This window comes from Panicum virgatum, chromosome 5K, assembly GCF_016808335.1.
Source record: "Panicum virgatum strain AP13 chromosome 5K, P.virgatum_v5, whole genome shotgun sequence".
Classification (NCBI taxonomy): Eukaryota; Viridiplantae; Streptophyta; class Magnoliopsida; order Poales; family Poaceae; genus Panicum; species Panicum virgatum.
This window is the reverse complement of record NC_053140.1, coordinates 50,132,134-50,203,117: the sequence shown is the minus strand read 5'-3', so window position 1 is coordinate 50,203,117 and position 70,984 is coordinate 50,132,134. Positions and strand designations below refer to the sequence as shown.

General features: G+C 45.8%; 4 protein-coding genes and 2 long non-coding RNA genes across 14 annotated transcripts in view; 3 read left to right on the top strand and 3 right to left on the bottom strand.

Moving 5' to 3' along the window:
• Positions 1–739, bottom strand: part of LOC120708211 (casein kinase 1-like protein HD16) — a 13,499-nt gene extending 12,760 nt beyond the window's left edge. Inside the window, exon 1 of the mRNA XM_039993337.1 lies at positions 552–739. The gene's annotated coding sequence lies outside the window, so the exon portion shown is untranslated. The remainder of the gene's footprint in view (positions 1–551) is intronic.
• Positions 740–25,579: 24,840 nt separating this feature from the next.
• LOC120708210 lies at positions 25,580–28,359 on the bottom strand. Its single transcript, XR_005689272.1, has 2 exons — positions 26,680–28,359; positions 25,580–25,850 (listed from the first exon to the last, which is right to left on the bottom strand). It is a non-coding gene; the product is annotated as an uncharacterized LOC120708210 (long non-coding RNA).
• A 350-nt stretch (positions 28,360–28,709) lies between these two features.
• Positions 28,710–30,835, top strand: LOC120708209 (beta-glucuronosyltransferase GlcAT14A-like). Its single transcript, XM_039993336.1, has 3 exons — positions 28,710–29,741; positions 29,842–30,018; positions 30,110–30,835. The coding sequence occupies exons 1-3, from the start codon at positions 29,183–29,185 to the stop codon at positions 30,610–30,612; spliced, it is 1,239 nt and encodes a 412-aa protein (XP_039849270.1). The 5' UTR covers positions 28,710–29,182; the 3' UTR covers positions 30,613–30,835.
• A 261-nt stretch (positions 30,836–31,096) lies between these two features.
• Positions 31,097–35,912, bottom strand: LOC120708208 (coenzyme Q-binding protein COQ10 homolog B, mitochondrial-like). Its single transcript, XM_039993335.1, has 4 exons — positions 35,425–35,912; positions 35,123–35,318; positions 31,689–31,820; positions 31,097–31,602 (listed from the first exon to the last, which is right to left on the bottom strand). Exons 1-4 carry the CDS (start codon positions 35,733–35,735, stop codon positions 31,480–31,482), a joined length of 762 nt encoding a protein of 253 aa, XP_039849269.1. The 5' UTR covers positions 35,736–35,912; the 3' UTR covers positions 31,097–31,479.
• Positions 35,913–38,577: 2,665 nt separating this feature from the next.
• Positions 38,578–42,418, top strand: LOC120708206 (general transcription factor IIF subunit 2-like). 2 transcript variants are annotated; one of them, XM_039993333.1, is made up of 6 exons: positions 38,578–38,947; positions 39,552–39,660; positions 41,024–41,154; positions 41,227–41,298; positions 41,650–41,796; positions 41,921–42,418. In XM_039993333.1, the coding sequence occupies exons 1-6, from the start codon at positions 38,732–38,734 to the stop codon at positions 42,035–42,037; spliced, it is 792 nt and encodes a 263-aa protein (XP_039849267.1). In that variant the 5' UTR covers positions 38,578–38,731; the 3' UTR covers positions 42,038–42,418. The 2 variants fall into 2 exon arrangements, with proteins under 2 accessions (XP_039849267.1, XP_039849266.1); XM_039993332.1 differs by having other exon boundaries at positions 38,580–38,947; positions 41,918–42,418.
• Positions 42,419–43,282: 864 nt separating this feature from the next.
• On the top strand, positions 43,283–52,876 carry LOC120708204. Of its 8 annotated transcripts, XR_005689267.1 has the most exons (16): positions 43,283–43,894; positions 43,959–44,047; positions 44,171–44,259; positions 45,239–45,519; positions 45,625–45,761; positions 46,118–46,175; positions 48,309–48,396; positions 48,875–48,926; positions 49,006–49,042; positions 49,153–49,879; positions 49,959–50,111; positions 50,192–50,308; positions 50,385–50,515; positions 51,297–51,406; positions 52,125–52,257; positions 52,385–52,876. It is a non-coding gene; the product is annotated as an uncharacterized LOC120708204 (long non-coding RNA). The 8 variants fall into 8 exon arrangements; XR_005689268.1 differs by lacking the exon at positions 46,118–46,175 and having other exon boundaries at positions 43,283–43,884; XR_005689266.1 differs by lacking the exon at positions 46,118–46,175.
• Positions 52,877–70,984: the final 18,108 nt, after the last annotated feature.

Genomic DNA, 70,984 nt, shown 5'->3' with positions numbered 1-70,984 from the left:
AAAACACATCCTGGATAAACAACTACTGATCGGGCATGCATAAACAAGCCTTTACTTATTTGCAATTGCCATCTAGGACACACACGACGTCCTGAACCTTATCCCATTTGCGGCCAAACAATCAACGCAAGCCACGACATGAGATTTCCCAACAGTCCCTCCCCCCCCCCCCCCCCAAAAAAAAATCCTATCCCAATCTCCTCGACACATATTCCTCGAAAATGATCAAAACACGAGCGATCGACGCACGCAGATACCTCACAACCCCATCGAAACCCGCCCGGGAGCGCCCCACCAAAAAAAGGCTACCGTAATCGACAGCAACCGCGAAGACAGGCGCCGCCACCAAATTTTCCGCCGCGAAACGGGGAGATCGGCGGGCGCCGGAGCGATCGCAGCGCGATCAGACGCCACGGCCGCTAAGATCGGTCCGCGCCCGCCACTGCGTCCTCCGCCGCCGCCGCCGCCGACACGGTAGCCAATCTGTGACGCGGCGCCCGGCGATCGGCCCCGGAGGAGGAACGGGTGAAGGGGAAGGATCCGTCGCTTACCTCGGGAGAAGAGACCGTGCGGGCGGCAGCGGCGGCGGCGGCGAGGTGGGGATGCGGGGAGGGATGGGTCGGGATGGTGGGAGGTTGGTGTTTGGTCTCTCCCGCAGACACACACCGCTGCGCTGTGGCTGGCTGGCTGGCTGTCTGGAAGGGAGAGGAGGAGTGCTGGCTTTTTGAAGCCTTCCCGTAATCGCGTTGTTTAATTTCCCCGTCCCTCCGTTTTGAAGGCAGGGAGTGCGCTTGCATGCGAGCTCGGCCGGATCCGAGGGCCACGATGCGCCGGCCGCCGGGGCCGTGCTCGAGGCGCCATGGATAACGTGCGATGCTCGGTGGGGCCCTCCGTCCAGGTCCGGTCAGCTGTACCAGTAGTAAGATTTTTTTAAAGCTGGGAATGGTCGTCTGTCTCACCGTCCCTCCTACCGCCGCGAAGCGTGTGCATTTCTACTTTTGCCCATCTTTGTCGACCGGATTTTGACCTCGCTCTCAAGTATGTTTTGGGGAGATTACATGCTCCGGGTGTGTTTAGATCCCTCAAAAACCCCTCCAAAATCCAAACTTTCCATCACATCTCCATCACATCGAAACATTAAATATAACAAATGACCCATGCATGGAGTACTAAATGTAGGTAAATAAAAAACTAATTGCATAGTTTTGATGTACGTTGCGAGACGAATCTTTTGAGCCTAGTTAGGTCATGGTAGGACAATATTTACCACAAACAAACGAAAAATGCTACAGTGCGCTACAGTGTCCGATGTGACTTTTCGCATCCTTTTCCCTCCATCTAAACACAGCCTCTGTAGTTTTACTAAAAATATTGGCACTGTTTTATTTTTGGAGTGCATAATTTGGGGTATGGTTGTATGGGTTCTTAATCGATATGCCGCTTTTGTGCTAATGACTTCTAATTTTTGAACGGGTAGGACACTCTGACTTGTGTGAGTCAAAGTAATCTCTTAGTAGAGGGAGAGGGCTAAAATGGTCAGCCAGGGTGTGAGATATCTATCTATATCACGCACTTGCCTGTCTTTCTTTCTAGGCACATCGGCGCATACGCTTATCCTTTTCAGACTGATTGCTTCCACTGCGCAGCACAGCGGCGATACGGTTTTATTTAGTTCAGTGGTATATTTTGCGTGCCCTTGCAACCGTAGCATGAGGAAAGTTAAGCGAAATTAAAGGGGTATGTGTTACTTTTTTTAAAAAAAAGGGGGTATGTGTTCAGATATAATATTGGGGTCATTTTGTATGAGTTGAAATGCAGGATCATGTCTTCGTTTACTGAGCTTAAAGTTTTATTTTCCCCTACAACTTGTAATAGAATTGCGCACGCTGTCACGGCTCGTGGGATAAGTGTCCTGAAGGTACTTCCTTGTTCCGAGGGGCTCGAGGATCTGGTGGCCAACATTCTGCTGAGTCTATGAGTTAATGAAATGAAAAGTTCCGTTCAAAAAAAATATAGTTAAGATGAACATTAAAAACAAAAAGGAACCAAATTGTATGAAAGCAAAACATATTTTTGTAAGGATTTCTTTTCTGAGTCGTTAAAAGTTAACGGAATTCCTAATCATAGGACGACTATCAGGACGACTAGATGAAAACACCGGCCCAATTTATAGCTGAAAATATCAGGGGACAAGATTTTGTGGTGGGCCGCTTGGCTCTGACCGGCCTGATTTATGGTTATAACCTGGCCCAACTTGGCCGGTGGAAACTAGCCAAGCTAGCTCGGAAAAAGTCCTATTTACCCCCCTGAACTTATGGCCGAGTCCGAATTTCCTCCATGGACTCGAAAACCGTCCGAACTGGCTCCTCCGAGTCCTGATACCGTTTAACTTACCTCCCTGGCCGGGTTTGAAGGTAGTTTCGTCCCATCTGGCGCCACGTCGACGCCACGCGGCCTTTATGACGTGGCGCGGGCCCACATGTCAGGTGCCGCCGCACCAACACCCCCCGCCGCCGTCCGCTGCCTATCCGATTCCCCATTCCCCTTTCTTTCCCAAACCCTAGGAACCCTAGCGAGCCGCATCGTCCGCCATTCCCCATTCCTCCGAAACCCTAGCGAGCTCGAATCCTTGTGGGATGTCGCTTTCGGTGAGCTCCAGCCCCGGTCACGGCTTGTCGAGCGGCGACGGCATGCGCCGCTATTCACCTATCCCATATCGCAGAGGGCCATTCGATTACGAGCCGTCCGTCCTCTGCCAGTGCGGCAGGAAGGCTGCGCTCTGGATCTCCTGGAGCGATGACAATCCGGGAAGGAGGTATTTGAAGTGCTACAATGCGCGGGTAAGTTGGAGTTTTGGAGTGGATTTAGTTGACTTTGCCGAGTTGATCTTAAATGCACCTCTGTTTGTGTTGGAGCTGCAGTCTGGAGGTTGCAATTTCATGGGATGGTTTGAAGGGCCTATTGATGAGTTCATCCGTGGCTTGCTCGTCGACCTCCGTGACACCGTTTGGGGTTTGAAGCGTGAAAGGGTGGAGCTGAAGGCTGCTCTTGCGGATGCCGTGGTGAAGATGGAGCAACTGAAGGAGGAAATTAGTGCCCTGAAGGTGGAGAATCAAGCTCTGAAAGCTGCGAACAAGACTTCGGCGCAGAAGCCTTTGATGAAAACGGTCTTGCTGATTGGATTGGCTGTTCCAGCTGCTGCTGCTGCTGCAGCAGTTTTCATGCGCCTAGGTTAGGATCCAGCATTGTTAGAAGTCTTTTGGTACTGATGCACCAGGAAGTAGTGGTTTTAGTAAGTTCATGTTAGGCATGGCAATGATCTGGATGGTAGGTCTGTGTTGTAGTATTGACAAGTGATCTATACTGGAACCTGTTAGTATGTGTTGTTTGGTAACTTGTTTTGTGGATCGTGTAATGGCACCACGTGGCCTCTCTGAACTGAATTGAAATGGAATGGTGGAATGCAACTAGATTGTGCTGGAAGCAAAGTTGTCATTGTGTGATGTTGTGTATGTTGTTGAACTAGTGTTGAAAAAATGTTCATGTCATGTCGCTGAAAAGCACAACCAATGCACATAATAACATGGTGCCATACGCTTTGGCATATAAAACACAAGACCATAGTGTTTGCCATATAAAACACAAAACAAACAACCATTCAGTTTGGCACACAGCACAGACATCAACCAATAAGCCATAAAGTTTGGCACACACATCACCCAATAAGCCATACAGTCTGGCACACACATCACACAAACAGCCATTCCGTTTTGGCATACAGTACACATTCAACCATACAGCACACATTCAACCATACAGCTTGGTATACATAATGAACAGATCAATCACTTCACAGCTTTGCGGTGTCACAAGGAGGAAGAAGAAGCATAGGGCCTGGTGCAGTGGCCCTCTTCCTAACTTGTTTCTTCTTTGGTGGTTCTTGGGCTGAACATGTTGCTGAAGCTGATCCAGACCTCACATTGATAGTAACAGTAGGTGTTGCTGCTGAATTTGGAGCATATGCAGTCAGCTGTATTGTAGCAGACCCTGATGGAACATGTGTGCTCATCTTTAAATGTGGCAACTTGCCAGCTTGTTGTCCTTGAGTTCCTAGAGCACAAACACACCCAAGGACAATGAGCCCAGTCACATTTAGCCCTGCCTCTAGTTGTCTCATCCTTGATGAAATTGACAACCTTTATTTCATGCAAACAGTACCTTATGATAACCTCTTTGAATTCTTTCTTACCACTGAACTTCATCCCCAGCTCAAATTTTGGGACATCATCACTTGACTTGAACCTCCTATAGTGCTCCTTCTTCTGCCTTAACTCTCCATCACTGCCTAGCTCATCAACTGAGTCTTCAACATTTGATTCTCAATATGGAGTACCATATCCTTCACTTTCAACCTCTTCTTGAGTTCCCTTTGAAGCTTGACTGCCCAGAAGCACATCATCAAGTGTAGCCATTTCACCATTCCTCAACTTCTTCTTGAAAGCTCTGAATTTTCTCAAGATATCAGCAGCTTCATCATCTTCTTCTGAGGAACAATCATCACCAGGCATGTAATCACTATCTTCTGACTCAGCAGACACATCATCTTTGTTGGATGGCATTGCAACAATGACTTTCTTTCCTTTCTTGCTGGGACTCCTATAAAATTCTTGCATCCGCTTAATTTGCTTCTCAACTTCTTCCCTACTTTGTTGTCTTCTCCTGCTCGGCTTCTCCTCTGTCATTACTTCAACACAGTCATCTTTGGACATTTTCTCTTGCATATCCACAAGCTCATCCTCAAAATCACTGACATTCCTCTCCCTATCTGAATCATTACCAGAACCATTTTCCACTGGAGCATCCTGAACAAAAATATCAGCAACCCCTAGTTCAACAATGCTGTCTGACATAAATTGACAAGCCCTATCATCAACCAAAACACGCAGGCCATCATGTAGTTCCATTCCAGGAAACAACCAATGCAGCAGAACTCCTTCAAAGACATTCAAGTGGTCGCGCAGGTGCCCTACTACCTCTGGTAAAGATACCTTGTCCCTATCAATATAGGACATTGCTTCTCTGCCTCCAATATACTCCCTCTTATTCTCATGGTTGACAAAATGACCTCCAAAATGGAACCTCACTGCCAGCATATCTAGAAGATCCATGACTCCAACAGAATAGTCACTACCTACATGCAATTAACAACAACGACATGCTCAGTATCACACACCAGTAATCAAGACCGACACAAGATTTTAATATTGCCAACTCAAGATCAAAATACACCTCCACCGAAGCCTCCCATTAAACATCTACAACAAATATCCTCGGATCTAGCGAAAAGGTGCCTACATTAGTGGATCCACTACGTAGATCCACAATAGGAGCATTGCTTATTCCTAATCCGTCGCAGGGAACATGCATCGAGGACTCACCGTTTCAACCGCCGGCGGTTACTTTCCCCACCGATGGCGACGCCTTTACCCACCACCCACGTCCCTGTAGATCCACCCGTCGAGGATCCGCGCACGCCGCCGTCGAGAGACGCACCACCCGACGAGATGTCACTGGGGGAGAAAGAATGGAGCACAGCATGAGCGTCACCTAGGGTTTGGGAAAGAAAGGGGAATGGGGAATCGGATAGGCAGCATACGGCGGCGGGGGGTGTTGGTGCGGCGGCACCTGACATGTGGGCCCGTGCCACGTCATAAAGGCTGCGTGGCATCGACGTGGCACCAGATGGGACGAAACTACCTTCAAACCCGGCCAGGGAGGTAAGTTACCCGGTATCAGGACTCGGAGGAGCCAGTTCGAACGTTTTCGAGTCCAGGGAGGAAATTCGGACTCGGCCATAAGTTCAGGGAGTTAGTTAGGACTTTTTCCAGCTAGCTCATATCAGACTAGCTCAATGGGCCAAACTGGCCTGGCCCATATACGTGTGTAAGCATCTAGGCCCTCAAGGTTTGTTTCGGTGATTAATGACAACCATTATTGTGACTAATGAGTTTGTGCAGCTTAATGAAACATTATCGCTCATTTGATCATATGTTAAAGAGGCCCCTCAATTTCATTATTCAAAAAGGCGATCTCGGTATTCAACTCATATATATAACAAGACTAAGGATCTTTCTAGTCCTAAGTGTCGTAAGGTTGAGAAGGACACTTAGATTAGTATATGTTTTATAGTTTTGTAGAGGTCGCACTATTAAGAGGGGTTAAGGCTAAAGTAACTTGAGCATGGACATAGTCAATCAAAAATGGATGCACACTATGGTCACTCAGGTTCTAAGAAGTTCAAATAAGTGGTTTTCAACTTATATCTCAAGAATATTTGGATTTCATTCAAGACTCAAATCAGAAAAAGTCTATACACCGGTTTAACCGACGACTCCATTTTTCCATACGTCGGTTAAACGCAGTTATCAGAGTCTGGAAAAGTACATACACCGGTTAAACCGACGATATTTGAAATTAGCGTCGGTGCAGTTGTCCAGAACGTTGGTTTTCCAGGGTGTTTCAAGATTACATTCACCGGTTAAACCGACGATATTTGAAATTTAACGTCGGTGCAATTGTCCAGTGAGTTGGTTTTTCCAGGGATTTCAGAAGTTAAACTCACCGGTTAAACCGACGATGGATTTGAGTTAACGTCGGTGCAGTTGTCCAGAGTGTTGGTTTTTCAGTTGATCAGTGGACAACTACACTCACCGGTTAAACCGATGATACGTCGGTTAATCTGCCCGAGTTGTAACGGCTAGTTTTCCAAATGGGCAGTTTACATTCATCGGTTAAACCGACGTTGACTATTGGAGGGCCGTCGGATTAACCGGCGTTGCGTACTTTTCTGGCAGCTTTTCTTCAACGGCTCTATTCGTGTGAGCTGCCTATATATACCCCTCCAATGGGTCATTTTGCTCTCTCTTGACACCATGCAACATTCATACACTCATACTATTGTTGAGAGCCACCTTGAGCTTCATCTTTCACACACTTGTTCATTCAATCATTCAAAAAGCAAGACTAAGGACTTGAGTAGAGAGAAGCTTGTGTGCATCCATTCTTGGTGATCAGTTCTTGCTCAAGTGAAGGCCCTAGCTTGTTACTCTTGGTGATTGGCAACACCTAGGCGATCTTGGTGATTGAGGTGTTTCTTCCGGAGCTTGCCAAGGATTGTGGGAGCTCGAAGAAGTTTGTACGTGGCTTGAGCTCCACCACGCCGGGATGGTGAATGGAGACTCTTAGTGAGTGCCCTCGACTCGGTGACATGGGAGGTGACAAGACACTTAGTGAGTGTCACAACGTGGATTACGGGTGTGTGCCAACACATCGACGCTATGGGGAAAAAAATCTGGTTGTCTCTTGCCCACTCTTTACTTTCAAGCACTTACTTTCATGCAATTATTCATGTGCTTGACCTTAGAGATCATAACTTAGCTCTACCTTGCTTAGTTTCTTATCTTGGTGTATCTTTGATAGCTTGTGTAGTTTGCTTAGTTAGCCGGTTGGTGAATTGAGCCTTACTAGTATTGCATAGGTTAAGGTTGCTTTATTTTGTCTTAGAAATTTGAAAAAGGCCCAATTCGCCCCCCTTTGGTCCATCGATCCTTACAACGTGAACTGTGAAGCCGACTGCCAGCCAGGTGGCCTGTTCTGTTCTGTCGTACCATCAAGCCCACTTTAGGGCAATCACGACGTGGCTGGGCTCGGCGAGACCCTGTCGGCCTGCTTGATCAATCGGACTAAGAATTCAGCTTTCATTCAGGTTTCAGATTCCTGCCAGTGTGTTGGCGCAGAACTAGAGCCAACACACGAAAATGCTTGAACGCGCAGCGAGCGACGGAACGACGCAGCGCCGATGCTCAGACCGGTCAGACCGGTTGTTGCCGGGTAGGCCGGCGGCGAAACCAACGAACATCGCCCGGGAAGGACCCGTCGGGGCAGGCGCACGCAGGGTTGTTCTAGGGTCGGCAGGCCACATAGAACGCCCTCAATCGACGTAGAGACAAAGAAGGAACATCAGATAGTAGATGGGAAAAAGCTAGGGCAAAAATAAAGTAAAAAGATAAAAGTTGTATTGATTTGATCGATTCAATTCCCTAATCGGCCGTGACCCTTTATATTTATAGGGTGGGGCGGACTTATCCCGCAAGAAATCCTATTACAAGATCTAAATCTATTAAAATCCCTAGTTGTACTCGGATTTCACTTGGACCGATCAGACCGGTCGGCTGCTGCCGGACTGACTACAGCGTCTGACCGGTCAGACCGCTAGGGCGTAACGGTCAGACCGGTCTGTATTGTCTAATGCCAATTTTGGTCGTCAACATATGCCTCCCTGTTCTTTGGCAAATCTTGCGTTTTAAAGAACACTCTTCTGGACCAAAATTGTCTAAGGGCGATGAATACATCAGCCATTTTTTGTGCTAAGGGCGATAATAATTTATCGGCCATATCTTGCTTCTTCTTCAAGCTAACGACGAAACAACTTGCTTGGGCCTCCATACCGGCTTCATGGTCGCCGACTTTGCTGGTACAACCTCCGCTTGCTTTTCCATGGACTCTTTCTTGCGCATCCTTTGCAACCTCCTCTTTTGAGTGTGAGACAAACCTGAGGGACACCACCATGGCTGTAGATATTTTGAATCTTGTTTTATGTTCTTCTCACACTCCTTGCTGCAATCGGTGTCCCTTTTGACCAGATTATCGCTAATCGGTCTTTGCAAAGCAAAACTTGGATATATAGGAGGATAATGAATATAATATGACTGCATGTACATCTTGTAGGAATATGGGGTAGCAGAAACAAAATTTTTCTACCACATAAACCAGGATTACTGCAGTTATAGATCACGGGATTACCACTAAACGCGCGGTTGCAGAACTTCTGTAGCACGTCGGCGTAGTGCAGATGGAAGCCGGCATTGCAGTTGCGTGAACCTCCTCTCGAATAGCTCATCCTTGTGCAACAGATGCGGCACCTCCAAGGTATCCACACGTACGGGAAGAAGCGTCGCGATCCGGACTGTTAGGTCCGCGAAAGCGACCTAGGGCTTGGGCGCGAAGGAGGGGCGGAACTGTAGCCGTGAATCGTAAAAGGTCTAGGCGCCCCCTCCCTCTGTTTATATAGCCCCTTAGGTGGGCTGCCTTGGGCCCCACCTTGGGTGCCCCCTTTTGGGCCGAAAAGACCCATTAGTGCACCTAAGCCCAGTCTAATTCGAATCTCATCCTTATCAGGTTTCTTTCCCTTGAGTGTGTGACCCTATGGGCTCATATGCGAATAGACATGGCCCGAGTACTGTTACTCGGCCCAATAGTAGACAGTGGCCTCTAGCAAGACATGTCAACTCCTATACGCACACAAAGATCATATCAGACGAGCCGCCACAATATCATATACATGATGTTCCCTTTGCCTCACGATATTTGGTCTAGTTTAAAGCCGACCACTCTTTCTCGATCCTGTGATTCGGAATACTTGGTTAACTCTTAACCCCAGCATGGCCATGCATTTCCTGATCCGAATCACTCGAGGGGCCCAGAGATATCTCTCTCTTGTAGAGAGGGGCAAATCACATCTTGACCGACTATGTCTCACAGCATGCTTCTTGACAGACCCGAAAACCACCTTTATAACTACCCAGTTACGGTGCAGTATTTGATGGCTCCTAAGTAAGTCGGTTCACATCTTGAGTACATACGACGATCTCAGGTCTTAGGACACAGCGTACATATTGTGTAATGAGAAGTCATCATCTCGTGTTGGGTCAGTTCAATCTCATATCTCACATGAGCCCACATTATTAGTTTGACATCCCCATGTCCATGACTTGTGAAACATAGTCAATCAATTAATACATGTGCTAGTCTAATATTCATGTGTGTTCTCACATGAACTCCGACTAGGAATATTTTAGAATATTCATACAAGTATAGAGTTTCACAAATACTTCACATAAGCATTAATCAATACAAGTTGTCATCCATGAATATTCAAGGTACACTTTATTAACCATGAATACAAGGAAACATGATTGCCTCTAGGGCATATTTCCAACACATCCTACTATAATCCAAAGGCATATAACAAGGATACCAACAATACCAAGGAGCAATCGGCCCATTAAATAAATTATCTTGGCTCAAACTCAATTGCACTTGAGACGATGATGGCTTTGTATCCTTAACCTTATCTGGCCATCCTTTCTGCTTCTGGACAACTCCTTTCTTCTCATATTTGGCCAAGAGTTCTTTAAAACTCGGTCTTTCTTTTTCCTTATTGTTTCTGGAATTTTTTCCAGAACTCCCAGAGTGACCGGTCAGACCGGTCTGAGCAGACCTGGCGCCCTTTTTCTATTCTTGCCCCCCCCGAGCGTTGAATCCTTCAATAAATCTTCAGGGATCTACTTCGCTGGAGCTTCCTGGTGATATTTCGAGGGCTCAAATCCCTCTTCACCGATAATTACATTTTTCCCTTTTGTTGACTCGGCTTGATTCAGCCGAATTAACACTTTGGGATTACTCAACTCAAGCACATATGTATGTGCAGGAAAAGGATTCTAATCCTCTCTCATTTGTGGAACAATTATTCGGCCTTCATTAACAGCCGATTGAATCTGTCTCCGAAGCACATTACAATCATTAGTCGCATGAGAGAAAGTATTATGAAATTTGCAATAAGCTCGCCGCTTTAATTCTTCAAGCGACGGTATGACATGCGACATCTTGATGTATCCATTCTTATACAATTCATCAAATATTCTCTCGCATTTGTATACATCAAAAGTAAATCTTTCCTGCCGATCTTTGTGAATCATCTTAAGAGAACCGCACACGCAAGGTTTATCATTGGAGGGCCAAGCAAATTCAGCGGTATAAACATCTTTACCTTCATCGTCCGAACAATTGGAATCACACCCAAGCACATAAACAGGACGATTAGTTTTTTCGTTGGACTTTTGAGAATCTCTAGCTTCTTTAGCTCGGCTTTCATTAGCCAGAGCTTTTTGTAGTACTTGACTAACATCTAGATATTCTTGTCCCTCTAGCTTTGCTTTATGAAAATCAAGTAAACCAACAAAAGCTAGATCAGCTAAATCTCTATCAGAAATTGTCAAACTATAGCATCGGTTTCTAGTATCTCTAAATCTTCTAATATACTCAGAAACACCTTCATGTATTTTTTGTTTAACCGATGAAAGATGTGACAATCTCAATTCAGTTTCACTAGTAAAGAAATAATCATGAAATTTCTGCTCTAGATCAGCAAAAGTAAAAACTGAATTGGGTGGCAATGAAATAAACTAAGTAAATACAGCACCCGATAGAGATAAAGGAAATAATCTCAATTTGTAAATGTCATTAGTGCTAGCTTCACCACATTGTATAATAAATTGACCAATACGCTCCAATATAGTTTTACTATCATCACCAGTGAATTTAACAAATTCAGGAATTTTAAACCCTTAAGGATATGCAACATTTAAGCCAGAGGCTTAAACTCGTTTTAGCCTGAAGTGTTTTCTTCAAAACAACAACTATTAAACTTGCTTAGAGCAGCATGAATTAAGCCAGAGGCTTGCTTTGCTAAAGTTACACATGCATGAAACAATAATTAACTAACAACATTTATTAAAGAAAAGAGCATACCTAGGGGTAGTTTAGAAGCAAAAACCTAACTTTCATACATGCTCTAGTAACAAGAATTTACCAGCTTAACGTGATATTGATAAAACATGCCATCTAATTTTTCCAACATTTATTGCTGCAATCAAAGCATTTAATTAACCCTAGCAAGGTAAACAAAACATAAATAGATCTACACAAAAGTGCACAACACCAGCATATGAAATTTTTACAGTGGATTACCCATGTAAGGAATAAGCCACTGCGAATTTTTCACAATTTTTAGAGCAACAGAACAACTGGCATTAATTAAACTAGCTTAAACGCAAACTAAATTTTCATCAGGGGCAAAAGTGACATTTCACATGCACAAGTATTTTTCCTCTGAAAATATTGATTTTAAAAACCTAACAAAATTGGGTTTGCAATTTTTAGAATTTTCCTGTGAATTTCTATGCAATTATGAAATTTTCAGCCGAAATAAAGAAATAAAATAGAAAAACATTAAAGGGGATGACAGCCGGGCCCCACTTGCCAGTGGGCGCTGGCCCAGCTGCTCCCCCCCCCCCCGCTCCCCTGCTTCGCCCGCTCGGCCAAGGCCGGCGCGCAGCCAGGCCAACCGCGGCGGTGCGGCTAGGCCGTGTCGCGGCCCGGGCGGTCGGGGGTCACGGGCGCGCGCGGGGGGCGAGGAATAGGGGCGCGCACGGTTAGGGCGGCGGTGGCGTTCCGGCTGCTGCGAAGTAAGGCGGCGGCGGCGTTCCGGCTGCTGCGAAGTAAGGCGGCGGCGGGAGTGGGCGGCGCTGCGACCAGGGTGGCCAGGCGGCGGTGGGGCGCGCGGCGATGGCGCACGGCCCCGCGCAGGGAGGGCCGGCGGCGTGTGCGGGCGGCGCGTATCACGCCTGTGACGGCGCGGCGGCAAAACAGCGGCGGTGGCCACGAATTCGGGTGGGGAGAGGGTCGGGGAGGAAGAAGGGGTTGCGGGGGAGCTCACCGAGGTTCGATTTTGGGCGGAGGGTGGCCGGAAGAGGGAGCTCGACAGCGATGGCGAAGTTCGACGGAGCGGCAATGGCGAACGGCGGTCTGCGTCTCGATTCCGGCCGGCGTTGGGGCTCGGCCGAGCTCGTGGAGGGGCGGAGTGGGTTCGGGGCGAGGTTGCGCGGCTCTGGGTGCGCGGAATCGAAGCGGGGCGGCGAGTGGTGGTCAGCGCAGAGCTCGGCGGCGGCTCGAGCTCGTCTCTGCGCGACGCGAACGCGAGGAATGGAGAAGGGAAGGACGGACTAGAAGCTTCCCGGGACTATCGCGAGGAGAAGATCGGCGTCAAGCGCGATTGCCGACGCGTGGAAGCTCGCCGCCGGCCACAGTCGCCGGTATGGCGTCGGGGCAGCACAGTGCCGAGCACTAGAGATCCTCTGTTCACTCGTTTGATGATTTTTGACTCGATTTTGACCAGTTGAAACTCCAAATTGCATATAGAAACTTGGAATTTGGTTAAAATAGAAGTTGTAGAGCAAAAGAAGATCTACAACTTTCGTTTTGGGCGAAAGTTGATTTGGAGGTCGGATCATTGAGAAAAACGAGATCGAAAATGGCTAAGTAGATGTTTACTAAGCGAACACGATTAGCGCTAACGACGAACTGAGTCCACAATTAGTGAGTTAACTCGTGATTAGCGAGCACAATTAACACAGGGGTGTTACAGCCTTCCCCCCTTAAAGGAATCTCGTCCCGAGATTCACGCACAAGGGAACAATAAAGCGAGAAGGTTCAAAAGTGAAGTACCTGGATGAGCATTTAAAAAGTCCGGATACTTGGATCTCAGAAATTCTTCCTTCTCCCAAGTCGCTTCATCTTCGGAGTGATTACTCCATTGAACTTTGTAGAATCGGTTGGTTGTGCGACGAGTAACTCAATCCTTGCGATCAATAATCTTGATAGGATGCTCCGGAACTCTAAGCCACTTTCTGAGTTGTGATACATGGAAAATGTTATGAATTGCAGAAAGATTCGCTGGAAGATTCAATCAGTAAGCCACCGGACCGCATCTTTCCACAATTGGATATGGACCGATGTAGCGGGGAGCTAACTTCCCTTTTATTTCAATTCTTTGCACGCCTTTCCAAGGTGATATTTTCAAATAGACATGGTCACCGACCTTAAAAACGAGTGGATCTCTTCTTTTATCCGCATAGCTCCTCTGTCGAGATTGTGCAATCTTTAAGTTGGCTTGGATAAGACGAACTTGTTCTTCGGCCTCTTGAACTAGGTCGGGTCCAAAAATAGTTCTTTCCCCGGTTTCAAACCAATTGAGAGGTGTATGGCATCGACGACCGTATAATGCTTCAAATGGTGCCATTTTGATGCTTTCTTGATAACTATTGTTATAAGAAAATTCAGCTAATGGCAAACATTGATCCCATTTCTGTGGATAGGTCAAGACGCAGGCACGGAGCATATCCTCCAAAATTTGATTTATCCTCTCAGTTTGGCCGTCTGTCTGAGGGTGATATGCAGAGCTACGAATAAGATGAGTTCCCAAGCAAGCATGTAATTGCTCCCAAACACGAGCAATGAATTAAGTTCCACGATCAGAAATGATGGTCTTTGGCACACCATGCAAACAAAGTATGCGATTAATGTACAATTCCGCATAATGTTTGGTCAAGTATGTCGTCTTAACTGGGAGGAAATGTGCCGACTTGGTCAGTCTATCCACTACAACCCAAATAGAGTCGTAACCCTTTTGAGTTCGAGGTAAGCCGACGATGAAATCCATACTTATATCTTCCCATTTCCATTCTGGAATATTCAAGGGCTGGAGATTTCCAGCTGGTCTGAGATGACTAGCCTTGACTCTCCGGCAGATATCACACTCTGAAACATATTTGGCTATTTCTCTTTTCATCCGAGTCCACCACAATCGTTGTTTTAGGTCTTGGTACATCTTGTTGCTACCCGGATGGATTGATAACCGTGAAGTATGAGCTTCGTCAAGAATTTGTTTTCTGAGCTCAAAATTCTTAGGCACCACTAATCGGTTCTTGAACCATAACACATTATCAGTATCCTGGTGGAAGCAATTCACTTTAGGATCTCCTTCTGATAGTCTTCTCTGAATTTCCTTCACCCCTTTATCTTGCTTTTGTGCCGTGATGATGAGATCACGAAGAGTAGGAGTAAGCTCTAGATGAGCCAATGTGCCATGTGGTACAATACTTAAGTTCAGCTTTTCCATTTCAAAGCAGAGAGACTCGCTTAATGGTATAGCTGAAATGCAATGACAATGAACTTTACGACTTAGCGCATCGGCAACCACATTTGCCTTGCCTGGATGATAATGCACTTCGAGGTCATAATCTTTAATCAACTCAAGCCATCTCCTTTGACGCATGTTCAAATCAGCTTGAGTGAAAAGATATTTGAGACTCTTGTGATCAGTATAGATGTTGCACAATGAACCTAAAAGATAGTGTCGCCAGATCTTCAGAGCATGGACCACAGCTGCTAATTCAAGATCATGAGTGGGATAGTTTTCTTCATGCCGCTTGAGTGATCGAGAAGCATAAGCAATCACTCGGTTCTCCAGCATCAAGACACAGCCGAGTCCTGTGCCCGAGGCATCACAGTAGACATCGAATGGTTTTGTATTGTCGGGTTGGGCCAAGATTGGAGCTGAAGTGAGAAGTGTTTTCAATTTCTGGAAAGCTTCCTCACATTGGGTACTCCAATAGAATTTGACACCCTTCTTAAGAAGTTCAGTCATCGGCTTCGCAATTCTGGAGAATTTTGGGATTAATCGTCGATAATACCCAGCTAAGCCCAAGAAACTGCGGATTTCAGGAACTGAAGTTGGGGCTTCCCAATCGAGTACATCCTGTACTTTACTGGGATCCACAGAGATGCCCTCAGCAGATATGACATGACCGAGGAATGGCACTTCCTTCAGCCAGAAGTCACACTTGCTGAATTTGGCATAAAGCTGGTGCTCTCTCAGACGCTGAAGTACTATGTGAAGATGATGAGCATGTTCTTCCTCAATCTTGGAGTAGATCAAGATATCATCAATGAAGACCACGACGAACTTGTCTAACTCCGGCATGAATACCGAATTCATGAGGTACATGAAATAAGCGGGAGCATTGGTTAATCCGAAAGACATCACCAAATACTCGTAAAGACCATAACGAGTAGAGAAAGCTGTTTTTGGTATATCTGCCGGTCTGATTTTGATTTGATGATAACCAGATCGAAGATCTATTTTTGAGAATACCTTAGCTCCAGCTAGTTGATCAAAAAGAATATCAATACGAGGAAGTGGATATTTATTTTTGATGGTGACTGCATTCAGAGGTCGATAATCGACACATAGCCTCAGCCCGTGATCTTTCTTCTTTACGAACAGAGCCGGGCATCCCCAAGGTGAGGTGCTCGGTCGAATAAAACCTTTATCTAACAACTCTTGCAACTGGACTTTTAATTTAGCTAACTCACTTGGAGTCATTCTGTATGGTCTTCGAGATATGGGCGCTGTGCCGGGCTGTAACTCAATGACAAACTCAATATCCCGATTGGGAGGCATGCCTGGCAAGTCCTCCGGAAACACATCGGGGTATTCACAAACCACCGGAATTACTTCTAGAATTTTCCCCTCAAGATGGTATATGACAGTGGTTGGAATTTCACGCTGGGAAAGATGAATATCCATAGAACCATACGTGGGAGAGTTTAATTGAATAACACGAGAGGAGGTATTGATGATAGCACCATGTTCCTTCATCCAATTCATTCCAAGTATGACATCTATCCCCTGGCTTGGAAGGACAATGGATGTGGTCTGAAAAATCGTCCCACTCAAGTCAAGGGGCACACCTCGAACTAATTGGCTGGTACTTAAGTGTGCGCCTGGTGCATGAATAATATACAGCCTTTTCATTTGAAATACGTGCAAGTTGAGCCGTGTTACGCATGCTTGACTAATAAATGTGTGAGATGCTCCCGAATCAAATAGCACAGTAACAGGGCAGTGATTAACGGAGAACATACCCGCCATCACTTGGGTGCCCTCCGGAACTTCCTCCAGAGTGGTGTAGTTCACACGACCAGTCTTGGCAGGTACAACCTTCTTTTTCTGATCCTTCTGGCTGGAACCTTGACTCAGCGTAGGAGTCTTGTAGTTATTCTGCCGAGGTGGCAGACGGCAGTCACGTGCAAAGTGCCCCAGGTTACCACAATTGTAACATGGGTAGTTGTTGGGGCGAGGACCTTATAACATTAAAGGCCTCTTCTACTGTGTCGGAAAACGGGGTGCCCACTGCTGCTGTTGCTGTGGTGGTCTAGCGACCCAACGGCCCTGCTGTGGAGGACGGTTTGAAGCCTGCTGATTCCCTATCTGAACCAGCTTGTACCTCTGGGGTGCATTGCTGGAGGATCCAGCAGGTGCCTTTCTCTTCTTGTCAGATTTGTGCGGCAGCGTGGCATCTTCCTGAGTAATGGCTTTATTAACTAGCTCGGTAAAGTTGTTGCAAGTAGTGAGAGCCAGTTTGTCCTGAAGCTTTGTGCTGAGTCCCCTTCTGAAGCAATCATGTTTCTTCTCATCAGTATCCACATGAAAACCACCATACTGGGATAGATGGTTGAAGGTTTGAGCATATTGGAGCACGGTGTTGTTCCCTTGCTTCAGGGCTAGGAACTCTGGCATCTTTCTCCTCATTAAGCTCGTAGGGATGTGGTGGGCTTTAAAAGCTACCACAAACTCATCCCAGGTGAAATGCGTATTGGCGGGAAGTAAAGCCTTGTGATTGACCCACCATATTTTTGCAGGTCCTCGCAGTTGTTGCACTGCAAAGGCGGCTTTGTCCATTTCTGCGCAATTGAGGATGCTGAACTTATCCTCAATGGTGCGAATCCAAGCATCAGCCTCAAGGGGATCATCGGCCTTATGGAATAGAGGAGGTTGGGTGGCCAGAAATCCGACATAGTCAGTTTCTGCTGGTGGCGGCGGGGGAGCGTGTCGACCTCTGCCGGCATTAACTTGGGCTTGCACCAGTTGCCTTATCAATTCTGTCTGCTCGTTGCGGTCCGCGATAAGAGCCGCAATAGCTTGAGCCAAAGAGGTAGGTTGTTGGGGCAGTGCTTCGTGATTCTTGTTGTTATGGTTATCGCCCATCTGCAAAAATAATCATTCCCCTGGTTAGCCATTTCGCTATCAGGACTAATCCATGAAATTAAAGAATGTGCATATATAATATGAACACGCGGCATGAATCATTTCCCCCGCGATCTGGTTCACCAAGGGAAATAAAATGGCTTGCTTCGGTTGAAACCGCCTCAACAAGATTTCAACTTCGAAGACAACCAAAACACAGCTCATCGGTGAAATTTCACACTACCGGCATTAACGAACTAAAGCAGCAACCAGGAAGATCATTAACATAATCAATTTACATCATGCAGCCACGCTGCTTGATTTGAAACAAGGTTCATTACATTACCAAAGCCCTGCTATGGACAACAAACCAGCATTAGGGAAGGTTCACAAACGACTGAACAACACACCACTACGAAAGGAGGGGTCTTGCACGACCCGGCTACACACCACACTAGCAAGGGTTATCCTACATGACTCGAACGACCGAGCCACAAAAGAATTCTCAACCCAAGGTTAGCCTAGAGCACTATGTTGGTCATCCTACCCAACTATCCTACAGTTAGGCTACACTGCAAGGGGAGAATCGACGCTATCCAACTACGTCCTCACGGAGTCCTAGGTCCCGACTCGACTCCAGACACTCCCTCGATCTCCTCAGGGTCTTCTTCTTCTTCCCCTTCTTCTGGCTCCTCCTTGTCTACCTCAGCCTCCATGTCTGCTGCTGCCTGTACCTGAGCCTGGGCGTCCTCAATCCACTCCTGGGCCTGCTCAAGCTGCCCCTCAAGATGCTGCACCATCTGAGTCCTGTTCTCCAGCTCCTCCTGCAACTCCTGGATCCTTATCTTTCTAGCTCTGGACTTGGCCTTCAGGGTCTTGATCTTGTCCTGGGTACCAATCATGTGTTGCTCATGGAGGTGAGCCTCTCGAGCCTTGCTCCTGCATATCGCATTTTCCTTGCGAAGCTGCTCATACATGTTGCTCAAAGCTGAGGAGTAGCTGAACGAGAGGGCTGTCCTGACATTGTAGTCGGGCATCATGTAGTTCATGTTGCGGTTGACCCGATCTGCATAGGCCTGAGTAGTCTCATCCCTCAAGGGAAACACACTGTAGGGAGTATCTATCACCTCTGCATTATGCTTCTCCGAGAACTCCTCAATGGCCTTCCTAGCAGCAATCTCCCAGGAGTCTGCCAGCTTCCTACCATAGACAGTGAGCTGACACGAGTCCCATTCCAAGCGAGCGGGGCAAGCAGGAATCTTCACGATCATCTGACAGTGCTCGGTGCCCAGCAAGCTAGACTCGTGTCCTGAGTACTGTGGGGGCTCAGTGTAGTCAAACGCCCTGAGCATCTGCCACAGTAGACGAGGAAAGTGGACGGTGTGGAGGGCATTGAAGTGCGCCCAACCCTCCGCGTCCACGATCACGTGCGTGAAGCTAGCCATCTGTAAGAACACATAGCGCTAACGTAAGTCACAATTTTTCAAAAGAAACAGATTTAAACTTGACAACGCAACATAAATAAATTTTTGAAGAACGCATAATAAAAACATAGCGGTCCAAATATTTTTTTATGAAGCGGAACCGTAAGCAACAAAACGATCAATCAACTCGGTATGCAAGATGCAAGATGCATGCATGTTCTAGCGTTTTCTCACCCAAACAAATACCAAAATATGGTATACGAGGACAATCGGTGGCACAATTACGTACACTCCCTATATATACTAGTCGTTCCTACGATCAAGGATTTCATAACGCGCTTAACATGGTTAGTTTCCTGCAGAAGAACACAGAGTATATAACCACTTCTGGACCCTTCGTGCCAGCACTCACGAACGGCCCCCATGTGTCCTACGCCACACGGGTAACGCATATGCAGTTTCTCACATATTCACACATACATTACCATCCACTATAGAGATGACACCCAGACGTTCGACGCTGAATGGGCAGCGCTGCATACGTCATAACAACGTATTCACTTCCCGTACACTCGCCTTACGGGACATCTAAGGGTAGACGTGTCCCAAGGGTCACGGTCATAGCCAACCGCATGACAGGTTTACATCTCGTAACATTGCCTTACAAAATGCCCGTGATCACAATCACACGGTAGGAAATCCGCACTCCATATCAGGCGGCAGATAGCGACATGCTCATTTGAATTGAGTCTTATCACCTCCTCGTATGCTCATCATACGGGACCCGCGCACGTATGAAACACGTGGGCTATTCTAAAGGACTACCAAGAATGCTTACCTTGCTTACCTTGGTGGAGGTGCGTCGTTACCGAAGTAAGGTTTAACAAATAGTAAAAGCTGGAAGTGCTGGAATAAAATAGATACTTAGATGCCACCTAACTTAAGTAACATATTTAGGGCATACGAACTATCCATCCTATTCCTTAGCGCATCTAGCGTCAACTTTTCGAAAAACCCAAAATCGTTGCAAGGTAAGAGTTACTTAACATAATTAAGCACACCAGTAATCACCCCAGTGCAATTTAGAGCTCTGATGCCAGCTGTAGCAGCACCGCCCGAATTAAATCGGCTTAAGTGCACTAACCATCATCTTAATGCTTAATCAAGTTACTGTGCACTTAAAACGGTGTAATCTAACAGGCTGCCGGGTAAATCCCGATTAAACTACTGTACTCCAGGATCACAATTGCACTAGTAGACCCGTACGAAGACGAGCACAGGTGATACCAGCATACAGAAATCTTCAAATTAATTTACAACCCAGGTTTTATATAAAAGCTTTAAGTACCAACGACAGAGTTCAAAACACAGCGGAAGTTTAAAAACTGAGTTCGGAATATAATACGATAACCACGACGATGATACAAGGTGAGCTCCACATCCTGCCCACCGATGTGATGCCAACCTGCCCGATCTTCACGGGGAAGACGGGGCCCACTCAACGGTCCACCCAGGAGGAAGCGGCTGTCCAATCCAGGACGCACATACCTCCTCGAAGTCAGCGAGCACGTAACCTGCTTAGAAGGTTTACAACAACAACCCTGAGTATACTAATACTCAGCAAGGCTTACCCGACTTTGGGTATACTTAGCCCATTACCTAGACATGCAAAGCTTTTTGGCTCTGGAGTTCTTTTGCTGAAAGGCTGCTAGAAGTGAATCCTTACTTTCAATATTTTACCTCCATTTAGTACAGCGAGTATTAACTAAATTCGCCTAAACATCTAGAGCACACATGGTGGATCAGATTATTCTTTAGTAACTCACAAACCAACCTTTTCCATTATGTTTTCATTCCACTTTCTTACTACAATATGACAAAGTGACCAAGGTTCTCTTAACCGAGAGAGACGTCGAATCAATCCGATTTAACCTTGCAAGGTGGACCTAACTCACACGACACGTGAAAACCCCGTCGGGCCACACACGTCGACTGTTCCCATCATCACCCCGACGTCTGAATCACGCCTGCCAAAACCCGGGTGAAGGGTCCCTCACGGCGATCTCCCGAAGAACCCAGAGGCGACATACATTCCAACACCCGCCATCATCCCACTCCCAGAATAGCAGGTCGCGATTCAAAGTATCGTTGCAAGTCAGGTAATTAGCTTACCGGTTTCGACTACCTCCTACTTCCGGCATGTGGTTAGTACTGTTCAAACACGGTCAGCACGGCCAACAACGGTACGGTCCTCAATCGACACAGGCGGAGGCTTACTTTCCATCCACTCCATATCCATAACTAAATCCATCTCCGCCCGGTCTCCATTTATCCTTTCTTTTCTCAAAGATTCATTCTCCACTAACTTTTTCATAAGAACAAGACCTATATCTCTCGCGAGTGACAGGAATCACTCGGCTTCTACCGGGTTCCTAATTAGCAAGCAGTTCTAACGGTGCCTGCATAATAGTAGAGACCCAAAGGTACCTAGGAGAAGCATGCATACTAGGGTTTCATTCAACTCCTAGAAACTTAAATGCACAATATTTAAATAATAACGTTGAATACTGAAAATAGAGGTTATGCTCCGGGGCTTGCCTTGCAGGTCAGCGGGGTCAGCAACTTTTTCGCAAGTGTGCTCGCCTGCGTCTTCCTACTGCTATCCCGCCTGCGGCTCCTGGATCGGCTCGGCGATCAGCTCGTAGGCGGTTTCGTTCGCGGCGTCTACACGTATGAAAAAGAATGCCATGCAATAATTAGGACACAGTGCAATGCATGAGTGCTTATGATGTGATACATTACAAAATGATGCAATGCCAAGCGGTTCAGAAGTTCAACTCGTTTTAGCCTGAAGTGTTTTCTTCAAAACAATAACTATTAAACTTGCTTAGAGCAGCATGAATTAAGCCAGAGGCTTGCTTTGCTAAAGTTACACATGCATGAAACAATAATTAACTAACAACATTTATTAAAGAAAAGAGCATACCTAGGGGCAGTTTAAAAGCAAAAACCTAACTTTCATACATGCTCTAGCAACAAGAATTTACTAGCTTAACGTGATATTGATAAAACATGCCATCTAATTTTTCCAACATTTATTGCTGCAATCAAAGTATTTAATTAACCCTAGCAAGGTAAACGAAACATAAATAGATCTACACAAAAGTGCACAACACCAGCACATGAAATTTTTACAGTGGATTACCCATGTAAGGAATAAGCCACTGCAAATTTTTCACAATTTTTAGAGCAACAGAACAACTGGCATTAATTAAACTAGCTTAAACGCAAACTGCATTTTCATCAGGGGAAAAAGTGACCTTTCACATGCACAAGTATTTTTCCTCTGAAGATATTGATTTTAGAAACCTAACAAAATTGGGTTTGCATTTTTAAGATTTTCCTGTGAATTTCTATGCAATTATGAAATTTTCAGCCGAAATAAAGAAATAAAATTGAAAACCATTAAAGGGGGGCTGACAGCCGGGCCCCACTTGCCAGCGGGCGCCGGCCCAGCTGCTCCCCCCGCTCCCCTGCTTCGCCCGCTCGGCCAAGGCCGGCGCGCGGCCAGACCAACCGCGGCGGCTTGGCTAGGCCGAGCCAGGGCCAGGGCGGTCGGGGGTGACGGGCAAACGCGCGGGGCGGGGAACAGGGGCGCACGGTTAGGGCGGCGGCGGCGGCTTGCGGCGCCGGCGTTCCGGCTACTGCGAAGCAAGGCGGCGGCGGGAGTGGGCGGTGCTGCGACCAGGGTGGCCAGGCGGCGGCGGGGCGCGCGGCGATGGCGCACGGCCCCGCGTAGGGAGGGCCGGCGGCGTGCGCGGGCGGCGCGTAGCGCGTCCGCGACGGCGCGGCGGCAAAACGGCGGCGGCGGCCGCGGATCCGGGTGGGGAGAGGGTCGGGGAGGAAGAAGGGGTTGCGGGGGAGCTCACCGTGGTTCGATTTTGGGCAGAGGGTGGCCGGGAGAGGGAGCTCGACGGAGTGGCAATGGCGGACGGTGGTCTGCGTCTCGATTTCGGCCGGCGTTGGGGCTCGGCCGAGCTCGTGGAGGGGCGGAGTGGGTTCGGGGCGAGGTTACGCAGCTCTGGGTGCGCGGAATCGAAGCGGGGTGGCGAGGGGTGATCAGCGCAGAGCTCGGCGGCGGCTCGAGCTCGTCTCTGCGCCACGCGAACGCGAGGAATGGAGAAGGGAAGGATGGACTGGAAGCTTCCCGGGACTATTGCGAGGAGAAGAGCGGCGTCAAGCGCGATTGCCGACGCGTGGAAGCTCGCCGCCGGCCATAGTCGCTGGTATGGCGTCGGGGCAGCACAGTGCCGAGCACTGGAGATCCTCTGTTCACTCGTTTGACGATTTTTGACTCGATTTTGACCAGTTGAAACTCCAAATTGCATATAGAAACTTGGAATTTGGTCAAAATAAAAGTTGTAGAGCAAAAGAAGATCTACAACTTTCGTTTTGGGCGAAAGTTGATTTGGAGGTCGGATCATTGAGAAAAACGAGATCGAAAACGGCTAAGTAGATGTTTACTAAGCGAACGCGATTAGCGCTAACGACGAACTGAGTCCACGATTAGCGAGTTAACTCGTGATTAGCGAGCACAATTAACACAGGGGTGTTACATGGAACATAATCGTAATTCTATGGTCTTTGATAAGATCGGCATTTGGCTTTAGGCTCTATACCAAAAGTTTGCCGAAATATCTTAATCACCTCCTCTTTAATACTAACTGATCCAACATCATCAGTGTTAAGCTGATTAGTGATCGGTGTATTATTAGGTTGAGCAAAGTTCGGCGGTGTAGAATGTCGCAACGAACTTGATGCCCCATATGGCACATTGACGTTAGGTGATGCATTATAATTAATTCGGCTTCGCTGATTAGCCGAATTAGTCACAATAGCATTATTAGTTGGAATTGCCGAACCATACATTGTCTTATCGGTATTAGATGTAGATGCATTATTACCGACAGATTTCATACCAAGATGTATTTCAATTCGGCTAAAGCGATCGTCAAACATATCATGCATATTTTGGCCAATAAATTCTAACTTATTATTCACATGAGAAGAAACAGCACCATCTATAGCATTAGCTATTTCGGAATTAAGGATAGAATGTTCGTTCTCATCGAATTTTACCTCAAACTGTGAAGCGTCGAAGGCGTCATCCGTCGTGACCTTCCCTTGCCGGTCGATGGAGAAGTGCGAGATGTACTGGTTCATGGCTTCTTCTTCCAGCTTCTGGATCTCTTTCTCCTTCTCTTCTCTAATTTTCTGGATCTCCTTCTCCTTATCTTCTCTGATCTTCTTCTCGACGCCATCAACAATCTTCTGATGCTCGACCGAAAGTTGTTGAACATTCGGCCTCCGGATATTGGCAGAATCAACTTCACCAGGTTTAGGAATACCGGCCATGGCAACCGATTTATTTCTTCTTTTCCCCAGCGGAGTCGCCAAAAAGTATGTTGGCGCAGAATAGAGCCAACACACGAAAACGCTTGAACGCGCAGCGAGCGACGGCACGACGCAGCGCCGATGCTCAGACCGGTCAGACCGGTTGGGTATACCGGTCAGACTGGTTGTCGCCGGGCAGGCCGGCAGCGAAACCAACGAAGGTCGCCCGGGAAGGACCCGTCGGGGTAGGCGCACGCAGGGTTGTTTTAGGGTTGGCAGGCTACCTAGAACGCCCTCAATCGACGTAGAGACGAAGGAGGAACAGCAGATAGTAGATGGAAAAAAGCTAGGGCAAAAAGAAAGTAAAAAGATAAAAGTTTTATTGATTTGATCGATTCGATTCCCTAATCGGCCGTGACCCTTTATATTTATAGGGTGGGGTGGATTTATCCCACAAGAAATCCTATTACAAGATCTAAATCTATTAAAATCTCTAGTTATACTCGGATTCCACTAGGACCGGTCAGACCGGTCGACCCTACCGGTCAGACCGGTCGGCTGCTGCCGGACCGACTACAATGTCTGACCGGTCAGACCGCTAGGGCGTACCGGTCTGTATTGTTTAATGCCAATTTTGATCGTCAACACAATGCTCAGAATTTTGTTTATTTTTAACTTGCAGAATTCTGTTTTGATATACTTTCAAGAAAAAAGAACACCGTTTTGGCGCCCGAGGAAGTTTACGGTCTAGTATGTAATCCAAGTGAAATTTCGCAGGCAGCTAATTCGAGAGCTTCGGCACCCTTCCAAGTTCCAAGCTCCAGAGTTCCAGCGCAATTGAGCGCTGGGTTTGAGTTTCGTTCTGGACGACCACTGAGCATGTTCAATTGTGCATGCTACGCACCACTTCGCCTGGTGTATCTGATCAAACTAGGATGATCTGCGCGCTTCGCCGCGCCCGTATAGGGGTATGATGATGTGATGCTAAATGATGTATCCAGCAAACAAATGGTTGGCAGCGTGTACTGATTCGGTTAACTATGAGAAAACATAATATCCAATAACGAATGCCAACCAAAATTCTGAAAGCATAATATCCAATGTCCAGGTACGGCACTATCGCATAGGCACGACGTAAAAGTACATCTACACTGAAGGTTCACCCAAGTAAAACTGATGTCAGCTGCCATGATGTAGTGTTGTTTCTTCTTTATTCTGATCATCTCAAAGGCTCTTAGTACAAAGTACTGTGCTTACTTCCCTACCTGAAGCATTCAATGAACAAAGAAGATTAGCACGAACATAATCAGAATATCTGTGATTGGCAATGCACATTTGAAGCAATGTAACTGTAAGCAGCAATGGATTGATATTGGCGTACTATAACCTACAAATAGAGCTATTCAATCAAACTCGGGTACCATGACAGTGGACTACCAATTCTCTTTCTTGTTGAATGCAAAAGAAGCAAGGTTATAGCATCTAAGTTGGCCAGACAGGACATCAGATACGAATCCAATCAACGATAATTGGTAGTACATAGCAAGTTGATTGCTTCGCTGAACTTAAGTGGCCATTGCAAATGATTCAGCTTTCATGCTGCTCTATTAGTATGAGACTTCATGGTAGTGTCGATTGTATTGAACAATAAAGGGGAATTGCTATAATATAAACTTGACATGATGAAGCTTCGTTATGCGTGCACTTTGGCATTGCTAAGTTCAGCACACTATGATATACTGCTGTGAACATACAACAAAAAAATAGCAGGATATAGGAGGGTTGGAAGAATAATGTGGCGCAAGGGGAAATATAATGAACTATTTTTGTATGCTGTGCTATCAGCCCTATTTGTACTATGATATATATGCAGGGGGCAGCCAAGTGAGTTCAATTTTTATATTTCTTTCATGTCACATGAAGATGGCACAACTATGTTAACCTAAATTGATCTGGGATAAGATTGTGCAATCAATGACAAACAAAAATATCAGATCAACACGATCATGCAATGATGATCCAAAATCCCTTTGTAATGATTCAGTACAATGATATAGGAACTGAAATCCATATGAAATTGATATAAACTCTCACCAAGAAGAGGAGAAAGAAGTTAGAAAAATGAATCATGGGGTCATTTATTTAGTCCATCAAACAGAAGGATATGCTGACCATGCAGTATGATTCATCCCTGCAAACATTTTTCTTTTCCTGTCATGAGAATGAACCACAACTAAAGAATTTTTGCTTGAATGCTTATAGAACTGGTAGACCTAGGGATGACCACTTTGTAGATTACTTGTTAGGTACCACTTCGAAGGCTGGAATTAATTTGTAAGACAAAGGACAAATATAACCTTGAAATCTGATCCACTAAATAGAAGGAAAATACGGATGCAGACTTTATAGGGTAGCAAATGTTGACTTCCACTCATAGAACAATAGATGTACCGATTATGTATTATTACCAGATCAAGATAGAGATTATGTATTATTACCAGATCAGGATAGAAATGGTCCTCGATATTTTGTACTAAACAATATCTCTATGCTGAGTACTCTTGTTGAATCTGCAGAAAAGACGTTTTGATTAAATATAGAAAACACAAAGGTACCTACAAACATATAAGCTGAAGCCCCATGAGACAAATTACCACACCATTACTGCTGGGACAAACCAAATGTGGTGTGTCCCTGTTTCATGTAGCAGAAAGACACAAGACAGGCTGCCTTGAGGTGAATGGGTAATCCAGAAAGTGGTAGCAAAGAAATTATTAGGAACAATTTGGAATATTTATGGACAAATAATGGTCACGCAGGTGATTCCTATCCTAATCAGCAATACAGTCACACTTTGTGATCTTGTTAATCCAAATCTTGTAATTATGCGAGTAGGCATCCTAAAATTGGTTTTTAGGGAGAACGGGCTATCGGATGAACAAAACATATGTTCACAGCGGTGACAGCGGGGGCAATCAACCGGGAGAGCAACTGGAACAGGGGGAGGGGAGAACTGAAGCAGAGATGCAGATGGAGGCGAGGACGGAGAAGCCCGGTCAGGGAGGCGGCATCTGTTCTGTTCACACATGGCGAACAGCAGCAGGACGAACCCGATCCAGTCAGCACAGGCAATCAGTGAACGGCGTCCGTCCGAAGCAGCAGCACGAACCCGCCTCGGAGACCCTAGGAAAGCAGCTAACGGCGGAGCACGAACCTATCTGCGGGTTGGATCGGCCGCGGCTGCTCCGGCCGCAGGAGTGCCATATGCCCAGCGCTGCGTGGGCCGATCCACCAAGTCTCCGTCGCCCCTGGACTACGAACCCTCGGACCGCCGTAGTGCCGCTCCGCAGTGGCCCTCGCAGCCGCCCCATCACTGGCATGGCACCGGCCCCCGCCACCGCCCCACCTCTTGGCGTTGCGCCGCGTGCGGCTCCACGCGCGTCGCCCGCCGAGTAGATTCGTCCGCCCCACCTGCCGACCCAGGGGCCACCTCCGCGGGCTGCAGCCCGCTGCTGGGTAGAGGCGCGGCCAATCCCCCAGTGAAGAAGGAGGGGCTGGTCTGATGAGCGGCGAGGAATCCCTAACCCTAGGTCTCTAGTGGCGGCGGCAGAACAAGAACAGGAGCAAGACGGAGAGAATTGTGAGGGAGCGGAGGACTGGGCGAGGGGACCCCGGCGGCACCCAAGCGCAGGCGAGGCGCTGTGGCAGCAGTGAGCTCCACACGGAGGGGAGGCGGTGCGGCAGACTGGCGCGGCCCACGCGCAGCAAGAGCGTCGCGGGAAACGACGGAACTGCAAATCGAGGGCCAACGTCGGGCGTCCTCCCTCCGTGACGTGTCGACCGGAGAGCGACCGGTTGCTCTCAGGACTCCCACTCCACGGCGTATAGGAGTAAAGGTATTCCGTAAAATTCAGCGCAAACCGTACGCTCTGAACTCACGAAACTTGGGTACAATCTGCATCTCTTTCTATTTCCTTTTTTTTAAGGAACAATCTGCATCTCTTGCACCTGTTTTCCTTCATCATCATCATCACAATTTTCAAACCTTTGTCACTTTCATCGTGCGGGGCGGGCCGCCGGATGCCCGGATCCGCCGAGCCTGCGTTCCGGCAATGATTGAAAGGTTCCGCCCGACGCGTCGTCGCTTGCCTCCGTGGTCCGTACCTTCCGTTCGCCTATCATACTGTACCATTTCTTCCGCTGTCCGCCGGCTCGTCCTTGCTTGGGCGCACGTCCTCCGGTGGCGCAGCGGTTCGTGTCTCCATATGCCCTGCCCTGCGCCGCTGCGCGTAGCGCGGCAACAGAAAACGAGAAAGATATCCTGCCGTTCCGTCGTGCCGGATTTTTAATACTCGCCGCCCATCATTGCGTCAGGGCTTATGTTTGCTCCTCCACGATCCCAGCCAAACTAAGCTGCCAGCTCTATTTTTTTCTTGAAAAGAATTCAGTTGCCAGCTCGAGCGTCGTTGACACTTGCAAACTACTAGTAGCATAGCAGGACTGCAGGAGCACCCGCTCCCCCGCGCATCACCCACCACCCACGGGCTCACGGCCAGGCAGGAATCCCCTCCAATTCCCAAGCTCTCCGCGCCCCGTGATGGCTCATTCTTCCTGGCTCACGGCGTGCTCGCCGTGGTCGGCGCTCGCAACGCTGGCCGCGCTGACCACCAGCCTGCTGGTGCTCAGCTACGTGTCGAGCTCGCTCCTCCACCCAGCGGCGTACGGGTACGACGACCCCTACAGCCCGGACGCCGAGTCGCCGTCGCCGTCGGCTGCGGAGGCGCTGGCGCCGAGGAAGGGCCCCGGGTACCCGCCGGTGCTCGCGTACTACATCACCGGCGGGCACGGGGACTTCGTCCGGGTGACGCGGCTGCTCAAGGCCGCCTACCACCCGCGCAACCTGTACCTGCTCCACCTGGACGCCGGCGCCGGCGCGTACGAGCGCGCGAGGCTGGCCAGCTACGTCCGGTCGGAGCGGGCGTTCGTCGAGTACGGGAACGTGCACGTCGTCGGCCGGGGGGACGCCCTCGACGGCCGCGGACCGTCCGCCGTCGCGGCGGTGCTCCGCGGCGCGGCCGTCCTGCTCCGGGTCGGCGCGGACTGGGACTGGCTCGTCACGCTCGGCGCCGCGGACTACCCGCTCGTGACGCAGGACGGTGGGTGTTTCAGGCTGTCACGTCATGTGCCTGCCTGGTCCGTTTCTGATTCCATGCCATCGTGTCGTGCCGCTGACGGTTGGTGGCCCTCTATCTGCAGACCTGCTCCACGCATTCTCCTCGGTGCCGAGGGACGTCAGCTTCATCGATCACAGGGCCGATTCCGAGAGCCATCACGTGGTCGTCCTCGACCAGAATCTCCTGCAGAGCACCAACGCCAAGCTCTCCATTTCGTCCGGGCACCGGGAGAAGCCTGACGCGTTCGAGCTCTTCAGGGGTAATAACCAAATACTAGAGCCCTCTCTGTCTGTATTCCACTGCAAATCCGCAGCATTTCTCTGACGGCGCATTTGATTTGATTGCATCAGGTTCTCCCTGGCCGATACTGAGCCGGGCGTTCGTCGAGCACTGCGTGGCGGCGCCGGACAACCTGCCGCGGACGCTGCTCATGTACTTCAGCAACACGCTGGACGCCGCGGAGTTCTACTTCCAGACGGTCATGGCCAACTCGCCGCGCTTCAGGGACGGCACCGTCAACCACAGCGTCCGGTTCGATGTGCCGCTGCCGCAGGGGATGGACCTGCGGTCGCGGTACGACGCCCTGGTGGGCAGCGGGGCCGCCTTCGCCGGGCGGTTCGGCGACGACGAGGCGCTGCTGCAGAGGATAGACGAGGAGGTGCTGCGGCGCCCGCTGGACGGCGTCACGCCGGGCGCGTGGTGCGCGCCGGGCAGCGGTGAGGAGGGATCGGCGGCCGAGTGCTCGATCGGGGGAGACATTGACGCAGTCAGGCAGGGCGCGGCGGGCCGGAGGCTGGCGAGCTTGATCTCCGGCCTCGTGGGAACCGGCGCGTGCGGCGGATGCAAGAGCTAGACGCTGCCGCAGCGCCGATTGCAGGAGAAAATCGTGCAAACGCGGTTGGCGAGGATTCGGTCCTACACATTTTGCTTGTGCAAGCTCTGAGCTGGCTAGCTGCGTCAGATTAATTTAGTTTTTCTTTTTCTTTCTATAATACTACAACAATTCCGCTATTCTTTTTGTACCGTATATATACGATTCAACACTTCTGTTGAACTCCCGTAATATACCGGCCAGAAAAAAAGGAGAAACTTAATTTTTGTACTAAAATGCCGAGATCATCAGCAACAACAGGCTAAGCTTTGATGACCTGCTTTTGCTTCTCCTGTTCTCGGGAATTCTTCGCGGATCTAAACCCAGATCAAGTAGTTAGGCCGCTGCTCAATTTATAAATCAAAATGGCATTTGCCGTTAATTCATAAACATGTAATTTTATTAATTCATCAATAGACGAACAGCACATATTTTTGGTAGAAATGCTCTCCATGGCGAGTGCATGTTCATAAACATGGTCTCTTGATGCTAATTTCTAGAGAAAGGTGTAACATATACAGTGCCCAAAGAGTTTATAATGGACATATGCTTCAACAAACAGACCTTTTCATCATAATCTGTAGACTGGGTAAATAATCGTGAGAAATGGCCATTTCCTTGTTACACATGGGAAACTGATTTAGTAATACATGAAAAAAATAACCTCAGAAATAGCCAAAGAATGAAAACTCAACAGCGGCTGATTTCCTCAAGACAATCTCTCGCCTGATAGCACCCTAAATGGCACAATGCCTGCTTGTCAGGGGAAGGATTATGCGTTGACTACAAGGAATCCTCCAGGGATCCACGAAGGGCAAATCCTTCAAAATTGGATTTATAACAGATCCATCATCTTCCTTGTCCATAAGTATTTTCAAGCACTGGTACGGGAGGTCCATATATTCTAAAACACCGATCACTAAATGAGCTCACTAGCCGTGAAACGACTTCCTTGAAGAACATTGATGCAACCTGCGATCAGAAAGATAGATTGTAAGAGAAACAGCAGCCGCATGATGAGTAAATAGATGTGTGATATCATTAGAAGCTCATTTTACCTGACGATACAGTGGTGATTGAAATTTGAAATCGACTAAGAAGTAGAGGTCACAGGTCCCAGGAACAGGACCAGGTTTAAATTCCCAAACATTTATCAAATGATCAAAAAGTCCACTTTCAGATGCTGACGTCTGCATATAGGCGAAACCAGTCAGAATTGTAAAACAACTATTTTAATTTTCTCATGCACAGGCAAAATATGGTGGACACAAAATAGATATAACACTAGAAGAAACTACAATAGCAGATTCTTTCGAAAAAAGGAAACTGCCACTATGATATTGAAAACAACAGGGAACAACAAGGATAATCACACTGGAGGGTTTCATATTGATGTTTCCAAGACTGCCACATCAGCAAGAAGAAAGTGAAATGGTGTTTGAAACCACCCCTCCAATGCATAGTCTCACATCGTTGTTTCATAGACTCCACATGGCATTTAATTTCATGACTCATCAAGAGTAGGTATTCATGTCAAGCTGTTTTCATCTAGAAGAAACTGGTTCCTTACTTCCTTCTCTCTCCTATTAAAGTTTCTGCCCAAATTAGCTGATGTGTCATTGTATTTAATGTGCATGAAACTCCTATAAAAGTAGCACTGGGAATGTCCTAAGATGAAAAATAAATGTACTCCAGATGTCAGCTGATGCTACAGGTACAGAAAATCCATAATTCTAGAGACCTAGAACAATATTTTCTGTGGCACAATCAGACACACTTCAATCATCCAAAAATTGTATCATATATCATCTTAGTTGCAAAGAATAAACTAGTTTCACAATAAAAATTGCAGTTTACTTACAGGAACAGGTCATCCAAGCTATTCAACAGAAAGCAGACGATTGGTAAACTGATTCACATCTGAAGGCACTTTGTTTTCTAATGGTTTTGTACATGCAGGCATGCAACCTCTAAATTCATAGCCAAACTATCTTTTGATCTAGAAGACTTAATCTAGAAGACATACAAACCATGAACACTTAATAGGAAAAAGTCTATTTTTGACCCCTCAACTATTGCGTTCGGCCAACTTTGACCCCCAACTATAAAACCGGGCACAATTAACACCCGAACTTCTAATACCGGGCAACTTTGACACCTGCGCTCGATTTAGCTGGTTTTGGGCTGACGTGGAGCGGGTTTGACCCGCCAAGCTGGTGAAGACCGCCAACTCCGATGCGGCGGGTCTAAAGGGGACCGCCGAGCTCAAGCATCTCTCTCTCTCTCTCTCTCTGTCCCTCCGCCGCCGCTGTCCACCCCCGCTGCCTGCCGTCCCCTGCCGTCGGAGTGGCCCTCCCCTGCATCTTGAGCATGTCGCCGGTCAACGCCCGCGCCGCTCGCCCGCCGCCGGTCCACGCCTTCTCGAGCTCGACGGCGGCGACGCACGCGCCCTGCCATACAGGCTCGCCAAGCTCACGGCGGCGGCGGCGGCAGCCTGCCATACGGGCTGCAGCGAGGCAGAGGCGAGGCGGAGGTCCGGGTCGGGGAAGAGGAGCGTGTCGTAGAGCCAGTGGCAGGCGGGGCCGTCGGCGCCGCCGCTCGAGCGGAGCACGACGTAGGTGGGCGGGTGAGCAGAGGAGCACCTGCGGCATGAGCCGACGGTGGCGTCGTCGTCCAGCTCTGTGAGCGAGCAGATCCGGCTGCTCCTGCTCCTCCATGGGGCCGCCTCGTCCCCTGCTCCTCCACTCCTCCGGTCCTCCCATTCCTCCTGCGGCTGGTCCAGCTCGTCCGCTACGGAGAAGAAGCAGAGGAAGAGGAGAGCTCGGGGGAGAGAGAGAGAGAGAGAAAGAGAGAGAGAGAGAGAGAGAGAGCTCGGCGGTGGTGGTGAGCTCGGGGGAGAAAGAGAGCTCGGCGGCTGCGTTCGTGTCCTCCCCGGGGCCCTTCGCCGAGTCCTGGTCCAGGTCGTGCGCCAGAGCCATCCGCGGCCGCCGCGAGCGCGCCGCGAGCGGGCGGCGGGAGGCGGGCGGGCGAGAGCTTGAGCCCGCCGCCCATCAAGGCGGGTGGGAGGCGGGCGGGCGCGAGCAGCGAGCTGGTGAGTACTGCAGAGCTCAACGCAGCGTGGGAAGATCAAATCCATGGTGGTGCGGATCCTCGCTACCGTGGAGGAGGTGCGGAGTGCGGATATCGTCGATCTCTACTAACTTCACGGTTTCCTGGCGCCGGTGAGTACTGCCACCGACGCCTATTTCCTGGTGCGCGCCACGTGCTTGACCCCCGCCGCGGCCATCGAGAGTCACGCCCCTGTCCCGCATCTCGAGGAGCACGCTGGAGGCGAGGCGGAGCTCGCTAGCATGCCAGGCGGAGCAGAGGAGGTTGTAGGGGATGAGGAGCGCGGGGCCGGCGGTGGTACCCGCGGGCGGCAGGGACAGGCTGTGGCCGTTCCTCGACCGCGGCCCGCGTCGCCGTCGCCTCGCCGGACTTCGCCTACCTCCTGAACGGCACCACAGCACGGCGGCGTTAGCCTGGGAGCATCCCGCTCAGGCAGAACCTCTCCAACCTGCTGACTTAGATCCACGCCTGGCGGTCTTTGCCAGCGTGGCGGGTCAAACCCGCTCCACGTCAGCCCAAAACCAGCTAAACCGAGCGCAGGTGTCAAAGTTGCCCGGTATTAGAAGTTAGGGTGTTAATTGTGTCCGTTTTTGTAGTTGGGGGTCAAAGTTGGCCAAACACAATAGTTGAGGGGTCAAAAATGAACTTTTTCCTAATCTAGAAGACATGCTCAGATTAATCTATGTGAATTTTAATCCAGTGACAAATAGATTGACATTCCTAACAATGATTGCCTAACACCAAATGGGCACTTATTGCTACATCAGCTGAGGTACCATTTTTGAGATCTGTCCATCACTTGGCTGAACAATAGCGTATCAGCGTAGGGAAATAATTAACTATCAAGTAACGATATGGCCATAAAAGTATAATAATTGAGTATTGACAATTTTAACAGGAAATTTTAACTTCCACAAAGGACATTAGGGGTATAAGGTAAATCCAGCCAACAATTATACCCAATTGATGAAAAGAAGTAACCAGAACTAATAACATATTAACAGAAACATATAAGTAACTTTAGAATCAGTTTCATACGAAATTATGCCAACCAAACACGAAACCTGGCTAGAAGCACAAGTATCAGTTAAACAAGAAAGGAGTCGGTTATGACAGGTAATGCCTATAATAAATACTTCATTCGAAGATATATCCATTTGCAGCTCAACATTACAAACAACAACCAAGTCCTGCTAGTAGTATCGCAGGCAGATAAATTATGCTACTGGCTATACATAAGCATGGCAAGCAATCAGCAGCTAACCATAACAGGTCAGTTGTCCTGTCCTGTGTATGATGAACCTTGAAATAGGCTGTTTCTACAATTACTTACAGTGCTTACGCATGCAACAGCAAGTTCATTACAGTATTACACAACCCTCACCTTGATATACTTGGGCTTCTCCATCTCCACATGAGAAACATAGCTTTCAACAAGGAACTTGAATCCGATCTCGAGGTCCGCATCGAATGAGCCGTCATCGTGACGCCTGATAATCCTGGACCGCTGGCACCAAGGCACAAAGTCCTCGTAGAGGTCCACTGCAGCGACAACCGCAAACATTTGCTCCGGCGAGTACCTGAGCTCAACAAAAGCAACCGAAGCAACACCACAATCACCAACTATTTCCATATTACAACACCAGAACAGCTACAACAAGGCAACTCGCTCGATTGACCACATACCCCATCACGCGCCTCTCCTCGTAGACCTTGGAGAGCACGCTCCCCTCCTCCCCGTCGCCACATCCGAGGAAGCCCCTGGTCTGCGCGCGCGCCAGTCGCCCCGCGCCCATCGCGCCGGCCCACGTATCGGCCCACCGGCCGCCGCGCCAGAGCACGCGCCCGCCGCCGAGCGCGGAAAGCGTGCTCGCGCACCTGGCATTGGTGAGCGCCTCCCCGGTGCCGGGGGCGCACTCGACCTCCCCGCCGCACCTCCGCAGGAGGGACGACGCCAGCCCCCTCCTGCGCAGCACCGACCTCGCGCACGGCAGCATCGCGGGGGCTCCCCCCGAGCGCGATCCGGCCCGCGGCGGGAAAGGGGAACCCTAGATTGGGGCGCCGCGGCGAGGGTCGTCGCCTGAGATGGCTCTGGAACTGGAAGGAGGGCCGGAGGAGCGGGATTGGAGAAGCGTGGGGAAACGGAGAGCTTTGGTTGCGGCCTTGCGGCGGGGGGGGGGGGGGGGGGGGGGGGGGGGGGGGGGGGGTTTGGGGGCTCCGGGGCTGGCTGGGGGTGGACGGGCGGTATGGGACGGAACGCGCGAGGACAGCGGCCAGCGGGCGCGCGAGCCGCGAGGCGAGGAAGATGCGTGGTGGCCTGGTGGGCCGGTGGGTTTGGTGGGGTGCCTGCGGAGCCGGAGGAGAAAGGAGGATCGGACGAGTCGCCGCCGGCGCGGCGTTCCCTCCAGGCTGTGCCGGACTGCCGTTGCGCATTGCGCTACGCCTACGCGGGGTGGTGGTGTAATCTCTGGATTGGCTACGCGGCACGAGCATCGTGCCGGCTAGACCGACGAAGCGACACGTCTGATTAGTTCAGAGTCTACGCTTGAAGTATTTTTTTTCTGGAAGCTTTTTGATGGCATCTTCCTTCTCGGCAATGTGGACCATTCTATACATCCGTACGCGCAAACCCAACTGAAAGGTGCATGCTGAATTTTTCTCTCTAAGTTTACACAGTACAACTAAGACACTCACAATACATGTGCATTCACACTCCTATAAATATACGTACGCAAATTCTACCCCTATGAGCATCTTCGAAGACTGAGCCGACAAATTTTCGAGATTAATGAAGTCACACAGGCATCTCGTTATCGATGGGAACATCGCCTACCACTGAATACACATTGCCGCTAAATCCCAAAATATTCGCTCTCATGGAGAGTCGAACCCAGAAACTCAGATGATACCGAGACTTTTATAATCACCAGACTACAGGCCTTTTCGCAAAGCGAATGCTGAATTGAGGGAACAGCTTGAAACACGTGGGAGCAGGAGCATCCAATTTCGATACGGTAGTATAGAACAATCACGGGCAAGGCAACAATCGGAACTATGGAAATGGTCAAGAAGCTCTAAAAATATTAGATACCGGCCTTGGCGATGTCTAGAGTTCTTTTTAACAACCTTATGCTGCATAAAGGTTATTTACATTTCAATTATTTTCACAAGCAAAACCTGCGCACACAATCGTTTTCATTTGCAATAGACTAATATACTCACTGTTGCCGCCCCCGCACCCCCCGCCCCGCATCTGGTAGAACGTCAAAATTAATCCGACTAAAGTATGTTAAATCTAACTATTATAGAAGAAATAACTAATACGTACTTCAAACGGAATAATTTGACAGTCTGTCGGGTAAAATCCCGATAACACCACTGAATTTCGGATTGAAACAACATACCGCACTCGAAAGTGAGCCCAAATATATAACCACAAATTTTATAACACTAACTTCAATAGTAAATGTTAATATAAACTGAGTTTGAGGATTCGAACAGGGTACCTCAGAAATTTTGAAAGTAGATAAGTTCTCTAGAGTTTATAAACAGCAGAAAGAAAACGATAACTAGCGTCAATATATGACATCATGACGAAGCCCGTACATGACGTAAATCTCACCAAGTATTCCAAGAGTTGCCTGAAAACAAAGTCAGAAGCAAGACTGAGTATATTAATACTCAGAGGCTCTGGATTTTCTTTTGCTGAAAAGCAACAAAGAGTAGGTCTTTATTTTCAAGTTTTAGCTTTCAGATTCTAGTTGGATTAACCATTCTAGATTTGCACCTATCTATTCAAGCATGGTAGAGAAATTATTTTCATCCAACAAGATTAAGTATCATATTTGTTCCACTTCTTACTCTATGTGCTATAGAGATTAAGCAGTCTCAATATCCATGAGCAGCGGAACAATTCGAACCGATTTTCAATCCTTGCAAGGTAAACCTAACACACACGCTTGGAGCACTGTTGAGTCATTTTCAAGCAACCTTTTACCTTTCATTCCGGTTCGTGGATTATGGCCACTCTCCCCAGCTATAAGGCTCCAGACCTCGTCCCTCATAGTCGTGGCGTAGCGTACAAGTTCCATCTTATACATTTTATTCATCCTATTTCTAAAAGAGAGTGGGAGGTATGTCCACTTGTCGAGCCGATTGGTTACTAGGCTTGCTGCGTACCATATTTACGATATGTGGCTAGTACTTTTAAACACTTAATTAACACTACCACACACTGCGACCTTAACAAATTTTATCAACACAGACGGATTTCTACCATGAAACTAGTTTTTTTTGAGCCGATACCATGAAACTAGTTGAAACTAGTAACCCGATCCGTCCATGATCCTTATAGTGATTGTAGAAAGTAAACAATCAATTCCTATAAGGCTCACGAGTGACAAACAATCACTCGACTTTTACCGATCCTATTAGCCTATCATCTATTCGAACTCTGTTTCTAGTGTTCAACAATAGTTACTTAAGATTATACATCTAAAGTTTTCATTCAACTCCAACAATTTAAATGCACAAGTAAATAGTAATAATAAACTGTATAATTTAAAATAATGAGATTATGCACCGAAACTCGCCTTTATTGATATTTATGGAGTCAATAAGCTTTAACTCGTCCGAACCGACCACTTCAGCACACGCACCAAAAAGGACTGATTCCACGTAAGCGGCAAAAATGAAAAGAAATTAAACTAGGGGTAGAGTAAATTGTGGGCCAAAAAGTTAGTTTACACGGGCCAGCCCACTTACGATCTGCATCAGGTTTTGCGTGATGGAGCCCAGTTTTGCACTGAACGCCTCCTCCTAGTCTCATGTCTGTCGTCTTCTCCCTTCCTCTCCTCGACAAACGATCCCACCGACCTGCAACTGCAAGCCGCCCTCCCGCCCCCATCACCCGAACCGCTTACCCGAGCCGGCCAAGCTAAACCCTAGTGACTAGTGGGGAACCGATCACCGGGGCACCACCGACCCGGCGGCGATGTCGGAGGAGGCGAAGTACGTGGAGATGGCGCGAGCCGACCGCTCCTTGTGGCTCATGAAGTGCCCCACCGTTGTCTCCCGCGCCTGGCAGGAGGCCGCGGCGGCGGCGGCGCAAGGCCCAGACGCCGGAGGTGCCAACCCTAACCCTAACCCAGTTGTCGCCAATGTCATCCTCTCCCTCGATCCCCTCCGCGACGACGACGCGCCTAGCCAGGCTAGCCTCCTCCTGCTCCCCCCACCTCGCCTCGCTGTGTTATGGTGTTCTGTGCATTGCGTTTCGATCGATTCGTGCTCGATCTGTACTTCAACGTAAACGAACTGTGGGGACGGATGGGATTGTTGAATCTAATAACACGCCTTCAAGTTATCCGATATTATTCGTGGAGGTTCAGCGGATTGAAGTTGAAGTATGTCCTACGGGCTATATGATTTTAGAGTCCCCAGATATGATATTTTAACTGAACATGTCAATTTGTTTGTTTTTTCAATCGATCGGAGAGCTTTTGATTTTCTTTCTCGGAACAATCGGGAATCTATGTCTTTGGATAGTTGGAATTTTGTTCTCCATATTCACGTAGAAATTGATTATCAATTTATATGCCTACGGAGGTGGGTCAGAAGAAAAGTTGAGATTCATGCAGCTCGTGTCTTAGTGTAAAGAGACAGAAGAAATCTGTACGCTATCGTTCAGGAGTGTGCCCCAGTTATTCCAGTCACTATAAGACAACTTTGCTCGATAAAAATGTTTTAGATCTTTATATGCTATATCTAGCACTTATGGTACCTATGTTTCTTACGTGGTGTTAACGACACAACAGATCAAGATGGAGATGGCACAAGGGTGCAGCAGCAATACACCAAAGAGTTACTCTCTGAATATGCACAGTGATTTTGCGCCAATGTGCATTTTTTCCGAGTCTAACCAAGGTTCGAGCCAGCTGTATTTGATTAATTTTCTTCACGATGTTTCCATGTATTATCTATCTTCGTTTGTGCAAATTTTCATATAGACAATGTTGTCAACACTAACTGTTGCTAGTAGTTCTAGGCTCTAGCAAACCACTGCTTGGTTATTTAAATCCTCTTTAATAAGACTCCCACTTTAGCATACATTTTTTCAAACTATTTTAACATTGAACTTGGACAACATCGTTACAACCTTATTGCTGTGTAATATGCTAATTGCTAAATGATACAAGCACATGTCTTATTGGTTTTCTATATTATAAAGTAACACTTCAATATATGTTCTATAAACCTTTTATTATGAAAAATAATACAACCTCCATCCTTAAATATATGACATTTAGGGCAAGGTAATCCTAAATGTCAAATATATATTTAAGGATAGAAGGAGTACTTGTTACTGGAGTGGAGGGGCTATAGCATTAACTAATTGGGTCCAATAGTTCTTAGTTAGTACTTAGTAGCATGCTAGCCAATTTCACCAAATGGTCTACAGTATAAGGAGAGCTTGTCACTTCTGATTGCTTATAGAGTGTTTTGCGGTCCATTTGAATGCCAAATATGTCGCCTGGGTTTTTGTGATATCTAGACCGCATTCGAAGACTTGGCACAATTTATACTTATAAAGAAACAAAGACATGGTTGCAGTCCTTGGGCTCCAGTCTTTTCTGGTTAATTGGTATACTCCAGGTTCTGATTGTACAAACTGGACGACTGGACTGCAATTTTGGAGACTCTTTGGGCTATGTTCCCCTATTGACTAATCGGGTCATATAGTTTTCCACATTCCTTGGTGTATCCTTCTATATGTTTAGTGTACGGTCTAAATTTAATTCTAGTAAACACCCAATTGACGGATGGTTCCAGTATGAGTAACTCAATTTGTGTTTATTGTGCACTCCTGACGTTTTATAGTGTATACATCAAACTTCATATTACCTAAAAGCCAATTCATTGACACAGGAAATTATGTCCCATGCACCCTATCAGATAGGTATTTGTGTAAAGCTAACATACTAAGCTTTGGGTGTTTGCATGACCATGCTATAGGTAAGGTAGCTCATATGTCTTCGTGAGGTCTCTTGAGTATATTATAGGATTTAGCTTGATCATGTATTAAATGCCAACCAATGTTAAAGAAAGTTACCAATGTTTCCAGGTACTGTTTTACACTTACATTTTTCTCGAAAACTACATCTTACTGTTCTCAACTGATATTCCCAGAACTATGTTTTAATGTCCATATTTTTCAGTATTTGAATTACAAACTATTTACTTAGTTTATTTCCTCTACCACACAATATGACCCCCTATTTTTTTACAGGGAAACTTGCTTGTGAAGGGAAAGTTGAAAACAAATTTGACATGAAGCCACACAGGGAAAATCTTATGGACTATGGGAAGTTATGCCGTGAGAGGACGAATATGTCCATGGTTAAACCAAGAAAAACAGAGGTAACACCTTTCAGTGTTCTGTTTATGAAGTGTTCCTATTGGATTGACCCTTTTTGCTGTCACGCCTTGTAGTTATTTCTAGATGACAATGGACGAGGAATGAGACCTATGCCTGGCGAGCGCCTGGTACATCCTGGCCAAAAGGTAGTTGTTCTTTCTAATGTATCCAAGTTTACTCCCCTTTTGGAACGGTTTGCAAGACTCGATTGCGGGCTGCTGACTGAGGTCGTGCTCCAGTTGCTGGTAGCCTGCGAGAGTACTTGCACCTAGGACCTGGGTTGCATTGGTTGTTTAAATGCTAGATGTTGTTTTTCTGAAATCAGGGTTTCTGTCTCATACCTTGCGTATGAACTTTCTATGGATAGCGTTTCCAGAGTGGAACGTGTTTCATTTTCCTTTTTTTTCAAAATTCAAGATTATTTGAGTAAATTCCATCAGGTTGTCCTATGACCCTGGACATGATAAAGGGACTAATGTAATATTTTTATTTGTTAGGAGAAGAAGAAGCCACCAGTAACAAAAATTGACATGAAAAGAACTAGGATGGATCGTGGGGAACTGGAAAAAAAACTATTCAAGCTTTTTGAGGGGCAGCCGAATTGGTCAATAAAGCAGCTAATGCAGGAAACTAACCAGCCTGAGGTATTTTTCTCATCTTCTCCAGATTCTGCTCAAGAGATGAAATAGGTTTTCCCATCACAGCTACTGCATTTCTTATACCGAAATCATGCTTACCAATTGACTGTGCTCGATTTTTCTGCAGCAGTTCCTGAAGGAGATACTGAACACGCTCCGTGTCTACAACAAGCGAGGGCCAAATCAAGGAACCCATGAGCTCAAACCTGAATACAAGAAGTATACAGGGGACGACCCCACTAATTGACGCTTGTGTATCGGTTGCAACTTAGGTCTTTCCCTGATGTGTTGAATAGTATGACTTAAGGATTCTGTAATGGGAGCTCTCAGCTGTTAGTTGCTGCGTGCAAGTAAATCTCCAATGTCTCATTGGTCGTCACTTACATTAGTTTGTACGCATGGTCTTAAATCTTTTATGGCTCCGGCAACCGTTCGTACAAATAACCGGAGTGCGGCAAACTTGTAGTTTTCACATTTTTCAATGTATAGTAAAGAGGATCGATAATATGACGATCTTCGTGATTAGAGGAATAAACTCATTGTTCCAAACTTAGGTTTGACATATGTGTAAGTGTTTGACTGAACTCATGTCTATAATTATAAACATAACTCTTATTTCTTTGCTTTTGAGACCTCATACTTCTCTTTTAGTTTTCAAGGTAGGTAGTTTCACGCCTTCAGTGTCTTTCGAAAAAAAAAAGTTTCACGCCTTCAGTGATAAGCTGCATGACGGGCCATAGCTTCCACAGTTCATATTCATAGTAATTTACTGCCTCCATTTCAAATTGTAGTTCGTTTGATTTTTTTATGTTAAGTTTGACCACTCGTCTTATTTAAAAAATTACGCAAACATTGCCAAATATAAGTTATTCTTGAAGATCTTGTATTGATAAAGCAACCCACAACAAAAGAAGTGATATTTTGCACAAATTTTTAAATAAGACGAGTGGTCAAACCTGGGTAAAAAACTCAAACAAGCTATAGTTTGAGAAGGGAGTAATATATACCCTCTCCATTCTAATTTTTTTTTGAATTTTCAAGGTACATAGGTTCTGTTATGCATCCAGATGTAACAAAAAGTTATGTATCAAAAGTTAAAACTACTAATAATTTAGGAATAAGGGAGTAATTACTATTATAATCTTTATTTCCATCTTCTTAATATAAAAATTTACTCCCTCTGTACCAAATTATTCGTTTGATTTTTTACACTAAATTTGACCACTCGTTTTATTCAAAAATTTTGTGCAAATATAGTTAAATTTAAATTATTTTTGAAGACTTTGTATTGATAAAACAAGCTATCTACTACTACCTAAAAAGAACAAAGTGAGTTTACCCCTCCCATGGTCTGCCTCCCCTTGAGTCTGCCAGCATCGCATCTCGGTCGTTGGATCGTCATACCGCGTGGTCTCGACCCTCCAATCGAACCCCGATCCGCTTCGCGTCTCACCTCCCTCCGCACGCCACGCCTCCCCGATGGTTCCTCTGCCCCTGCAACCTCCTCCATGCCGCGCGCTCCAACCGCCCCCTCCGCACGCCTCCCCGACGGTTCCTCCGCCTCTGCAACCTCCTCCATGCCGCGCGCTCCAGCCGCCTCCCTCTCTCGCGCCAGCCACATCCGTCTTGCCGTCCTGGAAGCGCCGGCCCTCCGCACCGCCGGCCCTCCGCCGTCGTCTTGTCCTCCGCCTCTGCGCTCCCCTGCGGCCTCGCACCGCGCGGCTCTTTGCGCCGCCATCCTCAGGTTCTCTGCGGCGCAGGCGGCGTCCCTACAGCACCAGAGGGCCGCCCCGTCGTTGTCTCCCCTGCCACTATCTACCGGCACCGTCCACCATCTGCTGTCATCCTCCACCATGAGGGGTGCCCCTATTCACCGTCGTGAGAGGGTCCCCGTCCGCCTTACCGATGTATTCCCCGTCGCGCGGCCACGCCACCATCCCCTTCGAGGCTTCGACCGGTGTAGGTCAGCAGGTGTAGGGGCCGCCCGCGAAAAGGGGCGGACGAGCCGCTGCAGGTGCCCTCTCTCGCTGCACCACCGTATGACTCCCACTGCCCCCGCCAGTGCAGATCAACCAATCTCAGTCTCCCTGTCAGGTTTGGAGAGGTAAAATTGTTGTCTTCCCCTTCCTGCAACTGCGGATGGATCAAACTGATTCAAAAAAATGCAGATTCAATGTGTTTCTGTGGAGCTGGGTGACATCACGGGATTCTACATGATCGACGAGGAGGGCGTGCTGCAGTCGGTGGACGTCGGCGAGTAAGAAGAAAGATCAGAGTTGCTTCCATAATATTTATGTTTGGGATATTTGAATGTTTATCTATGTACTTCTTAAAAAAAGTTTATTTATGTAATGTAACTTTCAATTTTGCGTGTGCTTAGGGAAGAGGAGAACGGGGAAACTTTGATTGGGAGATGACAACAGTAATCATGTGGTGCACCTGAAGGTTCAGTTTGAGGATAATATTCAGGTGATATACCGAATTCCTTTTAGTAAAGCCAAATTGTGTCAAGCATTATCACAATATATAATGTTAAGCATAAAGACACAAACCACGGATGGTAGGATGTGTTTCTGCACAGAATGCTTTTACTGTTTCCATCCTTCGATGCTTTAGAGACTCATAAGGCCTGGTGTAGTGCAGAAAACCCACAAAATGTTTCTAATAGTCAGCTACTATCTAAAAGTCAGCTTATTGATTTCATTAATCACATTGCATTAATAGTATTTCCTTTCAGTCTGTTCACTTATGGGCTTAGTGATTGTTTTATCGTTCTCTGCTAATTCAATTTGGGTTGTGTGATTGATCCAGCAGCATCTTGAGACTGCAAGTGAAAGAGTGAAAATGGAAGCTGCTATGAGAATCCTTGAAAAAAGCAATCTTGCTTGGGAAATCTAAAACATTGTAACTGAATCTAACCAAGTGATCTATTAAAGCTGATCAAACCATCTGTAGTTGTAATACAAAATTTCACATTTACACAATTTGGATCGCAAATATATTCCCAGAGTTTAAGCACCCTTGTTTAGATGATGTGAGCCAACATGCTTATGTTTGCTGCTCTGGGAAGCACGGTGAAGGCTTTTATTTCTGGCAAGCTCCAGCATCAATCCGAACATTCCCATAGGCTGCATTGGACCTTGATCTTTGTGGCAAGGCCACTTACGCAAATAGTTAGGTTGTAACAAATCTTTGAACTGCTGGTAGAAAATTGAGGGAGTTAGATGTTGTCACAGGTTATATTATGTACAATTCTGGCCAATAGTCTGTTGTTTTCTAAGTGACCTGCATTAGCTAATTTACTTTATGCTATCATTGTTACATTTCAGACTGCAATCGAGTATATGTTAGCAAACTCAGTTTTTTTGTTGCTTAATCAAGTGTTATATTACACAATTTTCCAAAATTTTGCCCATGGATATTTAGTTGACCTGATCTCTAAATTTAGGTCTTTGATGGGAGGAGTTTGAGTATGAATTAAGGGCCAATACTGCACAGGGAGCAGGCCTCACCTAGAGGCTCCCGGTGTGAAGCTAAGAGGGATATGTGGGGAACCTTCCTGGGGGTGTCAATAGGTTTACTCTTGCTAACCTGTTCAACGAACAATGGGAGATCCTGGAAGCGAGGTTCATCTATGACAGGGATAGTTCGAGATCAAGGGGGTTCGGTTTTGTCACATGTGCCTCTAATGAAGGGGTTGAGGATTTGTCACCGAATCTTGATGGCGCTGTGAGTTCACAATCTCATTTGTCCTTAGTTGTTTGCTTATAATGTGCCTTTTACGACTTATTTTTTATATTCCAGAAATTCATTCATCTAATCATATATATGCAGTTTTTTTGTGAGCTGTGAAGCTTCTCCCGGTTAGAGTTCTACACATGGGTTTTGTTTGGTGATGAAGTGGTACTGTCTTCAAGAAACAAATGAAGGATTGCATCCTATGACATTACAGAATGTCACCTGTTGTGTCGGTGAGCGCACTTTGACCACTAAACTCCAGTGTCCAATTCCTTTCAGATATCTCCTTAAAACTGGAAACGTTTGCCCAATCACTGATATGATCCATTTGGTCCCCCACTTTTGGATTTTCTAGAACAAAAGGAAGGAATAATATGAAGTTCTTTATCTGAAAGTTTATCATTTTGATATTTTGCAAAAGTCTTACGATGAAGAAGCATTGCAAACATGGCCATTTCGGTACTAATCTTGGTCCAGTATGTGTGCAATGTGTTGGTTTCATGTTGAAATGGAGATATGCTTGTAGCTGAAGTAAGAAATTGGCCTCCAACTTTAACTTCTTCATATTGTGTTGTGAACCTTTTGAAAGAAGAAGAAATAAGGCAGAAAGGAGAGCAGCAGATTGCCACAACAACTGAGCTCAAGAGGTCTCACACTAATTTTTTTTGTTTTACAATGATCTCCCCCTTTGCCTTTTGTTATGCATCACTGTAAATTCTAAACCACCTGTTATAGTTATTTTAGTTCAGTGCCAGCCAAATTCCTAGTTGGCTGATTTAGAATTGATTTACGTATTTTTCTATTTGTTAGTTTCCAATTTGATACTCTAGACCTATACTGTTTTGAGCAACATTCTGTGGATGGTTTTGGCAAATGTGATTATGATTTGAATGAGGAAATGTTATAATGTCTTAATTTGACGGTTTGGGTTAGTAACAGTGAGTACTCATTAGATTATTTTAAAAAATCACTGTTTACTGTATCTTTTAGTCAGCATTGAATTTAACACCCGTAGCAACGCACGGGCATTCAACTAGTCAGAAAAGAAGTGAGATTTTGCACAAATGTTTGAATAAGACCGTGATTAAATTTGAGATTAGAAAAGTCAAACGATCTATAATTTAGAATAATTTAGAAGGGGGAGTACGATTCTATATATTGATTAAAAAATTATGGATTTAATAGATAAAATAAATAAAGCAGTTGGACCCGAATACGATCGAGCAGTGTCACATTGTTTACAAACTGGGAGCACGCAGCGGGCGGCTGGACGAAATTCCCATATAAGGCGATCTGCTTCCTTCGCTGACGAACTCGAAGTCTCGAACTCGCCGACGGTCTGGCGCACGCATCCGTGATCGGCGTGACATCGCGCTCCTCCGGCTGCGAGCGACCTCACCGGCGGTGAGTGCCCGCCGGATCCCCTCCCCCCTGCTTCTCCCCGTCTCGATTCTCCCCCATGACCCTGATTTTGTCGAGCAGGGGTCCTCCCTCTCCCCGCGGCCCGAAGCCCCATTGCTTGATCGTCGCCAGCCCCGAGGTCCTCCACGCTTGTGCTCTCCCCATCGGCCCGCAGATTCGTCCTCCTTACCAGCCAGCAGCCCGGAACCCGGGCTCCTCCTACCTCCCGGCGGCTTCCCGCCCTCGCTAGAGGTGTCCTAGCTCCACGTACGAAGGTGAGTCGCCCGCCCTTTCCACCACCCAACCCAACGGCCCAACCCTAGTTCCCGCTTCCGCCTCCCTCGCTAATCCTATGTTCTTCTTTCTCCCGTTTCTTGCTCGTATCTGCCCTTGTGCTGGATCTTACCCCCAACGTGGTGATTTTCTTTTTAATTTGGCTGTCTAACTCGGATCATGATTCATGTGCATGCAGTTAGCAACCATCTGGCTAGGTAGAAGCCGGTAACTATAGGCTTTAACCTTTACCAACCATTTAGTTGATGTGTCTGTATATCTGGTCATCCGGTGGTTCCCACTTCACCTGCTGCCTCTCAGAGAGGGAACTTAGCAGCACAATCATCTGTTTTACATATTATTTACTACTCCAGTGTAATCTTCCCTTGCCAACAAGTTTCATGACTCATTTGGCCATTCACTTTCATACATGTGCAATATGAACTCTTAATTACTTGTATGTAGTTTGTCATGATTATTCTGGAGGTTTGTAGTAGCAACTGTTTTGCAGGTTCTTCGTGTCTGCATTCTGTAACCCTTCATCTTTTCTTTATGTTCGGGTGTTGCCACAATATTAAATAATTTCAGTTACAGACATCAAGAATATAAAGTTTTTTTGTCACGTTGCAACTTGCAACTAATATTTCAATTAACAACATTTATGGAAGATAATCTTGCACATCAGAAAATAAGTATATGCATTTGACGTTTCCTCTTTAGAGTGCTTTGCCATTGCCAGGTCCTACCTAGTTATCGTTGGTTTCATTAGAGTGCTGTGACATTTGCTCGGTCGACTTCTAGCTAAATATCAGCTATTAGTGACAAGGAGTTTATATCCGAGCTTACCAATCAAGAATGTATCAATAGAAATTTTGTTTAGGATAGGTGGATGCAGCTATGTTGATTTCATTGCTGAATTGGTCTGACAAGTTTTTTAGCTTAACATAGTTTGTCTGAACAAATAGTGACATTGTTGTGGTAGGTTGATTAACATTTGATCAGATAATTGTGGAAGAACTTTGGGTCGAGGAGCAATGTTCTTGGTTCAGTTACCATTTCATTGTTCGTCGAAAAAAGCTACCATTACATTTGATGAATCTGTGCAGCTGAATCTTCTCCTGGAGTTATTGGATTGCAACCGGCAAGCACCCAGCAGCTGCACCATCAATCCATTCCTAGTTCAACAATATGGGTGTATGTAATTTATTTTTGTTCAACAATTCCTTTTGCATTTTATTTTCAAATGGTGACGAGATTGCAAGAACTCTAACCGAGCCCGTGTGCTCTTGCGTCCTTCGATTGATTTGATATGCGTTAGTGTTCATCCACTTGAGTTATTTCTGAACTAGCCTGTGCCATTGGGGATCAAGCTCTAGTATACTCACAGAAAATTTTAGCGATTCTGTTTAGTATAATTTTCTTGACTAACATACAGTAGGTACTTTGTTCAGTTTGTCATTATATCTTCCCTAGTCGGAGAATTTTTTGTTTTAATATGTGGGCATTTTTTAACTGTTGAATCACCCCTAATAATTGGCATTTGGCACATTCACCTTCCTTTGGTTTAGTATAACATACAGCGTGATTTAGCTTGCTTATGTGTCTTCATATATTTGTTTTTCTGAGGTACTAAATGGTTAACTAAACTAGTTTGTTTTTCTGTTTCTTGAAGGAGGAGAGCAAAGTATTACAGATAATTAGCAAAAGAGTAGCTGATGGTAGCGGTAAGTACTGCAAGTTTAAACACTCATTATAGTACGGGTCGCATACTAACAAATTAATGCTATTAAAAACTTTATTCAGGATCTATTATCGGAGTTTTCATTGCCACTTCAGCTATGTAAGTATTTTGTCCAGGACCCAAACTAGCTTTATTTTTTTAATTACTAATTGTGAAGCTGAGTAAAATTTCATTTCTAATTGTTTACCTTTTATTTTATCTGTGAGAAGGATTGGACTCAGAGGAATGTCTACGTATATGGTTTTCTGGGGCGTGTCCATATATAATGTGCTATACCTCAAATGGATTATTGTTTCATTGGTACTGGCCATGTGGAAAGATTGAGCAGAATATCTAAATATCTTGGCTTTGCTGGATTACCGTTTAACTTACAAGTAGTACATCATGTGTACTATCATGGATGTGATTTATTACTATGAATGTGCTTCTATAATCATGAATGCTATTTCATTTGAACTAGCCATATGGATTTCAAATTTGTTTTGCTAGTTTTATATATACTAGCAAAATGAGAAACATATTCAAAAGAGGTATCAACAGGAATGCCCACTCCTATTTTCCTATATTTCAATATTCTTGCTCCTTATTGATAGTTGATTCATACTGCATACATTTCTTAACTATGGAAAGAATGCTTAATCTTTTAGTATTGGACTTCGGACATTCACACGGAAGAGGGTAGCGACAGATGGTTTAACAACAGCTCTGTTATTGCCATCTGCCCCAGCATTGCAGATGTCTCATTTTGGTAGAGCAAGGAGATTCTCTCTCTGGTTTTTGGCTTTATTGTTCCATACCACAAATGCTTTACTGTATGTACTAAAAATGGAAGAAGATCGCTGGTGCTTGTTAATGAAGGACACCGGTTTGGGGATCACTCTGATATTTTGCATTGGGCTAGTAATACTACTACATCAAAGTTTTGCAGTCACAAAGGTACGTTATCTAATTAACCTGATATATATGACTTCGTGTTTTTCAATTGTTCAATATAACAAGATGGCATGTTGTGTAGGATGTTTGGATTTGTTGTGCCATTTTCGGTTCCCTTTATGTGGTAACTGCAGCAGTAACGCTATTCAAGATTCCCACCTGGTCTGATATTGTGCTGGGACTGATTCATACTGTTATCACTGTCTTTATGAGCATTTTACGCTTCAGCTGCCAGGTTTGATAATTTCCATATGGCTTTATTTCGTTGTAATCTATTACTTATAACCATGTATTGACTTGAATTTGTTGGAGCAGGCAGGCTTTCTAAGGTTCGAGAAATTCCCCTTTATAGTTGCTATTCTGGGATTTATTGGTGGTTGTCTACCATTCATTCCACTGCCCGAGAAATTATCTGAAATTTCTGCATATATGGTATTAAGAACCAATGAAATGGTATATTAGAGGGTGATTTTACTTCACAATAGTAAATTTAATCTTCATTATCCAGGTTGCTGCTTTCATTGGTGAACTATTCAGATTGCTCGATGTAATATTCATAATGGGTTTAACACGACGGGATAGGATCAACCGTTTCTTGGTTAGATTACAAGAGTTTCTTATTTGAGATTTCTCCATTATGTAAGCCATCTAGTCCCATACCCTCTCTTCTATCTTGTTCCCAAAGTTTGATGTTGAACTTATCATAAAAATTGCTGTTGCAAATACTAAACACTGATCTATCAATCATTTGAGCATATACCATTTTGTACTCCCGTAGATTAATCTGTTGCAACCTAATTCTCATGTTGACAGGAGGAGGATTGCCTGTAAAGTTAGCTTCTATAGTGGTACATATCTATATATATGATTAATCTGTTGCAACCTGATTCTCACGTTGACGGGAGGAGGATTGCCTGTAAAGTTAGCTTCTATAGTGGTATATATCTATATATATTTGTTCATCACTAGTCCATACGTAGCCAGATCTGTCACATTATTATATCTTAAACACACCATCGAAGGGTTACATCATGGTTGCCTAAAAAAAAAGGAACCCCGGCTCCCTCCCTTTTTTGCGGGCATGGCAGGGAGGGGATCAGGGACAAGAATCAGGTAATCATTAGTAGGTCATGCTAGATAGATGCAAGACCCATCCAAAATTAAAATTCTTCAAGAAATTACCTATGCTTCACCAAATTTGTTAGATTGGATAGCAACCAGCAAAAAGGGAAATGTCTGTACAATGCCAAATACCTGGTATTTTTCTTGAGTTAAACAAGGCCGTAAGTACATAATGTTAGGAATATTTCTTATATCACTTGTAATAGTACTAAACTTCTTTATTGCTACTTCATGAATGTTGCTAGAGGTCTTCTCACACCAGCTACTACTTGACATTTTATATCATTCCCTGTTTCAGGTTGTTTGGTGCTAACGGTCTGAGAGATGACGAGTGAAGAGCTTGCATTTGGATTTGAATGGTGGTTTACAGGTGGCTCTGAGTCACCCAGGAAGGACTGTTTTGCAAAGGTGACTGTTTCATAAACGTTGTTTTCCATATTCTACTACAAAAACATTGATCCTGCCCTAACTGGCACTTTTTCATGTTGAAAACCATCATCTGATTGCAGCAGTTAATATAACATGTATCTTCATATGCTCCCTTTGATCAACCAATCTGTTGCCATCTGGTTCTCATATCAGCAAAGAAGGATACCTTATAAAGTTAGCTTACAATGCCACATATATTCATTCAATATTAGTCCTGCAGATCTAATAATACATAATTATTTACAACCGTATCATTAATGGGTACACTAAAAAAGAGAAGTGAATCATCTCTTGAAATAGATCCTAGCAGCCCTTCCTACGACCAAGTGGTGGTTGTCTAGTACCTAGGTTATACATCCAACCAAATTATGATAATACATGCAGCAGCAGCAGCATAATTTTTGTATGAGTATATGACTAAAGAATGAATGATGCTTCACCAAATAGCCAGATTGGGTAGCAACCAACATAACAAAAAAAGAGTCTGTGCATGGCATAAGACCGAAGACCTGACATCCAATATAAACAATATTCCAAGCCAGCATGACATTTTAGTATGCAGAAAACCTGAAAAGTAAACAACTTTTACTCTAGTGGTATCAGACTTGTTCATTTCTTTCATGAATATATGTGGTCTGAGAATGAGTGGTCTTCTCTCAGCCCACTGCATGACATCTCATATGGTTTCTTGTTTCAGAGTTTCTTTGGTCCCGACGGTCTGAAAGGCAGCGAGGAAAGAACGCTATATGTTGTGCTTGCTTCACTACTGCCAGCAGCACTGGTCTGTGCCCACACTGCAGTATTCCAACACCTACTTGCCTTCAGTCTTGGTATGGTTTGAATTGGCTCAATTGTTTTGCAACAGTTAATACTGCAACATGCCCATGCTCTGACATACTCGGTGAGAGACATGTCCGTATAGCTTGCTTACCTTGCGCTGTGGAAACCATTTTGCAGAGCTGCAGACGTCCTGCTTCCGAGCTTCTCCGTTAATAGAGAATTGGGAGGATAAACAACCCGAGTCATTTGGTTCCCTACACAGAATTAATTTTCGTGCACCACAGCTGATTTGTTTGAGGCTGCCGGTTAATATGTGCATGAGTGCATCCGCATGGGCATGCCCTGTCACTGTCAGCAGCAGGCGTACATGCGCTCTCTTATAGCTTTGCCGCATTTTTTCTGAATGTCTCAAGTATCGCAACCATACTGACCGGTGGAGGCGTAACCGTGTAAGGGACAACGCGGGGTTGCGGCTATGCCTTAAGCCGCTGGCTGTGGCAACGGACCGTTTGGCATTAGCTGAATCTTGGACAGGTTCATATCATTATATAAAGGTGATGCTTGGATTCGAGTGCTCATAGATACAAGGGCTAAACTTTAGCACTGATTTATTCAAATAGGAGTGCTAATCTCTCTAATACGAATCCTAAACCAAGCTCTTGCATTTCATTGGGCCACGTCGCCTATTTTTCACGATCGTCCCCCTCGTCGGATCTCAAACCGCGTCAACTTTAGCCGTTGATCTGGGGAGCTTGCTTCTCTGCCCTTCGCGAGAGCGGCGCAGCGGCTGGCTCCTCGGCTTCGCGCGGCGCCTCCGAGCGCGCCTGGCCTCCATGGACCTGCCGCGCCCGTGCCCCCGCCCCCGCAGACCGCAGTCAACAGGCCGCGGTGGGGTCCGCGTGCACGATCTCACTGACTGACAGAGATGGCAACGGATCGGGTTCGGTGCGGGTATCCGCGGGTTTCGGGTTTGGTGTTAGTTATTCGCCCACGGTTTTCAGGTTCGGGTTTGGATTTGGTTTCGGGTTTTGGTTTCCACCCGTGGATATCCAATAGATATCCGAAATAAATTATTTGAAATTAAAACTCATGTTTTATAATATATTAATGATAATTTGTTTACTTAGACTATTAAATTTATTGAAAGTTGAGTCATGAAAATATTTATTATTTGTTGCCTCTTGTTTATACATATGAATATGTGTATATTTATCCGTGAGTTTCGGGTATCTATTCGGATTTCGGGTATCCGCGGGTTTGGTTTTGGTGATGGATTTCCACCCGAATCGGTTTTGGGTTCGGATTTCGATTTCGGGTTTCGATTTTGGGTGCACGGAGACTCCATCCGATTCGAACCCGATCCGTTGCCATTCTTACTGACCCAGCACATCCAAGCCCTCGGGCGCCAGGTCTCCGCCGCCTGAAGTAGCGGCCCGGCGGTACCTCACCGTCGCCGCGGACGCGCCCACCGAGGAGAAGCTGGACCGCCTCCTCACCAACGCAGACGATTCCGCTTTATCATTTAGCGCAATGCAGAAGGCACCACCACCCCCACACACACCTCCCCTCCCTTTGTATGTCTTTTTTTTAATCAAACTTGTTCGTAGAAATGTTTTATTTTTCTCATACGAGCTTTGTTTTGAATATCGATTGCACCGTTGTATTCTACGTGACGAGACGAACAAAACTAGATCTCACTTGTATATATTTTAAAATTTTTTGCACGGTTAGCAACTTATGTATAAATTTGAGCTTCAATATTATTAAAGAACTTGCTACGATATACATATATAAGTTGTTGACTGTACTATAGATTTTTTGGCAACTTTTGTTTTACATGCTATGCATTTAAGTTGGTACTTACAAACTTGCAACTTATATGTATATATTGAAGCAAATACTCCAATAAGGTTAAATCTATATTTACGTATAAATTGCTACTAGTAGGGATGGTAAAGAGCCCAAAATTTTGAACTAGAAAATCTAAGTGCCGAGCTCTAATCTTATACAATTTTGAGCTAAAAAATTTAAGGACCTTGATGGGCTGTGAAGAGGCCACTAGGGCCATGGCCCTTTACCACCCCTAGCTACTAGTGTATAAGTTAATATAGAAATTGTTATAATAATAAAAGTTATCACACATGTAAAATAAAAGTTGCCACAAAATAGAATCTGTTATACACATGAGTTGCGCCATATATAAGATATAAGTTAACGCAAACAAAATCAATCATACACTCATACACATAAATTGATATAAAATAAAAGTTGTTATACACATAAGTAGTCAACATATTAAGCTGATATACACATAAATTGCTATAGAAAATAGCAGATCGGCATGCAGGTTACTAGTTCAAAAATATAAATAATATGCAACACAATCTGAACATAAGTTACTACTATATATTAACATAAGTTGACAGTTGTATAATACATATTTAAAATATAATCAATATGGGTCTTGTTTTATATATCTCATTCCGAAGAATACAATGGTGAAAATGGATTTAAAAACAGATGCTCGATGAGAGAATAATGTTCATTTGAAAAAAAATACAACTAATTTCCACTACACACGTAAGTAATGATGTCATCTTAGAAAACGCCCCGTCTTTTGCTTCTTCGATTTGGTTATTAAGTGATCATCAGTCGCGCGATAACGCGGTCCTCCTCCGATAGATCCACCCGGGCGTCTCGCCTGTTACGAGACGGCATTGACCTGCCAGGCTGCCGGGTCTAGCTCACAGGCGCTCGACGTTACAATACATACGTGTTGGCCATCCTGACGTGGTTGTCAAGTGCTCACGGATTGCGCTCGTTTGGTGGGGCGCTGGTGCTTGCCTAGTTTTTAACATTCGGAAATAACACCACTGAAATATTTAAAAATCTGATTTTCAACATTCAACAGTAAAAACGGATAGCAAGGGTCACCAAACTGTTGAAACTTTGCAAATTCAGACCCTCGAGTGGTTTAGAATGTGGTTTTTTATTTTATAAAAATTAAAATATCCAAGTTTAAATTAAAAAATTCATAAGTAATTCATTTTAAATAACAAAAAGTATAAAATGTGTGCTAGTATTTTTCTAAAAATGTACCCTATCTATTTGCACTCTACTTGTCTATTATTTAGATTCAAAATTTTCATATTCCTAGTACTTGTTTGCTTGTAGTTATGACTATTATTGTTGAGTAAATGAGTTTCACATAGATCACCAACAAATATGTAACATTTTTAGAAAAAGATGGTACTGATTTCATATTTTCTGATTTGAAGTGAATTAATTTTGTTTTTTTAGATCTTAGTAGACTTTTTATTTATTTTTTTAAAATACAAACTACTGTAGAATCATCCAAAAGGACAAATTTGTTCGATTTCAACAGTTGAATGACCTCTGTTATCAGATTTTGTAGCTGAATGTTTGAAAATCAGACTTTCTTGATACTTCAAGGCCCATAACATTTAGATGATTGTTGGTGTCTTGTTTCATATAGTTGAGGGTTGAAAATTAATTTCTTTTTAATAGTTGGATGGTGTGAATCGAACTTTTTTCTACTTTTTATTTATCGTACTGCAATAATCTGGTGCTCTCGTAAATATTCGACAAAGAAAAACACGTCAGCTACTCCCTGGTACATTTACTCGATGGGCTTTCATGTTATTGAATACTCGTCAATGGGGAGGACGATGTACATCATGACAACCCATGAGAAAAGCCTTGCAACGTGACGACCCGCCCGGCGGGTGCCCATCCAGCATCGCGTCGCACCAGTTCACCACGTTGTGCGGCACCACCAGGTCCTCATCCAGCCTCACGCGCACCGTCAGCGCCACGCGCTCCCGCCTCCCGCGCTGCCCCTCCAGGCTCTCGTACAGCGCGCCGGGGATCCCCAGCCCGCCGCCCGTCGCGTCGCACCAGTTCACCACGTTGTGCGGCACCACCAGGTCCTCATCCAGCCTCACGCGCACCGTCAGCGCCACGCGCTCCCGCCTCCCGCGCTGCCCCTCCAGGCTCTCGTACAGCGCGCCGGGGATCCCCAGCCCGCCGCCCGCGGCGGCGAACCGCAACGTCGCCGCGCCCAGCCCCGGCACGCAGAACCCCGGCAGGTCGGCGCGCGCGAGGGGCACGCCCGCGTACGCCACCACCGCGGTGCCGTTGCCGGGCCTGAAGCAGTGCCGCCACACGTTGCGGTTCCTGGCGCGGAGCGTGACGGCGAAGGTGGGCGCCCCCGTCGCGCGGTGGCCGGGGTCGAGGCCCTGGAAGCTCGACACGGCCGCGGAGACCTCGAGCGGGCCGTAGACCAACCAGCAGACGAGGAGCACGAAGAGTCCGGCGGCCGTCAGGATCAGCGCCACGTCGAGGTGAGGATGCCGCCGCTGGAAGCGTGTGTACCAGTTCTGGCCGGAGACGACGATGCCGTACATGGATGCGTCAGGAGATCGTTGCATGTTGCTTGGCAGTGCACGGCGATGGCCGATCGAGGGAGGAAACCCCGGCTAGTCGACGATACCCTCCCGGCTTAGCTTTGATGAACACGGCCGTTTATATAACTGTAGAGTTAGTTTTTGCAAAGATATCGTCCTGAGCTCTCCGGTTCATGGAGGATAATAATACGGATCATCAGACACCCGGTTCTACTCGAATTAGCCACGGCCCGGCCGGTGCAGGATCGATCACGTTTCACAATAGCCCACCGTTTGTGACTCTCGTGAGATATTATGAAACGTGGCTGGACCGCTGGCTAATTCGAGTACAACCGGTCCTGACAATTTGGTCGGACACGATATCGTGGTCGTCGCGTACGCGGGCGTGGACGCGTGGTGCTCGGCTGGGCGCGTGCGGAGCCGTGGGATTACGAGGAGAAGCCATCAGGGCCGGTCCTGACAATTTGGAGGCTCGGTGACTGTAACACCCCGTCCTCCAACACCGCACAGCCTAGCTTTTTTGAGGGGCGGGCCATCTAAATTGGGTTTGATGTCACAGTGACAGAGATAAGAGTTGGAGCTCTTTAAAGAATAGTAATAATAGCAATTTAAATTTGAAATCTAGTGAAGACGAGAGTTTGCGAGTTGCCCGGCTTCATATGTTCGAGAGTCGTCATCACGCTGCTTAGCAAAGCGTGACTCGCGGGATGCCGGTGCGCAGGCGCTAGAGGGAGTCACGCACAAGCCAAGGACAACACGGTCGTGAAGTCGCGCGGCGGCAGCATCGTTTTTGTGCGGAGAACTAGAGGCCTGGAGCCTCTAGTGTGGCTGCGTGGATATGGATTGTATAATCTCCAATGTAGCTGGTAATCAATGTCAGATAATTGCGTTACAAGGAACAAGGAGATGGCATAGCTCGGTGCACAAAGTCGTGGGGAGTTGGCAGTCGCGAGGAACCTTGCGCGACTGGTCGGTTCATTTAGAACAAGTATTATGAGGCGACATAGGTGGGGTATATGGAATGGCACATCATATTTGTTTTGAGTTAGAGGGGAGAAAAGAGAGGTGGGCTGCAAGTTTACAGCTTGCTCTGAGCCAGCGGTAAGGTAGACTATAATAAATTTGGTGAGAATGAGAGAATCAACATGAAACGTATTTATGACATCGTAAACTTCGTCCCTGATTTGATTTATCTATCATTTTTGGGGAAAAAGATCGATATATTAATTCATCGTGTTAGTATAATTAGAAACACGTATTTGTGAACAGTTTGTACATACTCTTTGCCTCTCCGTAGTAGACCTCTCGCATGGAGTTATAGTGTGCAGAAACTCTCATACATAGTACCCATACCAATCAGTTTCTTGTTTTTGTCTCGCACACTTTTAGAGAAATAAACTAGTTATTCAATATTTATGTATGCCTTGCATCAGTACCAGCTTGTCGGGTACCATAACTATGGGGCACCCTAACCCAGGGCTAAAACACGTGCAAAACATAATTCGGCACCCGGGCCGGATCCCTCCCGAAATCGGACGCCCGAAGCCACTTTTGGTACGGAAAGACCAAGACATGCTTGGCCCACGGCCCAGCACTACGATTCGGCCCTTCTAAGGCCTCGCTGACCGAAGACGAAATCTCCGCCTCGCTCGAGGGTCGCCCGTCGAGGCCCCTTGGTGCGAGGACGACATCTCCGCCTCGCTCGAGGGTCGCCCGTCGAGGCCCCTCACTGCGAGGATGAAACTCCGCCTCGCTCGAGGCTCCCTCAGCCGAGCCCTCTACAAGGCCTCGGCGCAGGAGCAATCTCTGCCTCGTTCGAGACCACCCTCGGCAGGTGGAAGTTGTGGCTCAAATACCCGACTGGACGGGACGCATTTACTCGCCAACCACTCTGCGGTGTGGGGGCAGGTGGCAGATGGTGTCAGGCGGCGTCAGCTGGCGTTGGCCATCATGCCACACCGCGGACGTGACCGGCGTCTCATCAGCCCGCACCCGCCACTGTACCGCTATTCCCGGCGCAGTGCGGGACTGTGGAGTTCTGTGCGGACTTGCCTGACACCTCCTGCTACTGTGCCGCCTACCCCTTGTACTTTTCCTCTCCGCAAGTCTTTCAGAGGGCATGGGCGGCGACCCTCGAACGCAGCACGGCTCTTGACCGGGGCAAGACTTGGGTAGCGGCACCCTCGACGCCTCACCCCATCCGACATGGGATTCTGCACACTTCTACAACCATCACCATGCCGTTGACTGACGCCACAGGACGAGGACACGCTCCGGGCATGGGCGGAAGGATTCGCGAGGACGATGACCACGACTTGCGCCATGCCCCACAGCGCTCAGCGACAGAGAAGACCAACTGTTCTCCCCCGAACCACAGGGGGAGAAGTAGACGACCTCACTGGTCCCCATGCATGTAACCCTACCTCCTTGGGTCTATAAAAGGAGGAGGGAATGGATCGGACGATGGGGGCACACGCTCATCCCTACACACTCACACCCCACCCGATATTGGCACTAGCCTCAATCAAACCTCTACGCACCAATGGACTTGGGAGCTTTCCTCCCTCTCTCGCCACAGCTTGTACCCCCTACTACGAGCACTTAGGTGCAAGTAATACAGTGCATACCCCTCCGCTGGATGTACGGCCTCGTTGGCCGGAACCAGGATAAACCTAGTGTCATTGTGTTTCTTCTTGCACCAATCATCTGGAGGCAGGAGCACGCAGCATACTCACTAGTTGGTGGTAGACCGCGAGGTCCGGACACCGACAGTTGGCGCGCCAGGTAGGGGACGCTGCGTGACAGCTCTTTTCTGTTTCCTAGTTGATCTCCAGATGGCGGGCAGACCAAACCCGTTTCCGATGGGCGTGTCGGATCCGTTCCCACCCGGGTACGTGATCTGGTTCGGGAGCCTCGAGTTTCGGGCAACCAACAATGGTTACCTCATGGAGCGCCTCTGTGATAGAACTGCCCAAATTAAACCGGCTTAAGTGTGCTAACTATCATCTTAATGGTTAATCAAGTTATTGTGCACTTAAAACGGTGTAATCCGAACGTCTGTCGGTTTAAGGATCGAAAAACATTGGAAGTCTCGCACGAGGACGAGCACAGATGATTACAAGCAGACAAAAGTTCTCAAAGTTAATTTACAAGCAGAACTTACAAACAAGTTTACGTAAAATATCAGAGTTCAAAATGCAGCGGAAATTAAAGATGAGATGATGCATGCACGTTCTATTCGTTCCTCACCCAAACAATTGCCAATACTAGGCATACGGGGACAACTGGTGGCACGATATGTACTCTCCCTATATATACTAGCCGTTCTTACGATCATAACTTACGTGACGTGGTTAGTGTACCTGCAGAAAAACACAATATATACACTTCTGGACCCTTCGTGCCAGCACACACGAACGGCCCCCATGTGTCCTACGCCACACGGGTAACGCATATGCAGTTTCCCACATATTCACACATACATTACCACCCACTATAGAGATGTCACCCAAACGTTTGATGCTGAATAGGCAGCGTTGCATACGTCATAATAACGTATTCACTTCCCGTACACTCGCCTTACGGGACATCCAAGGGTAGACGTGTCCCAAGGGTCACGGTCATGGCCAACCACATGACAGGTCTACACCTCGTAACATTGCCTTACGAGATGGCCGTGGTTACAATCACACGGTAGGAAATCCGCACTCCATATCAGGCGGCAGATAGCGACAGGCTCGTTTGAATGGAGCCTTATCACCTCCTCGTATTCTCAACATACGGGACCCGCGCACGTATGAAAAACATGGGCTATTCTAAAGGACTACTAAGAATGCTTACCTTGCTTACCTTAGCGTAGGTGCGTCGTTACGGAATATTAGATATCGGTTGTGCCAGAAAGTAAGTTTTAACAGAAAGTAAAGTGCTGGAAATGCTGGAATAAAATAGATATATAGATGCCACCATGACTAATAAAACCTAGATAGGGCATACGATCTATCTATCTTATTCCTTAACACAACTAGCGTAAAGTTTTCGAAACCAACAATTTTCTAAGCGAATTGTTAGTTTTAAACTCAAATAAGTATGCATGTAATCATCCCCAGTGCATTTCGGCTCTGATACCAGCTGTGACAGAACTGCCCAAATTAAACCGGCTTAAGTGCGCTAACTATCATCTTAATGGTTAATCAAGTTACTGTGCACTTAAAACGGTGTAATCCGGACGTCTGTCGGTTTAAGGATCGAAAAACACTGGAAGTCTCGCACGAGGACGGGCACAGATGATTACTAGCATACAAAAGTTCTCAAAGTTAATTTACAAGTAGAACTTACAAACAAGTTTACGTAAAATATCAGAGTTCAAAATGCAGCGGAAATTAAAGAGAAGTTTAGTTTAGAAAAACAACGATAACTACACTGACGTGAGGACGTCACATCGAGCCCACCGATGTGAACCCTGGTTAGCTCCAACCAGCAACAGCTACCTGAAAACAGGGTGACAACAAACCCTGAGTATACTAATACTCAGCAAGACTTACCTGACACGGGTATACTTAGCCCACTATCTAGACATGCAAAGCTTTTTGGCTCTGGAGTTTGTTTTGCTGAAAGGCTACTAATACTGGATCCTTACTTTCAATATTTTAGCTCAATTTAAGTTTATCAAATACCAACTAGATTTGCCTGACATTTAAAGCAAGCATGGTTGATCACATTAAACCTCTATTAAAACCATTCAAACATCTTCAACTCATTCTCATTTCATCCTTTACTACGATGTGACGAAGTGACCAAGGTTCTCTTAACCGAGAGAGACGGCGAATCGATCCGATTTAACCTTGCAAGGTGGACCTAACTCACACGACACGCGTAAACCCCGTCGGGTCACACACGTCAACCGTTCCCCTCTTTACCCCGACATCTGAATCACGCCTGGCAAAACCCGGGTGAAGAGTCCCTCACAGCGAACTCCCGGAGAACCCGGAGGCGACATACTATCCAACACCCGCCATCATTCCACTCCCAGAGTAGCGGGTCGCGATTCAAAGTATCGGTGCAAATCAGGTAATTAGCTTACCGGTTTCGACTACCTCCTAATTCCGGCATGTGGTTAGTACTATTCAAACTTGGTCAGCACAGCCAACAACGGTACGGTCCTCAATCGACACAGGCAGATGCTTACTTTCCATACATTCCATATCCATAATCTAATTCCTCTCCGCCCGGTCTCCATTCTTATGTTCTCACAGATTCATTTTCAAACCACTTTGCCATAAGTAATTTGGACATATATCTCGCGAGTGACAGGAATCACTCGATTTCTACCGAATCCTGATTAAGCATGGCAGTACTAACGACCTGCACACTAGTAGAGACTCATAGGTACCTAGGGAGAAACATGCATACTAGGGTTTCTGTTGGCGCTCCTTAAGTATCCGTTTTATCCCTTGTTTTATCCTTGATAATGGCATGAATTCAATATCAAAATCACTAACCGTCCTAACCCCGGCCTAATTATTGGTCATTTTCACACTTGCACATATATTTTGGAGGAACTTTGTTTTTGCAGGTTTTTGGCCTATTTTGAAGCATGAAATGACGAGGTCCGTGATCGAGTACTAACACGGAGAAAGACGAAGGCCAAAGCCCAAAGGGAGGACCAAAGCCCATGTTGATTCGAAGCACATTCATGCACATCGACCCTCCAATGAAGCCCAAAAGACAAAGCCCACAAGATAAGATCGAGATACTTCGGGGCCAAGCAAAGCAAAGAGATATTTAAGGAAGGATTTTCCATCCTATCCTTCTCCTCGAAGAAATCTCGAAGATAACGACGTCTAAAGGGGTGCAATCGTGAAGGACAGAAACTCTAGAAGATGCGAGGAGTATACACGCCAAAGATGAGACCGAGGCGATCCCGAAAAGGGGTAGGCCGGCCGGCCTAGGCCCATGGGGCCGGCCGGCCCAGCCCTTTTCTGAGGCGGTTTGCCTTCCCCTTCGACCGGTGGCTTCCTCGGCTTATAAATAGCTCGCACCTTATTCAACTCGAAGCATCCATCCAACCAGAACTCGACGAAAACCTAGGGCCAAGACCGGAGGGAGACGACGGCCGCCGCAAGTCTTCGAAGTTGTCTAGGAGATGGCTTAGGCCATCCCTAGCCGCCATGGCCTCCCTGCGTGGTTGTGTCATGGTGGAGTTCATGAGCTAGTTGGAGTCGTCAATGGTGTATACGCGGTGGTGGCGATCCAAACGAATCTATTATGTGAGTAATGTCTTCATGTCATCCGATCTATTTAGCGATCATGTCTCTCCTCTTTCGATTTCGTTCTTGCTTTGGGTGCGCTTATTCCTAGATCTATTCTCGAGATAGATTGCATGGGGGTGTTCTTGTAGCTATGGTGGCTAGGAGTTCATACCGGATCTACCCAAAGGGGGTTCGACTTGCTTCAGGGTATCCCGTTGAAAAGGGGGGCGTCGTGACAGGCCGTCTCCACAGAGTAGGTTGGGTATCGAGGGATCGGATTGGAGGTTTTGATTTAAAGAGGCTTTGGATGAGATGCATGTTGAGCTTACTCGTTTAGCTAGAACTACAACTAGAATGCGTGTGATAGGTTTAGTCATGCCTTCGGTCATGCTTTATCCTTACCGATGTTCATGGATGAGATCAACCTTCGTACATCACTCATATCTATCAAAGGTTCACCTTTTATATGCAATTAATGCTTCATGTTAGGATAGATCCGTTAGATTAGATAGAAAACCCTAGTAAGTTCATTGTCGATCCACGGATTGATAAACCTTGGGGGGGATACTCTAAGGGAAAAGCTACACGAACCGTGCGCTTGCGGTATACAAATCGGGGGCGTTAGTGAACGTCAACAAGCTTTTCTGGCGCCATTGCTGGGGATCGGCAACTCGAACCCTAGGGCGATCTATCTAATTTTTTGGGCTAACCCTAAATTTTATTATTGCATATACCCTTGTTTTCTTGTTTGTGTCCTTGAAAGCAGGTGGAAAAAGCTAGACACCAAACTTGGGCTTCGAGAAGTCCACAACCCGCTCCAACAAACTTCGACAATCGATGACAAGATGATCGAGGAGTTTTCGACATCAACATCGAAAACCCTAGATCCACTTCGACAAAATGTGAATAACATCAAGTTTCGCTCTTTAGTGGTAGGTGCTAACTTTTGTTAGTGGCCCAGCATCCGCTATCGAGTCCCCACTCCCTAAAGCAAAAGATGATAAATAAGGTACGCCGCCGTGTCAACTGATTTTAAAGACAAATGTTTTTGGGAAGATTTGTTTGCTCAAGCAATAGGTATGAAGCATGTCCGAAAAGAAAATCGTGCGATTGGATCATCATCATCTATGAAGTGTCGCTGTTGTGATGAGTTTTTCGTCCAAGATCAGATATGTGCCATGAGGAAATAATAGATTATTATGAATTTCCGTCAAGTCTTCTTTCCAACGCATCAAAAATCGTTAATTTTGGAGATCGGTGTGAAGAGTTATGGAAAGATTTTTCAACGCTGCGCGTTCTGAAATCTCTCGGGACGAAGCGTAGCGCCAGAGTAAAACAAGCATAACTTTTTCATCCGAGGTCCAATTTGGGTAAATGACCACTTGTTGGAAACATGATTTGATACACCTCACAATGAGCTTGGAGTTTGGTACATGTTCTGCACTGGAAAAAGGAGCAATTCAACAAAGAAAGGTGCAGCAGCAAACAACGGAGAAAGTGATGACGATGTCAAAGGATGATTGGAAGGCCGAGTGCACAAAAGATGATGATTTGAAGTTGACCAAAGCTGGAGGCAACAAGATTAGAAGAATCATGACACCACCTATCTTCTCCAGTGGGATGCTCGATATACTTCTAGTCGAGTGATGCTATCAAGGAAGAAAACCGCTCAGATCATCAACACAAAGCACGGGAGCCTCCACTAATCCCGATACCTTTGGTAAAGCAAGAATCATGGAGAAGAAACATCATTGAAGCCATGCTATGTGCTGGTAAATCAATGGTGATGATCTTGAAGCCAAGGACGCACGACAAGACGCTCCAAAGACCACATGATTGAGATCATTGACATCTTCGGATGAATTCACAAGAAGATACTATTCTCATCAATATTCTGCTCGATCTCAGAAGAAAATTGCAGTATATTTTTGGATATTCAAAAGCTCCACGAAGTTCCAATTCCAACGAATCAAGAATGAAGTCAATCGAAGTTTCCCACAAAAAGTTATGGCCAAAACATCGAAAGTCGTGCACTCTGAAATTTTCTGGACAGCACGCAGCGCTAAAGTAAAACGGTCATAACTCTCTCGGTTGGACTCCGATTAAAGCGAATGACCACTTGTTGGAAAGGTAATTTCATAAACATTTCAATAGATCTATATTTTGGTATATGTTCTGTTGAGTATACAGGAGATATTCCATGAAGAAGAGGCAGGAGCAACACGATGAGAATGAGATAAAGAAGATGACGATGACAACAATGAAGGGGAGCTTGGGCAATGTTTTCATCAAGCGTACATGATAAAATTCAGAGGCTTGGAGCAGAGGAAGAACCCCAATGACATTGGCAAATGAAGACACAAGCGGTCGACTTTCGACAAACGAAGATGTTGCAAACAAACCACGACGGATTACAAGAGCGCAACAATCAACACATGGAGACGTGAGAAACAAATCACGACGGACCACAGGGAGTGCATCAAGATGACATCTCGCACAAAGCACGACGACTCCAATGAGTATGAAAAAGCTTCGAGGCTAAGGTATACACTGAATTCTCAAGCTTCTATTGGTTTTGTTGATAATCTTTAAAAATCTCATGCTCGAACCGATAGTCGGAATGAAAGTTTAAATTCTATGCCTTGTTCTTTTCATGATGATAGGCTAGAGTTTCTTGAGAATGTTGATTTCATGCTTAAAGAACCTCTGCCTAATAATGAGCGCCGCGCTATGCAAGTAACACATGCCGCATTTAATTACACCATGTCTTGTTGATGAAAATTAATTGAGGATGTGATTATGTTGCATATGTTTACAAATAATTACAAATCTCGATCTTGCTTTGCGCTTGGTCAAGCTCATGACCCTAAAAGAGCACATGTCGGGAGAAGCCTGGGATTTCACTAACCATGCAGGACATGAAACTCAAATGATGAGGAGGGAAATTGAGCCCAAAATTTTGAACACCATCATCAACATCTTCAAGTTTCAAGAACGGACGTCGCTAAGCCTCATCAATTTCATGTACAAGTCCAGAGATTTACAATGCAAGAAAGTTGAATATTCAGGATCTCCATCAAGTCCTCGGTTCAATGCATCCATGATCGATACAATTGGAGACTCACGGGAGGAGCTATGTCTCAAACATCGGAGATGCACGTGCTGAAATCAGCACGGGGCAGATTGCAGTGACGGGAAAAAGGTGCATAACTCCCTCAATTGGAATGTGTTTTGGGCAAATGAAGACTTGTTGGAAAGAAGATTTCGTGCACCTTGCATTGGATCAATTGTTTGGCGCAATTCCCAATCTGGACAGAGAGAAAAATCCGTGAAAAGAAAGGTAGCGATGAAGGACAACAAAGAAGGAGGTGACCATGATGTGAGAGACGATTGGGCAAGTTTTCCATTAAGCGTGATTGATCATGTCCAACATGGGAAGTGGAATAAGAGCTGCATGGAACACCTTCACCTCTTGCATGAAGGACCATGGCTTCGCATCAATGAGAAGGTATGTAAGAAAGTCGAGCTCTATGACTCTAAATGAAGCGCTTTGCGGGAGGCAACCCAATCTTTTATTTTATATATTAATATGACCGTCTACATTGCACTCTTTAATCGGAATATCAAGTAACATTGTACCATTGCTCTAATAAAAACCACAACTTCATGTTGTTCATTCTAAATGTTATTGAGGGAGCACTTTGTTATTTGATCTTGGGAAACTTGTAGACCTTTTTGTGTGCCTATTAGTGTTTAGAGTCTTTTTATTTGTGTCTTTTTAGAGAGATTTATGAAGCATTGCACCACCCTTTGATTCTAAACTTGTGGCTAGTTAACTTAGGCTAACTTTTTGTTTTGTTTTAGACCACCTCATCATGTCATATCATTTTATTCACTCACCCCGTGTTGCATTGCATACCATGTTGTTCGTCTCACCCTTGCATTGCATTGCATGTTGCATTTAAAAAAAAACTTTTCTAAAAAACATTGACTAGCCTCGCTTTTGAGATCCTAAAACCCTTAGGAAAACCACTCATAGAGCAATCCTAAAACCATAGGGTATGTTTTTCATTCAAAAAAAAATCTAACTTTTGTTTCTCTCTAGTTTTTTTGAAACCACCTTAGATAGAATTTCTATACCCAACACTCTCTCTCTTCAAAATTTTTGTTTTAAGCCAAAAATATAGGAAACCCATAAACCCACTTCTAAAACCTTGTTAGCTCGGTTGCTTGATCTTTTTTCGATAAATAACCTTTTCATTGACAAAATCCTCACTTCTTATGAAGTGTCGCGAAGGCTTTTTGTCACTCTTAGCAATTGTTTTTGAATAAGCTAGTTGCGGAACAACATCGAAAGGTCCTTTCAACCTTGCTAACACTTGTTTTTGCTAACTCTGCATTTGCACTTTGCATCCATTCCATTGTTCGTGCCCTCATTTTGCTAGCTTGGTCTCAATCTTATTGATGTATGCTTTCCTATCCATGTAATGCTTATCATGATAGCATTTTACTTTTTGCAATCTTGTGTAAACATGGTGTTTAGACATGATTGAAGACCATCATCATTTAGTTACCAAGCTATGAGGTTGCATTTGGTTGGTTTATAAGCTTTGCAATGCGCTTTATTTTTTTCTTGTGCTATGAAGGCCTATTGATCTTGGGATAGACATGGTGTTTTGACCTTGGTTAAATAAGTCTTTATGGCTATGGAGAAGTTCGGCAACCTAGTTGTAAACATGGTGTTTAGAACTAGGTGTAAACATTGTCTTTGTTTATATACCTTCCTCTCATTTGCATTTACACTAGCACACACGTACACTCACTAGTTTCGCTAAGCTAGCTTTGCCACAAATCGAGATCTTAGGAATGGTAGGTTTGTTGGCATTTGTTTCTACCCCCGACCGTCACCCCGGGGGTAGTGTGTGTTTAAAATGTTTTGTAGGCATGAAGAAGCGCTCCCATGAGTTCAAGACCAAAAGAATTTCAATCAAGATCATTACCATCGTCGAAACCCGAGAAGGACGCAACTGTTTTCATCAATTTGAGAACATGTTCAGAGCTGTACAAGAAGGAAAAAGTTGATATTCAGATGCTCCATCAAATTCCCATTCCAACGCATTCAAGATCAATGAATTTGAAGACCCGTACAAGGAGATATGGCAAGAACATTGGACGTTGCGCGTTCTGAAATTCGTCGGGACAGATTGCAGCGCTGGGATAAAATGGACATAACTCTCTTGTTCGGAATCAGTTTTGGGAGAATGAGGACTCGTTGGAAAGGAAAATTCGTGCACTTCGCAATGGAGCAATGTTTCTGTACAGGTTCTGTTCTGGAAATTGAAAGAAAAATTCGTGAAGATGAGGCAGCAATGGGACAACGAGGAATTGAAGGAGGCGACGACGACGTGAAGCAATGATTGGGACCATGACTTAGTATAAGAAGAAGTTGAAGGAAATTGAGGCAACAAAGGTGAAGACACATTGAAGATGATATTCATACACATGAGAGAAGGACTTCAAGAATTTCAAGATGGTCCATCTTCTCCTTCCACGCCTAGCATCATGCTAAGCATGGGGGAGGATTTCGTGGACAAGGAAGAAAGATCTCATGGAGTAAGATAATCACGGTTGCCAAAAGATGCTTATGATTCTTCTTCCATACTTAGCACAATGCTTAAGTATGGGGGAGGCCGCGCTACACTTCATTACGAGCATCGAGAAGGACGGTAATTCTTCCTCAACTCTCTCTTTTTCTAAATGCTTCTACATATATGCCTTCAACCATAGATGCAACCTTTGTATATATCTCTCAACCTATCACATGGCTTATAGGAGGACAACCTAGTTTCGTTTTTGTTTTCAATAAGTGTAGGATCGCCATCACTTTGAGCTCACCACAATGATACATTTTGGCAATGCCTTATGCTTATGGAAAAATGATGAAAGTTGCTGCTTTATTTTACCTACGCTATGTTGTATATGACTTGACCATTTGCTCTCAATTAAATGGAACTAAAATGATTAAATACCGGCTCTTTTATTTGTGGAGGTTAAATGACTAATTCTAGACCCACATATTCTATGTTGCTCTTTGATTTAAGTCTACCGATGACCTTACACCTTGTGTTGTTTAATTTGAAAACTTAATTCCTATGCTATTTAAATTTGTGAATCTCTTGCAAAGTTCTACATACCAAAGCCTATACATACACATTCTTTCATGATGAAACCTTTAGATTGCAAACTTATATTTTGATGAGTTGGATTAAGATTGATTTCTTTGATATGAGACTAAGAAGCTGGTCATTCCGTTTTTTTGTGTAACCTTCTTTCTGCTAGCCTATCTATCCATGCATTGTGAGTTTCCACTTCGGGGATTTTGCAAACCTCGCTGGATATCCACCCTAAACCAAAAATATCTTTTTGCGATTACCTCCTTGACCACAACCTAATTTGAGTATGGATTATCATTTCGACGGAATCAAAAGAATCAAAGGCACCATATAAAGAAAAGTTTTGGGAGACAAGGCTCCCCGGAGATACTTTGATGCCTAATAGAATCGCGACTTGGCTTTGGGTTTGCTTTGCTCTTGCATGGTTTACCTAGAGTACATCAACTATCGTGTTCTTGTTGTTCGTTACCGATTATCCTCGTGTAGTGACAGTATGCGGGAGGGAAAGGTTTTGATCCTGGAACACACCTTCAAGCGGTTTTACGAAGAAGAAGGTGAATTTGAGATACTTACCCTAGCTAGTTGGTTCTCCCACTATTCATACTCGAGGACGAGCATTCGTTCAAGCATGGGGGGATGGCTGGGTAAGTATTCTATGTTATCAAAAGTTCTAAGGAGCAAAAAGAAAGAAAAAAAAGGAGCAAAAAGAAAGAAAAAAAATGAAAAATAAAAAAGGGAGAAAAAAAAGAGAAGAATAAAATGCTCCTTAGTTCTTTTTGGTTTCATTAATTTTCCAAGTTACTTTGAAGAATTATTCCATACTCAAATCTTCCAACCATGTGCAATCCGATAACGAGAACTTCATTTGTGTCTCGGGATCATCCATTTGCCACTTGCACATGTCCACCTATCTAAATGTGTGTGTTTCATCTTTCCCCCTCTCCAACATTATTTTCCAATGGTCTTTTTGACTAGTCTCGGTAATCCCATTAGATCTCTCTCTTAGTTTGACAATATTTCAGATATAATGTTTTGCTAGGATTGTTTTTACCTACCAAGCTCCACATAAGCCTTCCACTTTTATATATGAGTAGAATAGGTTGAAGGCAATCTAATGTAGGCTTGAGCGACTTGATGAGATGAGTATTTCCATGATCTTTTGCAAGAGAACCTCACTTATGTTTGATATGCATTCTTTTGAAAACTCTTCACGATGAAACAAGGTAAAGGTTTGAAGTTCGCTTAAGTTTGAGAGCATTGCATTTATTTATTATTGTGGCTTGTTCTTTAATTGCTACTCTATCTTCCATAATGAAAAAGTAGCTGGTCACAACATGAACTTAAATGCTAAATACTTGAGAGAGCAATATGTCTTGTTATGTATGACTAAGTGCAGAGAGGACATTGAGGGGCAACGCTGATTTCTTTATAAGCAAAGCTCCTGGCCTTACTCGAGGACGAGCAAGGTTTAAGCATGGGGGGAATGTTGGCGCTCCTTAAGTATCCGTTTTATCCCTTGTTTATCCTTGATAATGGCATGAATTCAATATTAAAATCACTAACCGTCCTAACCCCGGCCTAATTATTGGTCATTTTCACACTTGCACATATATTTTGGAGGAACTTCGTTTTTGCAGGTTTTTGGCCTATTTTGAAGCATGAAATGACGAGGTCCGTGATCGAGTACTAACACGGAGAAAGACGAAGGCCAAAGCCCAAAGGGAGGACCAAAGGCCATGTTGATTCGAAGCACATTCATGCACATCGACCCTCCAATGAAGCCCAAAAGACAAAGCCCACAAGATAAGATCGAGATACTTCGGGGCCAAGCAAAGCAAAGAGATATTTAAGGAAGGATTTTCCATCCTATCCTTCTCCTCGAAGAAATCTCGAAGATAACGACGTCTAAAGGGGTGCAATCGTGAAGGA

Excerpts from the sequence above, each read along its gene's own strand:
- LOC120708209 (XM_039993336.1), top strand. The coding sequence starts at position 29,183 with ATGGCTCATTCTTCCTGGCTCACGGCGTGCTCGCCGTGGTCGGCGCTC. Across the intron at positions 29,742-29,841 it reads CCCGCTCGTGACGCAGGACG|ACCTGCTCCACGCATTCTCC; the intron begins GTGGGTGTTTCA and ends CTCTATCTGCAG. Across the intron at positions 30,019-30,109 it reads CGCGTTCGAGCTCTTCAGGG|GTTCTCCCTGGCCGATACTG; the intron begins GTAATAACCAAA and ends TGATTGCATCAG.
- LOC120708208 (XM_039993335.1), bottom strand. The coding sequence starts at position 35,735 with ATGCTGCCGTGCGCGAGGTCGGTGCTGCGCAGGAGGGGGCTGGCGTCG. Across the intron at positions 35,319-35,424 it reads GAGGAGAGGCGCGTGATGGG|GTACTCGCCGGAGCAAATGT; the intron begins GTATGTGGTCAA and ends TGTTGAGCTCAG. Across the intron at positions 31,603-31,688 it reads AATCACCACTGTATCGTCAG|GTTGCATCAATGTTCTTCAA; the intron begins GTAAAATGAGCT and ends TTCTGATCGCAG.
- LOC120708206 (XM_039993332.1), top strand. The coding sequence starts at position 38,732 with ATGTCGGAGGAGGCGAAGTACGTGGAGATGGCGCGAGCCGACCGCTCC. Across the intron at positions 39,661-41,023 it reads TTTTTCCGAGTCTAACCAAG|GGAAACTTGCTTGTGAAGGG; the intron begins GTTCGAGCCAGC and ends ATTTTTTTACAG. Across the intron at positions 41,155-41,226 it reads TTAAACCAAGAAAAACAGAG|TTATTTCTAGATGACAATGG; the intron begins GTAACACCTTTC and ends CACGCCTTGTAG.